Here is a 72,089-nt window from a genome sequence, read left to right on the forward strand (position 1 = left end):
AAACACCTACAAGTGTTGCTTCAAATGGTTCTGAGTATGAAGCAGTCATTTGGGGTATCTTTTTCCAGCCACTGTTTCTCGATGAACCTATTTGTAATTGTTCCGGAAGTGTCCGAACTAGGGTTAGGGTTAGGTTTAGAACAACACCTAGGCATTTTGGGACGCCTCGGTTGTGATTTAGGTTGCATTTGGAATGCGGGAAGAGTGTTGCTTCGTTGTTTGCTCGAGATCGAAAATTGGCCCAATTTTGCTTTTTTTGATAAGCCGCGCGCCTGTCGAAAATGGTCAAAAATCCAAAGTTTGAAAACACACTTCCTGCATGCTCAAATTTCTTGTTGTTGGCATTGAAAACCAAATCAAATACTCATTTCAGCCAGACTTTAGTGGTCATTGTGATTTTAACCTGTAAATGGCCCATAACCTGCTCTTTTGAAATACCATTCAGCCGAAGGTTGCACAAGAAAGAAATGCAGGAAAATGCCGAGCACATTCCCATCAGATACAGGACATTTAAAACACCTACAAGTGTTGCTTCAAATGGTTCTGAGTATGAAGCAGTCATTTGGGGTATCTTTTTCCAGCCACTGTTTCTCGATGAACCTATTTGTAATTGTTCCGAAAGTGTCCGAACTAGGGTTAGGGTTAGGTTTAGAACAACACCTAGGCATTTTGGGACGCCTCGGTTGTGATTTAGGTTGCATTTGGAATGCGGGAAGAGTGTTGCTTCGTTGTTTGCTCGAGATCGAAAATTGGCCCAATTTTGCTTTTTTTGATAAGCCGCGCGCCTGTCGAAAATGGTCAAAAATCCAAAGTTTGAAAACACACTTCCTGCATGCTCAAATTTCTTGTTGTTGGCATTGAAAACCAAATCAAATACTCATTTCAGCCAGACTTTAGTGGTCATTGTGATTTTAACCTGTAAATGGCCCATAACCTGCTCTTTTGAAATGCCATTTCAGCCGAAGGTTGCACAAGAAAGAAATGCAGGAAAATGCCGAGCACATTCCCATCAGATACAGGACATTTAAAACACCTACAAGTGTTGCTTCAAATGGTTCTGAGTATGAAGCAGTCATTTGGGGTATCTTTTTCCAGCCACTGTTTCTCGATGAACCTATTTGTAATTGTTCCGGAAGTGTCCGAACTAGGGTTAGGGTTAGGTTTAGAACAACACCTAGGCATTTTGGGACGCCTCGGTTGTGATTTAGGTTGCATTTGGAATGCGGGAAGAGTGTTGCTTCGTTGTTTGCTCGAGATCGAAAATTGGCCCAATTTTGCTTTTTTTGATAAGCCGCGCGCCTGTCGAAAATGGTCAAAAATCCAAAGTTTGAAAACACACTTCCTGCATGCTCAAATTTCTTGTTGTTGGCATTGAAAACCAAATCAAATACTCATTTCAGCCAGACTTTAGTGGTCATTGTGATTTTAACCTGTAAATGGCCCATAACCTGCTCTTTTGAAATGCCATTTCAGCCGAAGGTTGCACAAGAAAGAAATGCAGGAAAATGCCGAGCACATTCCCATCAGATACAGGACATTTAAAACACCTACAAGTGTTGCTTCAAATGGTTCTGAGTATGAAGCAGTCATTTGGGGTATCTTTTTCCAGCCACTGTTTCTCGATGAACCTATTTGTAATTGTTCCGGCAGTGTCCGAACTAGGGTTAGGGTTAGGTTTAGAACAACACCTAGGCATTTTGGGACGCCTCGGTTGTGATTTAGGTTGCATTTGGAATGCGGGAAGAGTGTTGCTTCGTTGTTTGCTCGAGATCGAAAATTGGCCCAATTTTGCTTTTTTTGATAAGCCGCGCGCCTGTCGAAAATGGTCAAAAATCCAAAGTTTGAAAACACACTTCCTGCATGCTCAGATTTCTTGTTGTTGGCATTGAAAACCAAATCAAATACTCATTTCAGCCAGACTTTAGTGGTCATTGTGATTTTAACCTGTAAATGGCCCATAACCTGCTCTTTTGAAATGCCATTTCAGCCGAAGGTTGCACAAGAAAGAAATGCAGGAAAATGCCGAGCACATTCCCATCAGATACAGGACATTTAAAACACCTACAAGTGTTGCTTCAAATGGTTCTGAGTATGAAGCAGTCATTTGGGGTATCTTTTTCCAGCCACTGTTTCTCGATGAACCTATTTGTAATTGTTCTGGAAGTGTCCGAACTAGGGTTAGGGTTAGGTTTAGAACAACACCTAGGCATTTTGGGACGCCTCGGTTGTGATTTAGGTTGCATTTGGAATGCGGGAAGAGTGTTGCTTCGTTGTTTGCTCGAGATCGAAAATTGGCCCAATTTTGCTTTTTTTGATAAGCCGCGCGCCTGTCGAAAATAGTCAAAAATCCAAAGTTTGAAAACACACTTCCTGCATGCTCAAATTTCTTGTTGTTGGCATTGAAAACCAAATCAAATACTCATTTCAGCCAGACTTTAGTGGTCATTGTGATTTTAACCTGTAAATGGCCCATAACCTGCTCTTTTGAAATGCCATTTCAGCCGAAGGTTGCACAAGAAAGAAATGCAGGAAAATGCCGAGCACATTCCCATCAGATACAGGACATTTAAAACACCTACAAGTGTTGCTTCAAATGGTTCTGAGTATGAAGCAGTCATTTGGGGTATCTTTTTCCAGCCACTGTTTCTCGATGAACCTATTTGTAATTGTTCCGGAAGTGTCCGAACTAGGGTTAGGGTTAGGTTTAGAACAACACCTAGGCATTTTGGGACGCCTCGGTTGTGATTTAGGTTGCATTTGGAATGCGGGAAGAGTGTTGCTTCGTTGTTTGCTCGAGATCGAAAATTGGCCCAATTTTGCTTTTTTTGATAAGCCGCGCGCCTGTCGAAAATGGTCAAAAATCCAAAGTTTGAAAACACACTTCCTGCATGCTCAAATTTCTTGTTGTTGGCATTGAAAACCAAATCAAATACTCATTTCAGCCAGACTTTAGTGGTCATTGTGATTTTAACCTGTAAATGGCCCATAACCTGCTCTTTTGAAATGCCATTTCAGCCGAAGGTTGCACAAGAAAGAAATGCAGGAAAATGCCGAGCACATTCCCATCAGATACAGGACATTTAAAACACCTACAAGTGTTGCTTCAAATGGTTCTGAGTATGAAGCAGTCATTTGGGGTATCTTTTTCCAGCCACTGTTTCTCGATGAACCTATTTGTAATTGTTCCGGCAGTGTCCGAACTAGGGTTAGGGTTAGGTTTAGAACAACACCTAGGCATTTTGGGACGCCTCGGTTGTGATTTAGGTTGCATTTGGAATGCGGGAAGAGTGTTGCTTCGTTGTTTGCTCGAGATCGAAAATTGGCCCAATTTTGCTTTTTTTGATAAGCCCTGTCGAAAATGGTCAAAAATCCAAAGTTTGAAAACACACTTCCTGCATGCTCAAATTTCTTGTTGTTGGCATTGAAAACCAAATCAAATACTCATTTCAGACAGACTTTAGTGGTCATTGTGATTTTAACCTGTAAATGGCCCATAACCTGCTCTTTTGAAATACCATTCAGCCGAAGGTTGCACAAGAAAGAAATGCAGGAAAATGCCGAGCACATTCCCAACACATACAGGACATTTAAAACACCTACAAGTGTTGCTTCAAATGGTTCTGAGTATGAAGCAGTCATTTGGGGTATCTTTTTCCAGCCACTGTTTCTCGATGAACCTATTTGTAATTGTTCCGGAAGTGTCCGAACTAGGGTTAGGGTTAGGTTTAGAACAACACCTAGGCATTTTGGGACGAATAGGTTGTGATTTAGGTTGCATTTGGAATGCGGGAAGAGTGTTGCTTCGTTGTTTGCTCGAGATCGAAAATTGGCCCAATTTTGCTTTTTTTGATAAGCCGCGCGCCTGTCGAAAATAGTCAAAAATCCAAAGTTTGAAAACACACTTCCTGCATGCTCAAATTTCTTGTTGTTGGCATTGAAAACCAAATCAAATACTCATTTCAGCCAGACTTTAGTGGTCATTGTGATTTTAACCTGTAAATGGCCCATAACCTGCTCTTTTGAAATGCCATTTCAGCCGAAGGTTGCACAAGAAAGAAATGCAGGAAAATGCCGAGCACATTCCCATCAGATACAGGACATTTAAAACACCTACAAGTGTTGCTTCAAATGGTTCTGAGTATGAAGCAGTCATTTGGGGTATCTTTTTCCAGCCACTGTTTCTCGATGAACCTATTTGTAATTGTTCCGGCAGTGTCCGAACTAGGGTTAGGGTTAGGTTTAGAACAACACCTAGGCATTTTGGGACGCCTCGGTTGTGATTTAGGTTGCATTTGGAATGCGGGAAGAGTGTTGCTTCGTTGTTTGCTCGAGATCGAAAATTGGCCCAATTTTGCTTTTTTTGATAAGCCGCGCGCCTGTCGAAAATGGTCAAAAATCCAAAGTTTGAAAACACACTTCCTGCATGCTCAAATTTCTTGTTGTTGGCATTGAAAACCAAATCAAATACTCATTTCAGCCAGACTTTAGTGGTCATTGTGATTTTAACCTGTAAATGGCCCATAACCTGCTCTTTTGAAATGCCATTTCAGCCGAAGGTTGCACAAGAAAGAAATGCAGGAAAATGCCGAGCACATTCCCATCAGACACAGGACATTTAAAACACCTACAAGTGTTGCTTCAAATGGTTCTGAGTATGAAGCAGTCATTTGGGGTATCTTTTTCCAGCCACTGTTTCTCGATGAACCTATTTGTAATTGTTCCGGAAGTGTCCGAACTAGGGTTAGGGTTAGGTTTAGAACAACACCTAGGCATTTTGGGACGCCTCGGTTGTGATTTAGGTTGCATTTGGAATGCGGGAAGAGTGTTGCTTCGTTGTTTGCTCGAGATCGAAAATTGGCCCAATTTTGCTTTTTTTGATAAGCCGCGCGCCTGTCGAAAATAGTCAAAAATCCAAAGTTTGAAAACACACTTCCTGCATGCTCAAATTTCTTGTTGTTGGCATTGAAAACCAAATCAAATACTCATTTCAGCCAGACTTTAGTGGTCATTGTGATTTTAACCTGTAAATGGCCCATAACCTGCTCTTTTGAAATGCCATTTCAGCCGAAGGTTGCACAAGAAAGAAATGCAGGAAAATGCCGAGCACATTCCCATCAGATACAGGACATTTAAAACACCTACAAGTGTTGCTTCAAATGGTTCTGAGTATGAAGCAGTCATTTGGGGTATCTTTTTCCAGCCACTGTTTCTCGATGAACCTATTTGTAATTGTTCCGGAAGTGTCCGAACTAGGGTTAGGGTTAGGTTTAGAACAACACCTAGGCATTTTGGGACGCCTCGGTTGTGATTTAGGTTGCATTTGGAATGCGGGAAGAGTGTTGCTTCGTTGTTTGCTCGAGATCGAAAATTGGCCCAATTTTGCTTTTTTTGATAAGCCGCGCGCCTGTCGAAAATGGTCAAAAATCCAAAGTTTGAAAACACACTTCCTGCATGCTCAAATTTCTTGTTGTTGGCATTGAAAACCAAATCAAATACTCATTTCAGCCAGACTTTAGTGGTCATTGTGATTTTAACCTGTAAATGGCCCATAACCTGCTCTTTTGAAATGCCATTTCAGCCGAAGGTTGCACAAGAAAGAAATGCAGGAAAATGCCGAGCACATTCCCATCAGATACAGGACATTTAAAACACCTACAAGTGTTGCTTCAAATGGTTCTGAGTATGAAGCAGTCATTTGGGGTATCTTTTTCCAGCCACTGTTTCTCGATGAACCTATTTGTAATTGTTCCGGAAGTGTCCGAACTAGGGTTAGGGTTAGGTTTAGAACAACACCTAGGCATTTTGGGACGCCTCGGTTGTGATTTAGGTTGCATTTGGAATGCGGGAAGAGTGTTGCTTCGTTGTTTGCTCGAGATCGAAAATTGGCCCAATTTTGCTTTTTTTGATAAGCCGCGCGCCTGTCGAAAATGGTCAAAAATCCAAAGTTTGAAAACACACTTCCTGCATGCTCAAATTTCTTGTTGTTGGCATTGAAAACCAAATCAAATACTCATTTCAGACAGACTTTAGTGGTCATTGTGATTTTAACCTGTAAATGGCCCATAACCTGCTCTTTTGAAATACCATTCAGCCGAAGGTTGCACAAGAAAGAAATGCAGGAAAATGCCGAGCACATTCCCAACACATACAGGACATTTAAAACACCTACAAGTGTTGCTTCAAATGGTTCTGAGTATGAAGCAGTCATTTGGGGTATCTTTTTCCAGCCACTGTTTCTCGATGAACCTATTTGTAATTGTTCCGGAAGTGTCCGAACTAGGGTTAGGGTTAGGTTTAGAACAACACCTAGGCATTTTGGGACGAATAGGTTGTGATTTAGGTTGCATTTGGAATGCGGGAAGAGTGTTGCTTCGTTGTTTGCTCGAGATCGAAAATTGGCCCAATTTTGCTTTTTTTGATAAGCCGCGCGCCTGTCGAAAATAGTCAAAAATCCAAAGTTTGAAAACACACTTCCTGCATGCTCAAATTTCTTGTTGTTGGCATTGAAAACCAAATCAAATACTCATTTCAGCCAGACTTTAGTGGTCATTGTGATTTTAACCTGTAAATGGCCCATAACCTGCTCTTTTGAAATGCCATTTCAGCCGAAGGTTGCACAAGAAAGAAATGCAGGAAAATGCCGAGCACATTCCCATCAGATACAGGACATTTAAAACACCTACAAGTGTTGCTTCAAATGGTTCTGAGTATGAAGCAGTCATTTGGGGTATCTTTTTCCAGCCACTGTTTCTCGATGAACCTATTTGTAATTGTTCCGGAAGTGTCCGAACTAGGGTTAGGGTTAGGTTTAGAACAACACCTAGGCATTTTGGGACGCCTCGGTTGTGATTTAGGTTGCATTTGGAATGCGGGAAGAGTGTTGCTTCGTTGTTTGCTCGAGATCGAAAATTGGCCCAATTTTGCTTTTTTTGATAAGCCGCGCGCCTGTCGAAAATGGTCAAAAATCCAAAGATTGAAAACACACTTCCTGCATGCTCAAATTTCTTGTTGTTGGCATTGAAAACCAAATCGAATACTAATTTCAGCCAGACTTTAGTGGTCATTTTGATTTTAACCTGTATATGGCCCATAACCTGCTCTTTTGAAATACCATTCAGCCGAAGGTTGCACAAGAAAGAAATGCAGGAAAATGCCGAGCACATTCCCATCAGATACAGGACATTTAAAACACCTACAAGTGTTGCTTCAAATGGTTCTGAGTATGAAGCAGTCATTTGGGGTATCTTTTTCCAGCCACTGTTTCTCGATGAACCTATTTGTAATTGTTCCGGAAGTGTCCGAACTAGGGTTAGGGTTAGGTTTAGAACAACACCTAGGCATTTTGGGACGCCTCGGTTGTGACTTAGGTTGCATTTGGAATGCGGGAAGAGTGTTGCTTCGTTGTTTGCTCGAGATCGAAAATTGGCCCAATTTTGCTTTTTTTGATAAGCCGCGCGCCTGTCGAAAATGGTCAAAAATCCAAAGTTTGAAAACACACTTCCTGCATGCTCAAATTTCTTGTTGTTGGCATTGAAAACCAAATCAAATACTCATTTCAGCCAGACTTTAGTGGTCATTGTGATTTTAACCTGTAAATGGCCCATAACCTGCTCTTTTGAAATGCCATTTCAGCCGAAGGTTGCACAAGAAAGAAATGCAGGAAAATGCCGAGCACATTCCCATCAGATACAGGACATTTAAAACACCTACAAGTGTTGCTTCAAATGGTTCTGAGTATGAAGCAGTCATTTGGGGTATCTTTTTCCAGCCACTGTTTCTCGATGAACCTATTTGTAATTGTTCCGGAAGTGTCCGAACTAGGGTTAGGGTTAGGTTTAGAACAACACCTAGGCATTTTGGGACGCCTCGGTTGTGATTTAGGTTGCATTTGGAATGCGGGAAGAGGGTTGCTTCGTTGTTTGCTCGAGATCGAAAATTGGCCCAATTTTGCTTTTTTTGATAAGCCGCGCGCCTGTCGAAAATGGTCAAAAATCCAAAGTTTGAAAACACACTTCCTGCATGCTCAAATTTCTTGTTGTTGGCATTGAAAACCAAATCAAATACTCATTTCAGCCAGACTTTAGTGGTCATTGTGATTTTAACCTGTAAATGGCCCATAACCTGCTCTTTTGAAATGCCATTTCAGGCGAAGGTTGCACAAGAAAGAAATGCAGGAAAATGCCGAGCACATTCCCATCAGATACAGGACATTTAAAACACCTACAAGTGTTGCTTCAAATGGTTCTGAGTATGAAGCAGTCATTTGGGGTATCTTTTTCCAGCCACTGTTTCTCGATGAACCTATTTGTAATTGTTCCGGAAGTGTCCGAACTAGGGTTAGGGTTAGGTTTAGAACAACACCTAGGCATTTTGGGACGCCTCGGTTGTGATTTAGGTTGCATTTGGAATGCGGGAAGAGGGTTGCTTCGTTGTTTGCTCGAGATCGAAAATTGGCCCAATTTTGCTTTTTTTGATAAGCCGCGCGCCTGTCGAAAATGGTCAAAAATCCAAAGTTTGAAAACACACTTCCTGCATGCTCAAATTTCTTGTTGTTGGCATTGAAAACCAAATCAAATACTCATTTCAGCCAGACTTTAGTGGTCATTGTGATTTTAACCTGTAAATGGCCCATAACCTGCTCTTTTGAAAAGCCATTTCAGCCGAAGGTTGCACAAGAAAGAAATGCAGGAAAATGCCGAGCACATTCCCATCAGATACAGGACATTTAAAACACCTACAAGTGTTGCTTCAAATGGTTCTGAGTATGAAGCAGTCATTTGGGGTATCTTTTTCCAGCCACTGTTTCTCTATGAACCTATTTGTAATTGTTCCGGAAGTGTCCGAACTAGGGTTAGGGTTAGGTTTAGAACAACACCTAGGCATTTTGGGACGCCTCGGTTGTGATTTAGGTTGCATTTGGAATGCGGGAAGAGTGTTGCTTCGTTGTTTGCTCGAGATCGAAAATTGGCCCAATTTTGCTTTTTTTGATAAGCCGCGCGCCTGTCGAAAATGGTCAAAAATCCAAAGTTTGAAAACACACTTCCTGCATGCTCAAATTTCTTGTTGTTGGCATTGAAAACCAAATCAAATACTCATTTCAGCCAGACTTTAGTGGTCATTGTGATTTTAACCTGTAAATGGCCCATAACCTGCTCTTTTGAAATGCCATTTCAGCCGAAGGTTGCACAAGAAAGAAATGCAGGAAAATGCCGAGCACATTCCCATCAGATACAGGACATTTAAAACACCTACAAGTGTTGCTTCAAATGGTTCTGAGTATGAAGCAGTCATTTGGGGTATCTTTTTCCAGCCACTGTTTCTCGATGAACCTATTTGTAATTGTTCCGGAAGTGTCCGAACTAGGGTTAGGGTTAGGTTTAGAACAACACCTAGGCATTTTGGGACGCCTCGGTTGTGATTTAGGTTGCATTTGGAATGCGGGAAGAGTGTTGCTTCGTTGTTTGCTCGAGATCGAAAATTGGCCCAATTTTGCTTTTTTTGATAAGCCGCGCGCCTGTCGAAAATGGTCAAAAATCCAAAGTTTGAAAACACACTTCCTGCATGCTCAAATTTCTTGTTGTTGGCATTGAAAACCAAATCGAATACTCATTTCAGCCAGACTTTAGTGGTCATTGTGATTTTAACCTGTATATGGCCCATAACCTGCTCTTTTGAAATACCATTCAGCCGAAGGTTGCACAAGAAAGAAATGCAGGAAAATGCCGAGCACATTCCCATCAGATACAGGACATTTAAAACACCTACAAGTGTTGCTTCAAATAGTTCTGAGTATGAAGCAGTCATTTGGGGTATCTTTTTCCAGCCACTGTTTCTCGATGAACCTATTTGTAATTGTTCCGGAAGTGTCCGAACTAGGGTTAGGGTTAGGTTTAGAACAACACCTAGGCATTTTGGGACGCCTCGGTTGTGATTTAGGTTGCATTTGGAATGCGGGAAGAGTGTTGCTTCGTTGTTTGCTCGAGATCGAAAATTGGCCCAATTTTGCTTTTTTTGATAAGCCGCGCGCCTGTCGAAAATGGTCAAAAATCCAAAGTTTGAAAACACACTTCCTGCATGCTCAAATTTCTTGTTGTTGGCATTGAAAACCAAATCAAATACTCATTTCAGCCAGACTTTAGTGGTCATTGTGATTTTAACCTGTAAATGGCCCATAACCTGCTCTTTTGAAATGCCATTTCAGCCGAAGGTTGCACAAGAAAGAAATGCAGGAAAATGCCGAGCACATTCCCATCAGATACAGGACATTTAAAACACCTACAAGTGTTGCTTCAAATGGTTCTGAGTATGAAGCAGTCATTTGGGGTATCTTTTTCCAGCCACTGTTTCTCGATGAACCTATTTGTAATTGTTCCGGAAGTGTCCGAACTAGGGTTAGGGTTAGGTTTAGAACAACACCTAGGCATTTTGGGACGCCTCGGTTGTGATTTAGGTTGCATTTGGAATGCGGGAAGAGTGTTGCTTCGTTGTTTGCTCGAGATCGAAAATTGGCCCAATTTTGCTTTTTTTGATAAGCCGCGCGCCTGTCGAAAATGGTCAAAAATCCAAAGTTTGAAAACACACTTCCTGCATGCTCAAATTTCTTGTTGTTGGCATTGAAAACCAAATCAAATACTCATTTCAGACAGACTTTAGTGGTCATTGTGATTTTAACCTGTAAATGGCCCATAACCTGCTCTTTTGAAATACCATTCAGCCGAAGGTTGCACAAGAAAGAAATGCAGGAAAATGCCGAGCACATTCCCAACACATACAGGACATTTAAAACACCTACAAGTGTTGCTTCAAATGGTTCTGAGTATGAAGCAGTCATTTGGGGTATCTTTTTCCAGCCACTGTTTCTCGATGAACCTATTTGTAATTGTTCCGGAAGTGTCCGAACTAGGGTTAGGGTTAGGTTTAGAACAACACCTAGGCATTTTGGGACGAATAGGTTGTGATTTAGGTTGCATTTGGAATGCGGGAAGAGTGTTGCTTCGTTGTTTGCTCGAGATCGAAAATTGGCCCAATTTTGCTTTTTTTGATAAGCCGCGCGCCTGTCGAAAATAGTCAAAAATCCAAAGTTTGAAAACACACTTCCTGCATGCTCAAATTTCTTGTTGTTGGCATTGAAAACCAAATCAAATACTCATTTCAGCCAGACTTTAGTGGTCATTGTGATTTTAACCTGTAAATGGCCCATAACCTGCTCTTTTGAAATGCCATTTCAGCCGAAGGTTGCACAAGAAAGAAATGCAGGAAAATGCCGAGCACATTCCCATCAGATACAGGACATTTAAAACACCTACAAGTGTTGCTTCAAATGGTTCTGAGTATGAAGCAGTCATTTGGGGTATCTTTTTCCAGCCACTGTTTCTCGATGAACCTATTTGTAATTGTTCCGGAAGTGTCCGAACTAGGGTTAGGGTTAGGTTTAGAACAACACCTAGGCATTTTGGGACGCCTCGGTTGTGATTTAGGTTGCATTTGGAATGCGGGAAGAGTGTTGCTTCGTTGTTTGCTCGAGATCGAAAATTGGCCCAATTTTGCTTTTTTTGATAAGCCGCGCGCCTGTCGAAAATGGTCAAAAATCCAAAGATTGAAAACACACTTCCTGCATGCTCAAATTTCTTGTTGTTGGCATTGAAAACCAAATCGAATACTAATTTCAGCCAGACTTTAGTGGTCATTTTGATTTTAACCTGTATATGGCCCATAACCTGCTCTTTTGAAATACCATTCAGCCGAAGGTTGCACAAGAAAGAAATGCAGGAAAATGCCGAGCACATTCCCATCAGATACAGGACATTTAAAACACCTACAAGTGTTGCTTCAAATGGTTCTGAGTATGAAGCAGTCATTTGGGGTATCTTTTTCCAGCCACTGTTTCTCGATGAACCTATTTGTAATTGTTCCGGAAGTGTCCGAACTAGGGTTAGGGTTAGGTTTAGAACAACACCTAGGCATTTTGGGACGAATAGGTTGTGATTTAGGTTGCATTTGGAATGCGGGAAGAGTGTTGCTTCGTTGTTTGCTCGAGATCGAAAATTGGCCCAATTTTGCTTTTTTTGATAAGCCGCGCGCCTGTCGAAAATAGTCAAAAATCCAAAGTTTGAAAACACACTTCCTGCATGCTCAAATTTCTTGTTGTTGGCATTGAGAACCAAATCAAATACTCATTTCAGCCAGACTTTAGTGGTCTTTGTGATTTTAACCTGTAAATGGCCCATAACCTGCTCTTTTGAAATGCCATTTCAGCCGAAGGTTGCACAAGAAAGAAATGCAGGAAAATGCCGAGCACATTCCCATCAGATACAGGACATTTAAAACACCTACAAGTGTTGCTTCAAATGGTTCTGAGTATGAAGCAGTCATTTGGGGTATCTTTTTCCAGCCACTGTTTCTCGATGAACCTATTTGTAATTGTTCCGGAAGTGTCCGAACTAGGGTTAGGGTTAGGTTTAGAACAACACCTAGGCATTTTGGGACGCCTCGGTTGTGACTTAGGTTGCATTTGGAATGCGGGAAGAGTGTTGCTTCGTTGTTTGCTCGAGATCGAAAATTGGCCCAATTTTGCTTTTTTTGATAAGCCGCGCGCCTGTCGAAAATGGTCAAAAATCCAAAGTTTGAAAACACACTTCCTGCATGCTCAAATTTCTTGTTGTTGGCATTGAAAACCAAATCAAATACTCATTTCAGCCAGACTTTAGTGGTCATTGTGATTTTAACCTGTAAATGGCCCATAACCTGCTCTTTTGAAATGCCATTTCAGCCGAAGGTTGCACAAGAAAGAAATGCAGGAAAATGCCGAGCACATTCCCATCAGATACAGGACATTTAAAACACCTACAAGTGTTGCTTCAAATGGTTCTGAGTATGAAGCAGTCATTTGGGGTATCTTTTTCCAGCCACTGTTTCTCGATGAACCTATTTGTAATTGTTCCGGAAGTGTCCGAACTAGGGTTAGGGTTAGGTTTAGAACAACACCTAGGCATTTTGGGACGCCTCGGTTGTGATTTAGGTTGCATTTGGAATGCGGGAAGAGGGTTGCTTCGTTGTTTGCTCGAGATCGAAAATTGGCCCAATTTTGCTTTTTTTGATAAGCCGCGCGCCTGTCGAAAATGGTCAAAAATCCAAAGTTTGAAAACACACTTCCTGCATGCTCAAATTTCTTGTTGTTGGCATTGAAAACCAAATCAAATACTCATTTCAGCCAGACTTTAGTGGTCATTGTGATTTTAACCTGTAAATGGCCCATAACCTGCTCTTTTGAAATGCCATTTCAGGCGAAGGTTGCACAAGAAAGAAATGCAGGAAAATGCCGAGCACATTCCCATCAGATACAGGACATTTAAAACACCTACAAGTGTTGCTTCAAATGGTTCTGAGTATGAAGCAGTCATTTGGGGTATCTTTTTCCAGCCACTGTTTCTCGATGAACCTATTTGTAATTGTTCCGGAAGTGTCCGAACTAGGGTTAGGGTTAGGTTTAGAACAACACCTAGGCATTTTGGGACGCCTCGGTTGTGATTTAGGTTGCATTTGGAATGCGGGAAGAGGGTTGCTTCGTTGTTTGCTCGAGATCGAAAATTGGCCCAATTTTGCTTTTTTTGATAAGCCGCGCGCCTGTCGAAAATGGTCAAAAATCCAAAGTTTGAAAACACACTTCCTGCATGCTCAAATTTCTTGTTGTTGGCATTGAAAACCAAATCAAATACTCATTTCAGCCAGACTTTAGTGGTCATTGTGATTTTAACCTGTAAATGGCCCATAACCTGCTCTTTTGAAATGCCATTTCAGCCAAAGGTTGCACAAGAAAGAAATGCAGGAAAATGCCGAGCACATTCCCATCAGATACAGGACATTTAAAACACCTACAAGTGTTGCTTCAAATGGTTCTGAGTATGAAGCAGTCATTTGGGGTATCTTTTTCCAGCCACTGTTTCTCTATGAACCTATTTGTAATTGTTCCGGAAGTGTCCGAACTAGGGTTAGGGTTAGGTTTAGAACAACACCTAGGCATTTTGGGACGCCTCGGTTGTGATTTAGGTTGCATTTGGAATGCGGGAAGAGTGTTGCTTCGTTGTTTGCTCGAGATCGAAAATTGGCCCAATTTTGCTTTTTTTGATAAGCCGCGCGCCTGTCGAAAATGGTCAAAAATCCAAAGTTTGAAAACACACTTCCTGCATGCTCAAATTTCTTGTTGTTGGCATTGAAAACCAAATCAAATACTCATTTCAGCCAGACTTTAGTGGTCATTGTGATTTTAACCTGTAAATGGCCCATAACCTGCTCTTTTGAAATGCCATTTCAGCCGAAGGTTGCACAAGAAAGAAATGCAGGAAAATGCCGAGCACATTCCCATCAGATACAGGACATTTAAAACACCTACAAGTGTTGCTTCAAATGGTTCTGAGTATGAAGCAGTCATTTGGGGTATCTTTTTCCAGCCACTGTTTCTCGATGAACCTATTTGTAATTGTTCCGGCAGTGTCCGAACTAGGGTTAGGGTTAGGTTTAGAACAACACCTAGGCATTTTGGGACGCCTCGGTTGTGATTTAGGTTGCATTTGGAATGCGGGAAGAGTGTTGCTTCGTTGTTTGCTCGAGATCGAAAATTGGCCCAATTTTGCTTTTTTTGATAAGCCGCGCGCCTGTCGAAAATGGTCAAAAATCCAAAGTTTGAAAACACACTTCCTGCATGCTCAAATTTCTTGTTGTTGGCATTGAAAACCAAATCGAATGCTCATTTCAGCCAGACTTTAGTGGTCATTGTGATTTTAACCTGTATATGGCCCATAACCTGCTCTTTTGAAATACCATTCAGCCGAAGGTTGCACAAGAAAGAAATGCAGGAAAATGCCGAGCACATTCCCATCAGATACAGGACATTTAAAACACCTACAAGTGTTGCTTCAAATAGTTCTGAGTATGAAGCAGTCATTTGGGGTATCTTTTTCCAGCCACTGTTTCTCGATGAACCTATTTGTAATTGTTCCGGAAGTGTCCGAACTAGGGTTAGGGTTAGGTTTAGAACAACACCTAGGCATTTTGGGACGCCTCGGTTGTGATTTAGGTTGCATTTGGAATGCGGGAAGAGTGTTGCTTCGTTGTTTGCTCGAGATCGAAAATTGGCCCAATTTTGCTTTTTTTGATAAGCCGCGCGCCTGTCGAAAATGGTCAAAAATCCAAAGTTTGAAAACACACTTCCTGCATGCTCAAATTTCTTGTTGTTGGCATTGAAAACCAAATCAAATACTCATTTCAGCCAGACTTTATTGGTCATTGTGATTTTAACCTGTAAATGGCCCATAACCTGCTCTTTTGAAATACCATTCAGCCGAAGGTTGCACAAGAAAGAAATGCAGGAAAATGCAGGGCACATTCCCATCAGATACAGGACATTTAAAACACCTACAAGTGTTGCTTCAAATGGTTCTGAGTATGAAGCAGTCATTTGGGGTATCTTTTTCCAGCCACTGTTTCTCGATGAACCTATTTGTAATTGTTCCGGAAGTGTCCGAACTAGGGTTAGGGTTAGGTTTAGAACAACACCTAGGCATTTTGGGACGCCTCGGTTGTGATTTAGGTTGCATTTGGAATGCGGGAAGAGTGTTGCTTCGTTGTTTGCTCGAGATCGAAAATTGGCCCAATTTTGCTTTTTTTGATAAGCCGCGCGCCTGTCGAAAATAGTCAAAAATCCAAAGTTTGAAAACACACTTCCTGCATGCTCAAATTTCTTGTTGTTGGCATTGAAAACCAAATCAAATACTCATTTCAGCCAGACTTTAGTGGTCATTGTGATTTTAACCTGTAAATGGCCCATAACCTGCTCTTTTGAAATGCCATTTCAGCCGAAGGTTGCACAAGAAAGAAATGCAGGAAAATGCCGAGCACATTCCCATCAGATACAGGACATTTAAAACACCTACAAGTGTTGCTTCAAATGGTTCTGAGTATGAAGCAGTCATTTGGGGTATCTTTTTCCAGCCACTGTTTCTCGATGAACCTATTTGTAATTGTTCCGGCAGTGTCCGAACTAGGGTTAGGGTTAGGTTTAGAACAACACCTAGGCATTTTGGGACGCCTCGGTTGTGATTTAGGTTGCATTTGGAATGCGGGAAGAGTGTTGCTTCGTTGTTTGCTCGAGATCGAAAATTGGCCCAATTTTGCTTTTTTTGATAAGCCGCGCGCCTGTCGAAAATGGTCAAAAATCCAAAGTTTGAAAACACACTTCCTGCATGCTCAAATTTCTTGTTGTTGGCATTGAAAACCAAATCAAATACTCATTTCAGCCAGACTTTAGTGGTCATTGTGATTTTAACCTGTAAATGGCCCATAACCTGCTCTTTTGAAATGCCATTTCAGCCGAAGGTTGCACAAGAAAGAAATGCAGGAAAATGCCGAGCACATTCCCATCAGATACAGGACATTTAAAACACCTACAAGTGTTGCTTCAAATGGTTCTGAGTATGAAGCAGTCATTTGGGGTATCTTTTTCCAGCCACTGTTTCTCTATGAACCTATTTGTAATTGTTCCGGAAGTGTCCGAACTAGGGTTAGGGTTAGGTTTAGAACAACACCTAGGCATTTTGGGACGCCTCGGTTGTGATTTAGGTTGCATTTGGAATGCGGGAAGAGTGTTGCTTCGTTGTTTGCTCGAGATCGAAAATTGGCCCAATTTTGCTTTTTTTGATAAGCCGCGCGCCTGTCGAAAATGGTCAAAAATCCAAAGTTTGAAAACACACTTCCTGCATGCTCAAATTTCTTGTTGTTGGCATTGAAAACCAAATCAAATACTCATTTCAGCCAGACTTTAGTGGTCATTGTGATTTTAACCTGTAAATGGCCCATAACCTGCTCTTTTGAAATGCCATTTCAGCCGAAGGTTGCACAAGAAAGAAATGCAGGAAAATGCCGAGCACATTCCCATCAGATACAGGACATTTAAAACACCTACAAGTGTTGCTTCAAATGGTTCTGAGTATGAAGCAGTCATTTGGGGTATCTTTTTCCAGCCACTGTTTCTCGATGAACCTATTTGTAATTGTTCCGGAAGTGTCCGAACTAGGGTTAGGGTTAGGTTTAGAACAACACCTAGGCATTTTGGGACGCCTCGGTTGTGATTTAGGTTGCATTTGGAATGCGGGAAGAGTGTTGCTTCGTTGTTTGCTCGAGATCGAAAATTGGCCCAATTTTGCTTTTTTTGATAAGCCGCGCGCCTGTCGAAAATGGTCAAAAATCCAAAGTTTGAAAACACACTTCCTGCATGCTCAAATTTCTTGTTGTTGGCATTGAAAACCAAATCGAATACTCATTTCAGCCAGACTTTAGTGGTCATTGTGATTTTAACCTGTATATGGCCCATAACCTGCTCTTTTGAAATACCATTCAGCCGAAGGTTGCACAAGAAAGAAATGCAGGAAAATGCCGAGCACATTCCCATCAGATACAGGACATTTAAAACACCTACAAGTGTTGCTTCAAATAGTTCTGAGTATGAAGCAGTCATTTGGGGTATCTTTTTCCAGCCACTGTTTCTCGATGAACCTATTTGTAATTGTTCCGGAAGTGTCCGAACTAGGGTTAGGGTTAGGTTTAGAACAACACCTAGGCATTTTGGGACGCCTCGGTTGTGATTTAGGTTGCATTTGGAATGCGGGAAGAGTGTTGCTTCGTTGTTTGCTCGAGATCGAAAATTGGCCCAATTTTGCTTTTTTTGATAAGCCGCGCGCCTGTCGAAAATGGTCAAAAATCCAAAGTTTGAAAACACACTTCCTGCATGCTCAAATTTCTTGTTGTTGGCATTGAAAACCAAATCAAATACTCATTTCAGCCAGACTTTAGTGGTCATTGTGATTTTAACCTGTAAATGGCCCATAACCTGCTCTTTTGAAATGCCATTTCAGCCGAAGGTTGCACAAGAAAGAAATGCAGGAAAATGCCGAGCACATTCCCATCAGATACAGGACATTTAAAACACCTACAAGTGTTGCTTCAAATGGTTCTGAGTATGAAGCAGTCATTTGGGGTATCTTTTTCCAGCCACTGTTTCTCGATGAACCTATTTGTAATTGTTCCGGAAGTGTCCGAACTAGGGTTAGGGTTAGGTTTAGAACAACACCTAGGCATTTTGGGACGCCTCGGTTGTGATTTAGGTTGCATTTGGAATGCGGGAAGAGTGTTGCTTCGTTGTTTGCTCGAGATCGAAAATTGGCCCAATTTTGCTTTTTTTGATAAGCCGCGCGCCTGTCGAAAATGGTCAAAAATCCAAAGTTTGAAAACACACTTCCTGCATGCTCAAATTTCTTGTTGTTGGCATTGAAAACCAAATCAAATACTCATTTCAGCCAGACTTTAGTGGTCATTGTGATTTTAACCTGTAAATGGCCCATAACCTGCTCTTTTGAAATGCCATTTCAGCCGAAGGTTGCACAAGAAAGAAATGCAGGAAAATGCCGAGCACATTCCCATCAGATACAGGACATTTAAAACACCTACAAGTGTTGCTTCAAATGGTTCTGAGTATGAAGCAGTCATTTGGGGTATCTTTTTCCAGCCACTGTTTCTCGATGAACCTATTTGTAATTGTTCCGGAAGTGTCCGAACTAGGGTTAGGGTTAGGTTTAGAACAACACCTAGGCATTTTGGGACGCCTCGGTTGTGATTTAGGTTGCATTTGGAATGCGGGAAGAGTGTTGCTTCGTTGTTTGCTCGAGATCGAAAATTGGCCCAATTTTGCTTTTTTTGATAAGCCGCGCGCCTGTCGAAAATGGTCAAAAATCCAAAGTTTGAAAACACACTTCCTGCATGCTCAAATTTCTTGTTGTTGGCATTGAAAACCAAATCAAATACTCATTTCAGACAGACTTTAGTGGTCATTGTGATTTTAACCTGTAAATGGCCCATAACCTGCTCTTTTGAAATACCATTCAGCCGAAGGTTGCACAAGAAAGAAATGCAGGAAAATGCCGAGCACATTCCCAACACATACAGGACATTTAAAACACCTACAAGTGTTGCTTCAAATGGTTCTGAGTATGAAGCAGTCATTTGGGGTATCTTTTTCCAGCCACTGTTTCTCGATGAACCTATTTGTAATTGTTCCGGAAGTGTCCGAACTAGGGTTAGGGTTAGGTTTAGAACAACACCTAGGCATTTTGGGATGAATAGGTTGTGATTTAGGTTGCATTTGGAATGCGGGAAGAGTGTTGCTTCGTTGTTTGCTCGAGATCGAAAATTGGCCCAATTTTGCTTTTTTTGATAAGCCGCGCGCCTGTCGAAAATAGTCAAAAATCCAAAGTTTGAAAACACACTTCCTGCATGCTCAAATTTCTTGTTGTTGGCATTGAAAACCAAATCAAATACTCATTTCAGCCAGACTTTAGTGGTCATTGTGATTTTAACCTGTAAATGGCCCATAACCTGCTCTTTTGAAATGCCATTTCAGCCGAAGGTTGCACAAGAAAGAAATGCAGGAAAATGCCGAGCACATTCCCATCAGATACAGGACATTTAAAACACCTACAAGTGTTGCTTCAAATGGTTCTGAGTATGAAGCAGTCATTTGGGGTATCTTTTTCCAGCCACTGTTTCTCGATGAACCTATTTGTAATTGTTCCGGAAGTGTCCGAACTAGGGTTAGGGTTAGGTTTAGAACAACACCTAGGCATTTTGGGACGCCTCGGTTGTGATTTAGGTTGCATTTGGAATGCGGGAAGAGTGTTGCTTCGTTGTTTGCTCGAGATCGAAAATTGGCCCAATTTTGCTTTTTTTGATAAGCCGCGCGCCTGTCGAAAATGGTCAAAAATCCAAAGATTGAAAACACACTTCCTGCATGCTCAAATTTCTTGTTGTTGGCATTGAAAACCAAATCGAATACTAATTTCAGCCAGACTTTAGTGGTCATTTTGATTTTAACCTGTATATGGCCCATAACCTGCTCTTTTGAAATACCATTCAGCCGAAGGTTGCACAAGAAAGAAATGCAGGAAAATGCCGAGCACATTCCCATCAGATACAGGACATTTAAAACACCTACAAGTGTTGCTTCAAATGGTTCTGAGTATGAAGCAGTCATTTGGGGTATCTTTTTCCAGCCACTGTTTCTCGATGAACCTATTTGTAATTGTTCCGGAAGTGTCCGAACTAGGGTTAGGGTTAGGTTTAGAACAACACCTAGGCATTTTGGGACGAATAGGTTGTGATTTAGGTTGCATTTGGAATGCGGGAAGAGTGTTGCTTCGTTGTTTGCTCGAGATCGAAAATTGGCCCAATTTTGCTTTTTTTGATAAGCCGCGCGCCTGTCGAAAATGGTCAAAAATCCAAAGATTGAAAACACACTTCCTGCATGCTCAAATTTCTTGTTGTTGGCATTGAAAACCAAATCGAATACTAATTTCAGCCAGACTTTAGTGGTCATTTTGATTTTAACCTGTATATGGCCCATAACCTGCTCTTTTGAAATACCATTCAGCCGAAGGTTGCACAAGAAAGAAATGCAGGAAAATGCCGAGCACATTCCCATCAGATACAGGACATTTAAAACACCTACAAGTGTTGCTTCAAATAGTTCTGAGTATGAAGCAGTCATTTGGGGTATCTTTTTCCAGCCACTGTTTCTCGATGAACCTATTTGTAATTGTTCCGGAAGTGTCCGAACTAGGGTTAGGGTTAGGTTTAGAACAACACCTAGGCATTTTGGGACGCCTCGGTTGTGATTTAGGTTGCATTTGGAATGCGGGAAGAGTGTTGCTTCGTTGTTTGCTCGAGATCGAAAATTGGCCCAATTTTGCTTTTTTTGATAAGCCGCGCGCCTGTCGAAAATGGTCAAAAATCCAAAGTTTGAAAACACACTTCCTGCATGCTCAAATTTCTTGTTGTTGGCATTGAAAACCAAATCAAATACTCATTTCAGCCAGACTTTAGTGGTCATTGTGATTTTAACCTGTAAATGGCCCATAACCTGCTCTTTTGAAATGCCATTTCAGCCGAAGGTTGCACAAGAAAGAAATGCAGGAAAATGCCGAGCACATTCCCATCAGATACAGGACATTTAAAACACCTACAAGTGTTGCTTCAAATGGTTCTGAGTATGAAGCAGTCATTTGGGGTATCTTTTTCCAGCCACTGTTTCTCGATGAACCTATTTGTAATTGTTCCGGAAGTGTCCGAACTAGGGTTAGGGTTAGGTTTAGAACAACACCTAGGCATTTTGGGACGCCTCGGTTGTGATTTAGGTTGCATTTGGAATGCGGGAAGAGTGTTGCTTCGTTGTTTGCTCGAGATCGAAAATTGGCCCAATTTTGCTTTTTTTGATAAGCCGCGCGCCTGTCGAAAATGGTCAAAAATCCAAAGTTTGAAAACACACTTCCTGCATGCTCAAATTTCTTGTTGTTGGCATTGAAAACCAAATCAAATACTCATTTCAGCCAGACTTTAGTGGTCATTGTGATTTTAACCTGTAAATGGCCCATAACCTGCTCTTTTGAAATGCCATTTCAGCCGAAGGTTGCACAAGAAAGAAATGCAGGAAAATGCCGAGCACATTCCCATCAGATACAGGACATTTAAAACACCTACAAGTGTTGCTTCAAATGGTTCTGAGTATGAAGCAGTCATTTGGGGTATCTTTTTCCAGCCACTGTTTCTCGATGAACCTATTTGTAATTGTTCCGGAAGTGTCCGAACTAGGGTTAGGGTTAGGTTTAGAACAACACCTAGGCATTTTGGGACGCCTCGGTTGTGATTTAGGTTGCATTTGGAATGCGGGAAGAGTGTTGCTTCGTTGTTTGCTCGAGATCGAAAATTGGCCCAATTTTGCTTTTTTTGATAAGCCGCGCGCCTGTCGAAAATGGTCAAAAATCCAAAGTTTGAAAACACACTTCCTGCATGCTCAAATTTCTTGTTGTTGGCATTGAAAACCAAATCAAATACTCATTTCAGACAGACTTTAGTGGTCATTGTGATTTTAACCTGTAAATGGCCCATAACCTGCTCTTTTGAAATACCATTCAGCCGAAGGTTGCACAAGAAAGAAATGCAGGAAAATGCCGAGCACATTCCCAACACATACAGGACATTTAAAACACCTACAAGTGTTGCTTCAAATGGTTCTGAGTATGAAGCAGTCATTTGGGGTATCTTTTTCCAGCCACTGTTTCTCGATGAACCTATTTGTAATTGTTCCGGAAGTGTCCGAACTAGGGTTAGGGTTAGGTTTAGAACAACACCTAGGCATTTTGGGACGAATAGGTTGTGATTTAGGTTGCATTTGGAATGCGGGAAGAGTGTTGCTTCGTTGTTTGCTCGAGATCGAAAATTGGCCCAATTTTGCTTTTTTTGATAAGCCGCGCGCCTGTCGAAAATAGTCAAAAATCCAAAGTTTGAAAACACACTTCCTGCATGCTCAAATTTCTTGTTGTTGGCATTGAAAACCAAATCAAATACTCATTTCAGCCAGACTTTAGTGGTCATTGTGATTTTAACCTGTAAATGGCCCATAACCTGCTCTTTTGAAATGCCATTTCAGCCGAAGGTTGCACAAGAAAGAAATGCAGGAAAATGCCGAGCACATTCCCATCAGATACAGGACATTTAAAACACCTACAAGTGTTGCTTCAAATGGTTCTGAGTATGAAGCAGTCATTTGGGGTATCTTTTTCCAGCCACTGTTTCTCGATGAACCTATTTGTAATTGTTCCGGAAGTGTCCGAACTAGGGTTAGGGTTAGGTTTAGAACAACACCTAGGCATTTTGGGACGCCTCGGTTGTGATTTAGGTTGCATTTGGAATGCGGGAAGAGTGTTGCTTCGTTGTTTGCTCGAGATCGAAAATTGGCCCAATTTTGCTTTTTTTGATAAGCCGCGCGCCTGTCGAAAATGGTCAAAAATCCAAAGATTGAAAACACACTTCCTGCATGCTCAAATTTCTTGTTGTTGGCATTGAAAACCAAATCGAATACTAATTTCAGCCAGACTTTAGTGGTCATTTTGATTTTAACCTGTATATGGCCCATAACCTGCTCTTTTGAAATACCATTCAGCCGAAGGTTGCACAAGAAAGAAATGCAGGAAAATGCCGAGCACATTCCCATCAGATACAGGACATTTAAAACACCTACAAGTGTTGCTTCAAATGGTTCTGAGTATGAAGCAGTCATTTGGGGTATCTTTTTCCAGCCACTGTTTCTCGATGAACCTATTTGTAATTGTTCCGGAAGTGTCCGAACTAGGGTTAGGGTTAGGTTTAGAACAACACCTAGGCATTTTGGGACGAATAGGTTGTGATTTAGGTTGCATTTGGAATGCGGGAAGAGTGTTGCTTCGTTGTTTGCTCGAGATCGAAAATTGGCCCAATTTTGCTTTTTTTGATAAGCCGCGCGCCTGTCGAAAATGGTCAAAAATCCAAAGATTGAAAACACACTTCCTGCATGCTCAAATTTCTTGTTGTTGGCATTGAAAACCAAATCGAATACTAATTTCAGCCAGACTTTAGTGGTCATTTTGATTTTAACCTGTATATGGCCCATAACCTGCTCTTTTGAAATACCATTCAGCCGAAGGTTGCACAAGAAAGAAATGCAGGAAAATGCCGAGCACATTCCCATCAGATACAGGACATTTAAAACACCTACAAGTGTTGCTTCAAATAGTTCTGAGTATGAAGCAGTCATTTGGGGTATCTTTTTCCAGCCACTGTTTCTCGATGAACCTATTTGTAATTGTTCCGGAAGTGTCCGAACTAGGGTTAGGGTTAGGTTTAGAACAACACCTAGGCATTTTGGGACGCCTCGGTTGTGATTTAGGTTGCATTTGGAATGCGGGAAGAGTGTTGCTTCGTTGTTTGCTCGAGATCGAAAATTGGCCCAATTTTGCTTTTTTTGATAAGCCGCGCGCCTGTCGAAAATGGTCAAAAATCCAAAGTTTGAAAACACACTTCCTGCATGCTCAAATTTCTTGTTGTTGGCATTGAAAACCAAATCAAATACTCATTTCAGCCAGACTTTAGTGGTCATTGTGATTTTAACCTGTAAATGGCCCATAACCTGCTCTTTTGAAATGCCATTTCAGCCGAAGGTTGCACAAGAAAGAAATGCAGGAAAATGCCGAGCACATTCCCATCAGATACAGGACATTTAAAACACCTACAAGTGTTGCTTCAAATGGTTCTGAGTATGAAGCAGTCATTTGGGGTATCTTTTTCCAGCCACTGTTTCTCGATGAACCTATTTGTAATTGTTCCGGAAGTGTCCGAACTAGGGTTAGGGTTAGGTTTAGAACAACACCTAGGCATTTTGGGACGCCTCGGTTGTGATTTAGGTTGCATTTGGAATGCGGGAAGAGTGTTGCTTCGTTGTTTGCTCGAGATCGAAAATTGGCCCAATTTTGCTTTTTTTGATAAGCCGCGCGCCTGTCGAAAATGGTCAAAAATCCAAAGTTTGAAAACACACTTCCTGCATGCTCAAATTTCTTGTTGTTGGCATTGAAAACCAAATCGAATACTCATTTCAGCCAGACTTTAGTGGTCATTGTGATTTTAACCTGTAAATGGCCCATAACCTGCTCTTTTGAAATGCCATTTCAGCCGAAGGTTGCACAAGAAAGAAATGCAGGAAAATGCCGAGCACATTCCCATCAGATACAGGACATTTAAAACACCTACAAGTGTTGCTTCAAATGGTTCTGAGTATGAAGCAGTCATTTGGGGTATCTTTTTCCAGCCACTGTTTCTCGATGAACCTATTTGTAATTGTTCCGGAAGTGTCCGAACTAGGGTTAGGGTTAGGTTTAGAACAACACCTAGGCATTTTGGGACGCCTCGGTTGTGATTTAGGTTGCATTTGGAATGCGGGAAGAGTGTTGCTTCGTTGTTTGCTCGAGATCGAAAATTGGCCCAATTTTGCTTTTTTTGATAAGCCGCGCGCCTGTCGAAAATGGTCAAAAATCCAAAGATTGAAAACACACTTCCTGCATGCTCAAATTTCTTGTTGTTGGCATTGAAAACCAAATCGAATACTAATTTCAGCCAGACTTTAGTGGTCATTTTGATTTTAACCTGTATATGGCCCATAACCTGCTCTTTTGAAATACCATTCAGCCGAAGGTTGCACAAGAAAGAAATGCAGGAAAATGCCGAGCACATTCCCATCAGATACAGGACATTTAAAACACCTACAAGTGTTGCTTCAAATAGTTCTGAGTATGAAGCAGTCATTTGGGGTATCTTTTTCCAGCCACTGTTTCTCGATGAACCTATTTGTAATTGTTCCGGAAGTGTCCGAACTAGGGTTAGGGTTAGGTTTAGAACAACACCTAGGCATTTTGGGACGCCTCGGTTGTGATTTAGGTTGCATTTGGAATGCGGGAAGAGTGTTGCTTCGTTGTTTGCTCGAGATCGAAAATTGGCCCAATTTTGCTTTTTTTGATAAGCCGCGCGCCTGTCGAAAATGGTCAAAAATCCAAAGTTTGAAAACACACTTCCTGCATGCTCAAATTTCTTGTTGTTGGCATTGAAAACCAAATCAAATACTCATTTCAGCCAGACTTTAGTGGTCATTGTGATTTTAACCTGTAAATGGCCCATAACCTGCTCTTTTGAAATGCCATTTCAGCCGAAGGTTGCACAAGAAAGAAATGCAGGAAAATGCCGAGCACATTCCCATCAGATACAGGACATTTAAAACACCTACAAGTGTTGCTTCAAATGGTTCTGAGTATGAAGCAGTCATTTGGGGTATCTTTTTCCAGCCACTGTTTCTCGATGAACCTATTTGTAATTGTTCCGGAAGTGTCCGAACTAGGGTTAGGGTTAGGTTTAGAACAACACCTAGGCATTTTGGGACGCCTCGGTTGTGATTTAGGTTGCATTTGGAATGCGGGAAGAGTGTTGCTTCGTTGTTTGCTCGAGATCGAAAATTGGCCCAATTTTGCTTTTTTTGATAAGCCGCGCGCCTGTCGAAAATGGTCAAAAATCCAAAGTTTGAAAACACACTTCCTGCATGCTCAAATTTCTTGTTGTTGGCATTGAAAACCAAATCAAATACTCATTTCAGCCAGACTTTAGTGGTCATTGTGATTTTAACCTGTAAATGGCCCATAACCTGCTCTTTTGAAATGCCATTTCAGCCGAAGGTTGCACAAGAAAGAAATGCAGGAAAATGCCGAGCACATTCCCATCAGATACAGGACATTTAAAACACCTACAAGTGTTGCTTCAAATGGTTCTGAGTATGAAGCAGTCATTTGGGGTATCTTTTTCCAGCCACTGTTTCTCGATGAACCTATTTGTAATTGTTCCGGAAGTGTCCGAACTAGGGTTAGGGTTAGGTTTAGAACAACACCTAGGCATTTTGGGACGCCTCGGTTGTGATTTAGGTTGCATTTGGAATGCGGGAAGAGGGTTGCTTCGTTGTTTGCTCGAGATCGAAAATTGGCCCAATTTTGCTTTTTTTGATAAGCCGCGCGCCTGTCGAAAATGGTCAAAAATCCAAAGTTTGAAAACACACTTCCTGCATGCTCAAATTTCTTGTTGTTGGCATTGAAAACCAAATCGAATACTCATTTCAGCCAGACTTTAGTGGTCATTGTGATTTTAACCTGTAAATGGCCCATAACCTGCTCTTTTGAAATGCCATTTCAGCCGAAGGTTGCACAAGAAAGAAATGCAGGAAAATGCCGAGCACATTCCCATCAGATACAGGACATTTAAAACACCTACAAGTGTTGCTTCAAATGGTTCTGAGTATGAAGCAGTCATTTGGGGTATCTTTTTCCAGCCACTGTTTCTCGATGAACCTATTTGTAATTGTTCCGGAAGTGTCCGAACTAGGGTTAGGGTTAGGTTTAGAACAACACCTAGGCATTTTGGGACGCCTCGGTTGTGATTTAGGTTGCATTTGGAATGCGGGAAGAGTGTTGCTTCGTTGTTTGCTCGAGATCGAAAATTGGCCCAATTTTGCTTTTTTTGATAAGCCGCGCGCCTGTCGAAAATGGTCAAAAATCCAAAGTTTGAAAACACACTTCCTGCATGCTCAAATTTCTTGTTGTTGGCATTGAAAACCCAATCAAATACTCATTTCAGCCAGACTTTATTGGTCATTGTGATTTTAACCTGTAAATGGCCCATAACCTGCTCTTTTGAAATACCATTCAGCCAAAGGTTGCACAAGAAAGAAATGCAGGAAAATGCCGAGCACATTCCCATCAGATACAGGACATTTAAAACACCTACAAGTGTTGCTTCAAATGGTTCAGAGTATGAAGCAGTCATTTGGGGTATCTTTTTCCAGCCACTGTTTCTCGATGAACCTATTTGTAATTGTTCCGGAAGTGTCCGAACTAGGGTTAGGGTTAGGTTTAGAACAACACCTAGGCATTTTGGGACGCCTCGGTTGTGATTTAGGTTGCATTTGGAATGCGGGAAGAGTGTTGCTTCGTTGTTTGCTCGAGATCGAAAATTGGCCCAATTTTGCTTTTTTTGATAAGCCGCGCGCCTGTCGAAAATGGTCAAAAATCCAAAGTTTGAAAACACACTTCCTGCATGCTCAAATTTCTTGTTGTTGGCATTGAAAACCAAATCAAATACTCATTTCAGCCAGACTTTAGTGGTCATTGTGATTTTAACCTGTAAATGGCCCATAACCTGCTCTTTTGAAATGCCATTTCAGCCGAAGGTTGCACAAGAAAGAAATGCAGGAAAATGCCGAGCACATTCCCATCAGATACAGGACATTTAAAACACCTACAAGTGTTGCTTCAAATGGTTCTGAGTATGAAGCAGTCATTTGGGGTATCTTTTTCCAGCCACTGTTTCTCGATGAACCTATTTGTAATTGTTCCGGAAGTGTCCGAACTAGGGTTAGGGTTAGGTTTAGAACAACACCTAGGCATTTTGGGACGCCTCGGTTGTGATTTAGGTTGCATTTGGAATGCGGGAAGAGTGTTGCTTCGTTGTTTGCTCGAGATCGAAAATTGGCCCAATTTTGCTTTTTTTGATAAGCCGCGCGCCTGTCGAAAATGGTCAAAAATCCAAAGTTTGAAAACACACTTCCTGCATGCTCAAATTTCTTGTTGTTGGCATTGAAAACCAAATCAAATACTCATTTCAGCCAGACTTTAGTGGTCATTGTGATTTTAACCTGTAAATGGCCCATAACCTGCTCTTTTGAAATGCCATTTCAGCCGAAGGTTGCACAAGAAAGAAATGCAGGAAAATGCCGAGCACATTCCCATCAGATACAGGACATTTAAAACACCTACAAGTGTTGCTTCAAATGGTTCTGAGTATGAAGCAGTCATTTGGGGTATCTTTTTCCAGCCACTGTTTCTCGATGAACCTATTTGTAATTGTTCCGGAAGTGTCCGAACTAGGGTTAGGGTTAGGTTTAGAACAACACCTAGGCATTTTGGGACGCCTCGGTTGTGATTTAGGTTGCATTTGGAATGCGGGAAGAGTGTTGCTTCGTTGTTTGCTCGAGATCGAAAATTGGCCCAATTTTGCTTTTTTTGATAAGCCGCGCGCCTGTCGAAAATGGTCAAAAATCCAAAGTTTGAAAACACACTTCCTGCATGCTCAAATTTCTTGTTGTTGGCATTGAAAACCAAATCGAATACTAATTTCAGCCAGACTTTAGTGGTCATTTTGATTTTAACCTGTATATGGCCCATAACCTGCTCTTTTGAAATACCATTCAGCCGAAGGTTGCACAAGAAAGAAATGCAGGAAAATGCCGAGCACATTCCCATCAGATACAGGACATTTAAAACACCTACAAGTGTTGCTTCAAATGGTTCTGAGTATGAAGCAGTCATTTGGGGTATCTTTTTCCAGCCACTGTTTCTCGATGAACCTATTTGTAATTGTTCCGGAAGTGTCCGAACTAGGGTTAGGGTTAGGTTTAGAACAACACCTAGGCATTTTGGGACGCCTCGGTTGTGATTTAGGTTGCATTTGGAATGCGGGAAGAGTGTTGCTTCGTTGTTTGCTCGAGATCGAAAATTGGCCCAATTTTGCTTTTTTTGATAAGCCGCGCGCCTGTCGAAAATGGTCAAAAATCCAAAGTTTGAAAACACACTTCCTGCATGCTCAAATTTCTTGTTGTTGGCATTGAAAACCAAATCGAATACTAATTTCAGCCAGACTTTAGTGGTCATTTTGATTTTAACCTGTATATGGCCCATAACCTGCTCTTTTGAAATACCATTCAGCCGAAGGTTGCACAAGAAAGAAATGCAGGAAAATGCCGAGCACATTCCCATCAGATACAGGACATTTAAAACACCTACAAGTGTTGCTTCAAATGGTTCTGAGTATGAAGCAGTCATTTGGGGTATCTTTTTCCAGCCACTGTTTCTCGATGAACCTATTTGTAATTGTTCCGGAAGTGTCCGAACTAGGGTTAGGGTTAGGTTTAGAACAACACCTAGGCATTTTGGGACGCCTCGGTTGTGATTTAGGTTGCATTTGGAATGCGGGAAGAGTGTTGCTTCGTTGTTTGCTCGAGATCGAAAATTGGCCCAATTTTGCTTTTTTTGATAAGCCGCGCGCCTGTCGAAAATGGTCAAAAATCCAAAGTTTGAAAACACACTTCCTGCATGCTCAAATTTCTTGTTGTTGGCATTGAAAACCAAATCGAATACTAATTTCAGCCAGACTTTAGTGGTCATTTTGATTTTAACCTGTATATGGCCCATAACCTGCTCTTTTGAAATACCATTCAGCCGAAGGTTGCACAAGAAAGAAATGCAGGAAAATGCCGAGCACATTCCCATCAGATACAGGACATTTAAAACACCTACAAGTGTTGCTTCAAATGGTTCTGAGTATGAAGCAGTCATTTGGGGTATCTTTTTCCAGCCACTGTTTCTCGATGAACCTATTTGTAATTGTTCCGGAAGTGTCCGAACTAGGGTTAGGGTTAGGTTTAGAACAACACCTAGGCATTTTGGGACGCCTCGGTTGTGATTTAGGTTGCATTTGGAATGCGGGAAGAGTGTTGCTTCGTTGTTTGCTCGAGATCGAAAATTGGCCCAATTTTGCTTTTTTTGATAAGCCGCGCGCCTGTCGAAAATGGTCAAAAATCCAAAGTTTGAAAACACACTTCCTGCATGCTCAAATTTCTTGTTGTTGGCATTGAAAACCAAATCAAATACTCATTTCAGCCAGACTTTATTGGTCATTGTGATTTTAACCTGTAAATGGCCCATAACCTGCTCTTTGGAAATACCATTCAGCCGAAGGTTGCACAAGAAAGAAATGCAGGAAAATGCAGGGCACATTCCCATCAGATACAGGACATTTAAAACACCTACAAGTGTTGCTTCAAATGGTTCTGAGTATGAAGCAGTCATTTGGGGTATCTTTTTCCAGCCACTGTTTCTCGATGAACCTATTTGTAATTGTTCCGGAAGTGTCCGAACTAGGGTTAGGGTTAGGTTTAGAACAACACCTAGGCATTTTGGGACGCCTCGGTTGTGATTTAGGTTGCATTTGGAATGCGGGAAGAGTGTTGCTTCGTTGTTTGCTCGAGATCGAAAATTGGCCCAATTTTGCTTTTTTTGATAAGCCGCGCGCCTGTCGAAAATGGTCAAAAATCCAAAGTTTGAAAACACACTTCCTGCATGCTCAAATTTCTTGTTGTTGGCATTGAAAACCAAATCGAATACTAATTTCAGCCAGACTTTAGTGGTCATTTTGATTTTAACCTGTATATGGCCCATAACCTGCTCTTTTGAAATACCATTCAGCCGAAGGTTGCACAAGAAAGAAATGCAGGAAAATGCCGAGTACATTCCCATCAGATACAGGACATTTAAAAAACCTGCAAGTGTTGCTTCAAATGGTTCTGAGTATGAAGCAGTCATTTGGGGTATCTTTTTCCAGCCACTGTTTCTCGATGAACCTATTTGTAATTGTTCCGGAAGTGTCCGAACTAGGGTTAGGGTTAGGTTTAGAACAACACCTAGGCATTTTGGGACGCCTCGGTTGTGATTTAGGTTGCATTTGGAATGCGGGAAGAGTGTTGCTTCGTTGTTTGCTCGAGATCGAAAATTGGCCCAATTTTGCTTTTTTTGATAAGCCGCGCGCCTGTCGAAAATGGTCAAAAATCCAAAGTTTGAAAACACACTTCCTGCATGCTCAAATTTCTTGTTGTTGGCATTGAAAACCAAATCAAATACTCATTTCAGCCAGACTTTAGTGGTCATTATGATTTTAACCTGTAAATGGCCATAACCTGCTCTTTTGAAATGCCATTTCAGCCGAAGGTTGCACAAGAAAGAAATGCAGGAAAATGCCGAGCACATTCCCATCAGATACAGGACATTTAAAACACCTACAAGTGTTGCTTCAAATGGTTCTGAGTATGAAGCAGTCATTTGGGGTATCTTTTTCCAGCCACTGTTTCTCGATGAACCTATTTGTAATTGTTCCGGAAGTGTCCGAACTAGGGTTAGGGTTAGGTTTAGAACAACACCTAGGCATTTTGGGACGCCTCGGTTGTGATTTAGGTTGCATTTGGAATGCGGGAAGAGTGTTGCTTCGTTGTTTGCTCGAGATCGAAAATTGGCCCAATTTTGCTTTTTTTGATAAGCCGCGCGCCTGTCGAAAATGGTCAAAAATCCAAAGTTTGAAAACACACTTCCTGCATGCTCAAATTTCTTGTTGTTGGCATTGAAAACCAAATCAAATACTCATTTCAGCCAGACTTTATTGGTCATTGTGATTTTAACCTGTAAATGGCCCATAACCTGCTCTTTTGAAATTCCATTCAGCCGAAGGTTGCACAAGAAAGAAATGCAGGAAAATGCAGGGCACATTCCCATCAGATACAGGACATTTAAAACACCTACAAGTGTTGCTTCAAATGGTTCTGAGTATGAAGCAGTCATTTGGGGTATCTTTTTCCAGCCACTGTTTCTCGATGAACCTATTTGTAATTGTTCCGGAAGTGTCCGAACTAGGGTTAGGGTTAGGTTTAGAACAACACCTAGGCATTTTGGGACGCCTCGGTTGTGATTTAGGTTGCATTTGGAATGCGGGAAGAGTGTTGCTTCGTTGTTTGCTCGAGATCGAAAATTGGCCCAATTTTGCTTTTTTTGATAAGCCGCGCGCCTGTCGAAAATGGTCAAAAATCCAAAGTTTGAAAACACACTTCCTGCAAGCTCAAATTTCTTGTTGTTGGCATTGAAAACCAAATCGAATACTCATTTCAGGCAGACTTTAGTGGTCATTGTGATTTTAACCTGTATATGGCCCATAACCTGCTCTTTTGAAATACCATTCAGCCGAAGGTTGCACAAGAAAGAAATGCAGGAAAATGCCGAGCACATTCCCATCAGATACAGGACATTTAAAACACCTACAAGTGTTGCTTCAAATAGTTCTGAGTATGAAGCAGTCATTTGGGGTATCTTTTTCCAGCCACTGTTTCTCGATGAACCTATTTGTAATTGTTCCGGAAGTGTCTGAACTAGGGTTAGGTTTAGGTTTAGAACAACACCTAGGCATTTTGGGACGCCTCGGTTGTGATTTAGTTTGCATTTGGAATGCGGGAAGAGTGTTGCTTCGTTGTTTCCTCGAGATCGAAAATTGGCCCAATTTTGCTTTTTTTGATAAGCCGCGCGCCTGTCGAAAATGGTCAAAAATCCAAAGTTTGAAAACACACTTCCTGCATGCTCAAATTTCTTGTTGTTGGCATTGAAAACCCAATCAAATACTCATTTCAGCCAGACTTTAGTGGTCATTGTGATTTTAACCTGTATATGGCCCATAACCTGCTCTTTTGAAATACCATTCAGCCAAAGGTTGCACAAGAAAGAAATGCAGGAAAATGCCGAGCACATTCCCATCAGATACAGGACATTTAAAACACCTACAAGTGTTGCTTCAAATGGTTCTGAGTATGAAGCAGTCATTTGGGGTATCTTTTTCCAGCCACTGTTTCTCGATGAACCTATTTGTAATTGTTCCGGAAGTGTCCGAACTAGGGTTAGGGTTAGGTTTAGAACAACACCTAGGCATTTTGGGACGCCTCGGTTGTGATTTAGGTTGCATTTGGAATGCGGGAAGAGTGTTGCTTCGTTGTTTGCTCGAGATCGAAAATTGGCCCAATTTTGCTTTTTTTGATAAGCCGCGCGCCTGTCGAAAATGGTCAAAAATCCAAAGTTTGAAAACACACTTCCTGCATGCTCAAATTTCTTGTTGTTGGCATTGAAAACCAAATCAAATACTCATTTCAGCCAGACTTTAGTGGTCATTGTGATTTTAACCTGTAAATGGCCCATAACCTGCTCTTTTGAAATGCCATTTCAGCCGAAGGTTGCACAAGAAAGAAATGCAGGAAAATGCCGAGCACATTCCCATCAGATACAGGACATTTAAAACACCTACAAGTGTTGCTTCAAATGGTTCTGAGTATGAAGCAGTCATTTGGGGTATCTTTTTCCAGCCACTGTTTCTCGATGAACCTATTTGTAATTGTTCCGGAAGTGTCCGAACTAGGGTTAGGGTTAGGTTTAGAACAACACCTAGGCATTTTGGGACGCCTCGGTTGTGATTTAGGTTGCATTTGGAATGCGGGAAGAGGGTTGCTTCGTTGTTTGCTCGAGATCGAAAATTGGCCCAATTTTGCTTTTTTTGATAAGCCGCGCGCCTGTCGAAAATGGTCAAAAATCCAAAGTTTGAAAACACACTTCCTGCATGCTCAAATTTCTTGTTGTTGGCATTGAAAACCAAATCAAATACTCATTTCAGCCAGACTTTAGTGGTCATTGTGATTTTAACCTGTAAATGGCCCATAACCTGCTCTTTTGAAATACCATTCAGCCGAAGGTTGCACAAGAAAGAAATGCAGGAAAATGCCGAGCACATTCCCATCAGATACAGGACATTTAAAACACCTACAAGTGTTGCTTCAAATGGTTCTGAGTATGAAGCAGTCATTTGGGGTATCTTTTTCCAGCCACTGTTTCTCGATGAACCTATTTGTAATTGTTCCGGAAGTGTCCGAACTAGGGTTAGGGTTAGGTTTAGAACAACACCTAGGCATTTTGGGACGCCTCGGTTGTGATTTAGGTTGCATTTGGAATGCGGGAAGAGTGTTGCTTCGTTGTTTGCTCGAGATCGAAAATTGGCCCAATTTTGCTTTTTTTGATAAGCCGCGCGCCTGTCGAAAATGGTCAAAAATCCAAAGTTTGAAAACACACTTCCTGCATGCTCAAATTTCTTGTTGTTGGCATTGAAAACCCAATCAAATACTCATTTCAGCCAGACTTTATTGGTCATTGTGATTTTAACCTGTAAATGGCCCATAACCTGCTCTTTTTAAATACCATTCAGCCAAAGGTTGCACAAGAAAGAAATGCAGGAAAATGCCGAGCACATTCCCATCAGATACAGGACATTTAAAACACCTACAAGTGTTGCTTCAAATGGTTCAGAGTATGAAGCAGTCATTTGGGGTATCTTTTTCCAGCCACTGTTTCTCGATGAACCTATTTGTAATTGTTCCGGAAGTGTCCGAACTAGGGTTAGGGTTAGGTTTAGAACAACACCTAGGCATTTTGGGACGCCTCGGTTGTGATTTAGGTTGCATTTGGAATGCGGGAAGAGTGTTGCTTCGTTGTTTGCTCGAGATCGAAAATTGGCCCAATTTTGCTTTTTTTGATAAGCCGCGCGCCTGTCGAAAATGGTCAAAAATCCAAAGTTTGAAAACACACTTCCTGCATGCTCAAATTTCTTGTTGTTGGCATTGAAAACCAAATCAAATACTCATTTCAGCCAGACTTTAGTGGTCATTGTGATTTTAACCTGTAAATGGCCCATAACCTGCTCTTTTGAAATGCCATTTCAGCCGAAGGTTGCACAAGAAAGAAATGCAGGAAAATGCCGAGCACATTCCCATCAGATACAGGACATTTAAAACACCTACAAGTGTTGCTTCAAATGGTTCTGAGTATGAAGCAGTCATTTGGGGTATCTTTTTCCAGCCACTGTTTCTCGATGAACCTATTTGTAATTGTTCCGGAAGTGTCCGAACTAGGGTTAGGGTTAGGTTTAGAACAACACCTAGGCATTTTGGGACGCCTCGGTTGTGATTTAGGTTGCATTTGGAATGCGGGAAGAGTGTTGCTTCGTTGTTTGCTCGAGATCGAAAATTGGCCCAATTTTGCTTTTTTTGATAAGCCGCGCGCCTGTCGAAAATGGTCAAAAATCCAAAGTTTGAAAACACACTTCCTGCATGCTCAAATTTCTTGTTGTTGGCATTGAAAACCAAATCAAATACTCATTTCAGCCAGACTTTAGTGGTCATTGTGATTTTAACCTGTAAATGGCCCATAACCTGCTCTTTTGAAATGCCATTTCAGCCGAAGGTTGCACAAGAAAGAAATGCAGGAAAATGCCGAGCACATTCCCATCAGATACAGGACATTTAAAACACCTACAAGTGTTGCTTCAAATGGTTCTGAGTATGAAGCAGTCATTTGGGGTATCTTTTTCCAGCCACTGTTTCTCGATGAACCTATTTGTAATTGTTCCGGAAGTGTCCGAACTAGGGTTAGGGTTAGGTTTAGAACAACACCTAGGCATTTTGGGACGCCTCGGTTGTGATTTAGGTTGCATTTGGAATGCGGGAAGAGTGTTGCTTCGTTGTTTGCTCGAGATCGAAAATTGGCCCAATTTTGCTTTTTTTGATAAGCCGCGCGCCTGTCGAAAATGGTCAAAAATCCAAAGTTTGAAAACACACTTCCTGCATGCTCAAATTTCTTGTTGTTGGCATTGAAAACCAAATCGAATACTAATTTCAGCCAGACTTTAGTGGTCATTTTGATTTTAACCTGTATATGGCCCATAACCTGCTCTTTTGAAATACCATTCAGCCGAAGGTTGCACAAGAAAGAAATGCAGGAAAATGCCGAGCACATTCCCATCAGATACAGGACATTTAAAACACCTACAAGTGTTGCTTCAAATGGTTCTGAGTATGAAGCAGTCATTTGGGGTATCTTTTTCCAGCCACTGTTTCTCGATGAACCTATTTGTAATTGTTCCGGAAGTGTCCGAACTAGGGTTAGGGTTAGGTTTAGAACAACACCTAGGCATTTTGGGACGCCTCGGTTGTGATTTAGGTTGCATTTGGAATGCGGGAAGAGGGTTGCTTCGTTGTTTGCTCGAGATCGAAAATTGGCCCAATTTTGCTTTTTTTGATAAGCCGCGCGCCTGTCGAAAATGGTCAAAAATCCAAAGTTTGAAAACACACTTCCTGCATGCTCAAATTTCTTGTTGTTGGCATTGAAAACCAAATCAAATACTCATTTCAGCCAGACTTTAGTGGTCATTGTGATTTTAACCTGTAAATGGCCCATAACCTGCTCTTTTGAAATACCATTCAGCCGAAGGTTGCACAAGAAAGAAATGCAGGAAAATGCCGAGCACATTCCCATCAGATACAGGACATTTAAAACACCTACAAGTGTTGCTTCAAATGGTTCTGAGTATGAAGCAGTCATTTGGGGTATCTTTTTCCAGCCACTGTTTCTCGATGAACCTATTTGTAATTGTTCCGGAAGTGTCCGAACTAGGGTTAGGGTTAGGTTTAGAACAACACCTAGGCATTTTGGGACGCCTCGGTTGTGATTTAGGTTGCATTTGGAATGCGGGAAGAGTGTTGCTTCGTTGTTTGCTCGAGATCGAAAATTGGCCCAATTTTGCTTTTTTTGATAAGCCGCGCGCCTGTCGAAAATGGTCAAAAATCCAAAGTTTGAAAACACACTTCCTGCATGCTCAAATTTCTTGTTGTTGGCATTGAAAACCCAATCAAATACTCATTTCAGCCAGACTTTATTGGTCATTGTGATTTTAACCTGTAAATGGCCCATAACCTGCTCTTTTTAAATACCATTCAGCCAAAGGTTGCACAAGAAAGAAATGCAGGAAAATGCCGAGCACATTCCCATCAGATACAGGACATTTAAAACACCTACAAGTGTTGCTTCAAATGGTTCAGAGTATGAAGCAGTCATTTGGGGTATCTTTTTCCAGCCACTGTTTCTCGATGAACCTATTTGTAATTGTTCCGGAAGTGTCCGAACTAGGGTTAGGGTTAGGTTTAGAACAACACCTAGGCATTTTGGGACGCCTCGGTTGTGATTTAGGTTGCATTTGGAATGCGGGAAGAGTGTTGCTTCGTTGTTTGCTCGAGATCGAAAATTGGCCCAATTTTGCTTTTTTTGATAAGCCGCGCGCCTGTCGAAAATGGTCAAAAATCCAAAGTTTGAAAACACACTTCCTGCATGCTCAAATTTCTTGTTGTTGGCATTGAAAACCAAATCAAATACTCATTTCAGCCAGACTTTAGTGGTCATTGTGATTTTAACCTGTAAATGGCCCATAACCTGCTCTTTTGAAATGCCATTTCAGCCGAAGGTTGCACAAGAAAGAAATGCAGGAAAATGCCGAGCACATTCCCATCAGATACAGGACATTTAAAACACCTACAAGTGTTGCTTCAAATGGTTCTGAGTATGAAGCAGTCATTTGGGGTATCTTTTTCCAGCCACTGTTTCTCGATGAACCTATTTGTAATTGTTCCGGAAGTGTCCGAACTAGGGTTAGGGTTAGGTTTAGAACAACACCTAGGCATTTTGGGACGCCTCGGTTGTGATTTAGGTTGCATTTGGAATGCGGGAAGAGTGTTGCTTCGTTGTTTGCTCGAGATCGAAAATTGGCCCAATTTTGCTTTTTTTGATAAGCCGCGCGCCTGTCGAAAATGGTCAAAAATCCAAAGTTTGAAAACACACTTCCTGCATGCTCAAATTTCTTGTTGTTGGCATTGAAAACCAAATCAAATACTCATTTCAGCCAGACTTTAGTGGTCATTGTGATTTTAACCTGTAAATGGCCCATAACCTGCTCTTTTGAAATGCCATTTCAGCCGAAGGTTGCACAAGAAAGAAATGCAGGAAAATGCCGAGCACATTCCCATCAGATACAGGACATTTAAAACACCTACAAGTGTTGCTTCAAATGGTTCTGAGTATGAAGCAGTCATTTGGGGTATCTTTTTCCAGCCACTGTTTCTCGATGAACCTATTTGTAATTGTTCCGGAAGTGTCCGAACTAGGGTTAGGGTTAGGTTTAGAACAACACCTAGGCATTTTGGGACGCCTCGGTTGTGATTTAGGTTGCATTTGGAATGCGGGAAGAGTGTTGCTTCGTTGTTTGCTCGAGATCGAAAATTGGCCCAATTTTGCTTTTTTTGATAAGCCGCGCGCCTGTCGAAAATGGTCAAAAATCCAAAGTTTGAAAACACACTTCCTGCATGCTCAAATTTCTTGTTGTTGGCATTGAAAACCAAATCGAATACTAATTTCAGCCAGACTTTAGTGGTCATTTTGATTTTAACCTGTATATGGCCCATAACCTGCTCTTTTGAAATACCATTCAGCCGAAGGTTGCACAAGAAAGAAATGCAGGAAAATGCCGAGCACATTCCCATCAGATACAGGACATTTAAAACACCTACAAGTGTTGCTTCAAATGGTTCTGAGTATGAAGCAGTCATTTGGGGTATCTTTTTCCAGCCACTGTTTCTCGATGAACCTATTTGTAATTGTTCCGGAAGTGTCCGAACTAGGGTTAGGGTTAGGTTTAGAACAACACCTAGGCATTTTGGGACGCCTCGGTTGTGATTTAGGTTGCATTTGGAATGCGGGAAGAGTGTTGCTTCGTTGTTTGCTCGAGATCGAAAATTGGCCCAATTTTGCTTTTTTTGATAAGCCGCGCGCCTGTCGAAAATGGTCAAAAATCCAAAGTTTGAAAACACACTTCCTGCATGCTCAAATTTCTTGTTGTTGGCATTGAAAACCAAATCAAATACTCATTTCAGCCAGACTTTATTGGTCATTGTGATTTTAACCTGTAAATGGCCCATAACCTGCTCTTTTGAAATACCATTCAGCCGAAGGTTGCACAAGAAAGAAATGCAGGAAAATGCAGGGCACATTCCCATCAGATACAGGACATTTAAAACACCTACAAGTGTTGCTTCAAATGGTTCTGAGTATGAAGCAGTCATTTGGGGTATCTTTTTCCAGCCACTGTTTCTCGATGAACCTATTTGTAATTGTTCCGGAAGTGTCCGAACTAGGGTTAGGGTTAGGTTTAGAACAATACCTAGGCATTTTGGGACGCCTCGGTTGTGATTTAGGTTGCATTTGGAATGCGGGAAGAGTGTTGCTTCGTTGTTTGCTCGAGATCGAAAATTGGCCCAATTTTGCTTTTTTTGATAAGCCGCGCGCCTGTCGAAAATGGTCAAAAATCCAAAGTTTGAAAACACACTTCCTGCATGCTCAAATTTCTTGTTGTTGGCATTGAAAACCAAATCAAATACTCATTTCAGCCAGACTTTAGTGGTCATTGTGATTTTAACCTGTAAATGGCCCATAACCTGCTCTTTTGAAATGCCATTTCAGCCGAAGGTTGCACAAGAAAGAAATGCAGGAAAATGCCGAGCACATTCCCATCAGATACAGGACATTTAAAACACCTACAAGTGTTGCTTCAAATGGTTCTGAGTATGAAGCAGTCATTTGGGGTATCTTTTTCCAGCCACTGTTTCTCGATGAACCTATTTGTAATTGTTCCGGAAGTGTCCGAACTAGGGTTAGGGTTAGGTTTAGAACAACACCTAGGCATTTTGGGACGCCTCGGTTGTGATTTAGGTTGCATTTGGAATGCGGGAAGAGTGTTGCTTCGTTGTTTGCTCGAGATCGAAAATTGGCCCAATTTTGCTTTTTTTGATAAGCCGCGCGCCTGTCGAAAATGGTCAAAAATCCAAAGTTTGAAAACACACTTCCTGCATGCTCAAATTTCTTGTTGTTGGCATTGAAAACCAAATCAAATACTCATTTCAGCCAGACTTTAGTGGTCATTGTGATTTTAACCTGTAAATGGCCCATAACCTGCTCTTTTGAAATGCCATTTCAGCCGAAGGTTGCACAAGAAAGAAATGCAGGAAAATGCCGAGCACATTCCCATCAGATACAGGACATTTAAAACACCTACAAGTGTTGCTTCAAATGGTTCTGAGTATGAAGCAGTCATTTGGGGTATCTTTTTCCAGCCACTGTTTCTCGATGAACCTATTTGTAATTGTTCCGGAAGTGTCCGAACTAGGGTTAGGGTTAGGTTTAGAACAACACCTAGGCATTTTGGGACGCCTCGGTTGTGATTTAGGTTGCATTTGGAATGCGGGAAGAGTGTTGCTTCGTTGTTTGCTCGAGATCGAAAATTGGCCCAATTTTGCTTTTTTTGATAAGCCGCGCGCCTGTCGAAAATGGTCAAAAATCCAAAGTTTGAAAACACACTTCCTGCATGCTCAAATTTCTTGTTGTTGGCATTGAAAACCAAATCAAATACTCATTTCAGACAGACTTTAGTGGTCATTGTGATTTTAACCTGTAAATGGCCCATAACCTGCTCTTTTGAAATACCATTCAGCCGAAGGTTGCACAAGAAAGAAATGCAGGAAAATGCCGAGCACATTCCCAACACATACAGGACATTTAAAACACCTACAAGTGTTGCTTCAAATGGTTCTGAGTATGAAGCAGTCATTTGGGGTATCTTTTTCCAGCCACTGTTTCTCGATGAACCTATTTGTAATTGTTCCGGAAGTGTCCGAACTAGGGTTAGGGTTAGGTTTAGAACAACACCTAGGCATTTTGGGACGAATAGGTTGTGATTTAGGTTGCATTTGGAATGCGGGAAGAGTGTTGCTTCGTTGTTTGCTCGAGATCGAAAATTGGCCCAATTTTGCTTTTTTTGATAAGCCGCGCGCCTGTCGAAAATAGTCAAAAATCCAAAGTTTGAAAACACACTTCCTGCATGCTCAAATTTCTTGTTGTTGGCATTGAAAACCAAATCAAATACTCATTTCAGCCAGACTTTAGTGGTCATTGTGATTTTAACCTGTAAATGGCCCATAACCTGCTCTTTTGAAATGCCATTTCAGCCGAAGGTTGCACAAGAAAGAAATGCAGGAAAATGCCGAGCACATTCCCATCAGATACAGGACATTTAAAACACCTACAAGTGTTGCTTCAAATGGTTCTGAGTATGAAGCAGTCATTTGGGGTATCTTTTTCCAGCCACTGTTTCTCGATGAACCTATTTGTAATTGTTCCGGAAGTGTCCGAACTAGGGTTAGGGTTAGGTTTAGAACAACACCTAGGCATTTTGGGACGCCTCGGTTGTGATTTAGGTTGCATTTGGAATGCGGGAAGAGTGTTGCTTCGTTGTTTGCTCGAGATCGAAAATTGGCCCAATTTTGCTTTTTTTGATAAGCCGCGCGCCTGTCGAAAATGGTCAAAAATCCAAAGATTGAAAACACACTTCCTGCATGCTCAAATTTCTTGTTGTTGGCATTGAAAACCAAATCGAATACTAATTTCAGCCAGACTTTAGTGGTCATTTTGATTTTAACCTGTATATGGCCCATAACCTGCTCTTTTGAAATACCATTCAGCCGAAGGTTGCACAAGAAAGAAATGCAGGAAAATGCCGAGCACATTCCCATCAGATACAGGACATTTAAAACACCTACAAGTGTTGCTTCAAATGGTTCTGAGTATGAAGCAGTCATTTGGGGTATCTTTTTCCAGCCACTGTTTCTCGATGAACCTATTTGTAATTGTTCCGGAAGTGTCCGAACTAGGGTTAGGGTTAGGTTTAGAACAACACCTAGGCATTTTGGGACGAATAGGTTGTGATTTAGGTTGCATTTGGAATGCGGGAAGAGTGTTGCTTCGTTGTTTGCTCGAGATCGAAAATTGGCCCAATTTTGCTTTTTTTGATAAGCCGCGCGCCTGTCGAAAATGGTCAAAAATCCAAAGATTGAAAACACACTTCCTGCATGCTCAAATTTCTTGTTGTTGGCATTGAAAACCAAATCGAATACTAATTTCAGCCAGACTTTAGTGGTCATTTTGATTTTAACCTGTATATGGCCCATAACCTGCTCTTTTGAAATACCATTCAGCCGAAGGTTGCACAAGAAAGAAATGCAGGAAAATGCCGAGCACATTCCCATCAGATACAGGACATTTAAAACACCTACAAGTGTTGCTTCAAATAGTTCTGAGTATGAAGCAGTCATTTGGGGTATCTTTTTCCAGCCACTGTTTCTCGATGAACCTATTTGTAATTGTTCCGGAAGTGTCCGAACTAGGGTTAGGGTTAGGTTTAGAACAACACCTAGGCATTTTGGGACGCCTCGGTTGTGATTTAGGTTGCATTTGGAATGCGGGAAGAGTGTTGCTTCGTTGTTTGCTCGAGATCGAAAATTGGCCCAATTTTGCTTTTTTTGATAAGCCGCGCGCCTGTCGAAAATGGTCAAAAATCCAAAGTTTGAAAACACACTTCCTGCATGCTCAAATTTCTTGTTGTTGGCATTGAAAACCAAATCAAATACTCATTTCAGCCAGACTTTAGTGGTCATTGTGATTTTAACCTGTAAATGGCCCATAACCTGCTCTTTTGAAATGCCATTTCAGCCGAAGGTTGCACAAGAAAGAAATGCAGGAAAATGCCGAGCACATTCCCATCAGATACAGGACATTTAAAACACCTACAAGTGTTGCTTCAAATGGTTCTGAGTATGAAGCAGTCATTTGGGGTATCTTTTTCCAGCCACTGTTTCTCGATGAACCTATTTGTAATTGTTCCGGAAGTGTCCGAACTAGGGTTAGGGTTAGGTTTAGAACAACACCTAGGCATTTTGGGACGCCTCGGTTGTGATTTAGGTTGCATTTGGAATGCGGGAAGAGTGTTGCTTCGTTGTTTGCTCGAGATCGAAAATTGGCCCAATTTTGCTTTTTTTGATAAGCCGCGCGCCTGTCGAAAATGGTCAAAAATCCAAAGTTTGAAAACACACTTCCTGCATGCTCAAATTTCTTGTTGTTGGCATTGAAAACCAAATCGAATACTCATTTCAGCCAGACTTTAGTGGTCATTGTGATTTTAACCTGTAAATGGCCCATAACCTGCTCTTTTGAAATGCCATTTCAGCCGAAGGTTGCACAAGAAAGAAATGCAGGAAAATGCCGAGCACATTCCCATCAGATACAGGACATTTAAAACACCTACAAGTGTTGCTTCAAATGGTTCTGAGTATGAAGCAGTCATTTGGGGTATCTTTTTCCAGCCACTGTTTCTCGATGAACCTATTTGTAATTGTTCCGGAAGTGTCCGAACTAGGGTTAGGGTTAGGTTTAGAACAACACCTAGGCATTTTGGGACGCCTCGGTTGTGATTTAGGTTGCATTTGGAATGCGGGAAGAGTGTTGCTTCGTTGTTTGCTCGAGATCGAAAATTGGCCCAATTTTGCTTTTTTTGATAAGCCGCGCGCCTGTCGAAAATGGTCAAAAATCCAAAGATTGAAAACACACTTCCTGCATGCTCAAATTTCTTGTTGTTGGCATTGAAAACCAAATCGAATACTAATTTCAGCCAGACTTTAGTGGTCATTTTGATTTTAACCTGTATATGGCCCATAACCTGCTCTTTTGAAATACCATTCAGCCGAAGGTTGCACAAGAAAGAAATGCAGGAAAATGCCGAGCACATTCCCATCAGATACAGGACATTTAAAACACCTACAAGTGTTGCTTCAAATAGTTCTGAGTATGAAGCAGTCATTTGGGGTATCTTTTTCCAGCCACTGTTTCTCGATGAACCTATTTGTAATTGTTCCGGAAGTGTCCGAACTAGGGTTAGGGTTAGGTTTAGAACAACACCTAGGCATTTTGGGACGCCTCGGTTGTGATTTAGGTTGCATTTGGAATGCGGGAAGAGTGTTGCTTCGTTGTTTGCTCGAGATCGAAAATTGGCCCAATTTTGCTTTTTTTGATAAGCCGCGCGCCTGTCGAAAATGGTCAAAAATCCAAAGTTTGAAAACACACTTCCTGCATGCTCAAATTTCTTGTTGTTGGCATTGAAAACCAAATCAAATACTCATTTCAGCCAGACTTTAGTGGTCATTGTGATTTTAACCTGTAAATGGCCCATAACCTGCTCTTTTGAAATGCCATTTCAGCCGAAGGTTGCACAAGAAAGAAATGCAGGAAAATGCCGAGCACATTCCCATCAGATACAGGACATTTAAAACACCTACAAGTGTTGCTTCAAATGGTTCTGAGTATGAAGCAGTCATTTGGGGTATCTTTTTCCAGCCACTGTTTCTCGATGAACCTATTTGTAATTGTTCCGGAAGTGTCCGAACTAGGGTTAGGGTTAGGTTTAGAACAACACCTAGGCATTTTGGGACGCCTCGGTTGTGATTTAGGTTGCATTTGGAATGCGGGAAGAGGGTTGCTTCGTTGTTTGCTCGAGATCGAAAATTGGCCCAATTTTGCTTTTTTTGATAAGCCGCGCGCCTGTCGAAAATGGTCAAAAATCCAAAGTTTGAAAACACACTTCCTGCATGCTCAAATTTCTTGTTGTTGGCATTGAAAACCAAATCGAATACTCATTTCAGCCAGACTTTAGTGGTCATTGTGATTTTAACCTGTAAATGGCCCATAACCTGCTCTTTTGAAATGCCATTTCAGCCGAAGGTTGCACAAGAAAGAAATGCAGGAAAATGCCGAGCACATTCCCATCAGATACAGGACATTTAAAACACCTACAAGTGTTGCTTCAAATGGTTCTGAGTATGAAGCAGTCATTTGGGGTATCTTTTTCCAGCCACTGTTTCTCGATGAACCTATTTGTAATTGTTCCGGAAGTGTCCGAACTAGGGTTAGGGTTAGGTTTAGAACAACACCTAGGCATTTTGGGACGCCTCGGTTGTGATTTAGGTTGCATTTGGAATGCGGGAAGAGTGTTGCTTCGTTGTTTGCTCGAGATCGAAAATTGGCCCAATTTTGCTTTTTTTGATAAGCCGCGCGCCTGTCGAAAATGGTCAAAAATCCAAAGTTTGAAAACACACTTCCTGCATGCTCAAATTTCTTGTTGTTGGCATTGAAAACCCAATCAAATACTCATTTCAGCCAGACTTTATTGGTCATTGTGATTTTAACCTGTAAATGGCCCATAACCTGCTCTTTTGAAATACCATTCAGCCAAAGGTTGCACAAGAAAGAAATGCAGGAAAATGCCGAGCACATTCCCATCAGATACAGGACATTTAAAACACCTACAAGTGTTGCTTCAAATGGTTCAGAGTATGAAGCAGTCATTTGGGGTATCTTTTTCCAGCCACTGTTTCTCGATGAACCTATTTGTAATTGTTCCGGAAGTGTCCGAACTAGGGTTAGGGTTAGGTTTAGAACAACACCTAGGCATTTTGGGACGCCTCGGTTGTGATTTAGGTTGCATTTGGAATGCGGGAAGAGTGTTGCTTCGTTGTTTGCTCGAGATCGAAAATTGGCCCAATTTTGCTTTTTTTGATAAGCCGCGCGCCTGTCGAAAATGGTCAAAAATCCAAAGTTTGAAAACACACTTCCTGCATGCTCAAATTTCTTGTTGTTGGCATTGAAAACCAAATCAAATACTCATTTCAGCCAGACTTTAGTGGTCATTGTGATTTTAACCTGTAAATGGCCCATAACCTGCTCTTTTGAAATGCCATTTCAGCCGAAGGTTGCACAAGAAAGAAATGCAGGAAAATGCCGAGCACATTCCCATCAGATACAGGACATTTAAAACACCTACAAGTGTTGCTTCAAATGGTTCTGAGTATGAAGCAGTCATTTGGGGTATCTTTTTCCAGCCACTGTTTCTCGATGAACCTATTTGTAATTGTTCCGGAAGTGTCCGAACTAGGGTTAGGGTTAGGTTTAGAACAACACCTAGGCATTTTGGGACGCCTCGGTTGTGATTTAGGTTGCATTTGGAATGCGGGAAGAGTGTTGCTTCGTTGTTTGCTCGAGATCGAAAATTGGCCCAATTTTGCTTTTTTTGATAAGCCGCGCGCCTGTCGAAAATGGTCAAAAATCCAAAGTTTGAAAACACACTTCCTGCATGCTCAAATTTCTTGTTGTTGGCATTGAAAACCAAATCAAATACTCATTTCAGCCAGACTTTAGTGGTCATTGTGATTTTAACCTGTAAATGGCCCATAACCTGCTCTTTTGAAATGCCATTTCAGCCGAAGGTTGCACAAGAAAGAAATGCAGGAAAATGCCGAGCACATTCCCATCAGATACAGGACATTTAAAACACCTACAAGTGTTGCTTCAAATGGTTCTGAGTATGAAGCAGTCATTTGGGGTATCTTTTTCCAGCCACTGTTTCTCGATGAACCTATTTGTAATTGTTCCGGAAGTGTCCGAACTAGGGTTAGGGTTAGGTTTAGAACAACACCTAGGCATTTTGGGACGCCTCGGTTGTGATTTAGGTTGCATTTGGAATGCGGGAAGAGTGTTGCTTCGTTGTTTGCTCGAGATCGAAAATTGGCCCAATTTTGCTTTTTTTGATAAGCCGCGCGCCTGTCGAAAATGGTCAAAAATCCAAAGTTTGAAAACACACTTCCTGCATGCTCAAATTTCTTGTTGTTGGCATTGAAAACCAAATCGAATACTAATTTCAGCCAGACTTTAGTGGTCATTTTGATTTTAACCTGTATATGGCCCATAACCTGCTCTTTTGAAATACCATTCAGCCGAAGGTTGCACAAGAAAGAAATGCAGGAAAATGCCGAGCACATTCCCATCAGATACAGGACATTTAAAACACCTACAAGTGTTGCTTCAAATGGTTCTGAGTATGAAGCAGTCATTTGGGGTATCTTTTTCCAGCCACTGTTTCTCGATGAACCTATTTGTAATTGTTCCGGAAGTGTCCGAACTAGGGTTAGGGTTAGGTTTAGAACAACACCTAGGCATTTTGGGACGCCTCGGTTGTGATTTAGGTTGCATTTGGAATGCGGGAAGAGTGTTGCTTCGTTGTTTGCTCGAGATCGAAAATTGGCCCAATTTTGCTTTTTTTGATAAGCCGCGCGCCTGTCGAAAATGGTCAAAAATCCAAAGTTTGAAAACACACTTCCTGCATGCTCAAATTTCTTGTTGTTGGCATTGAAAACCAAATCGAATACTAATTTCAGCCAGACTTTAGTGGTCATTTTGATTTTAACCTGTATATGGCCCATAACCTGCTCTTTTGAAATACCATTCAGCCGAAGGTTGCACAAGAAAGAAATGCAGGAAAATGCCGAGCACATTCCCATCAGATACAGGACATTTAAAACACCTACAAGTGTTGCTTCAAATGGTTCTGAGTATGAAGCAGTCATTTGGGGTATCTTTTTCCAGCCACTGTTTCTCGATGAACCTATTTGTAATTGTTCCGGAAGTGTCCGAACTAGGGTTAGGGTTAGGTTTAGAACAACACCTAGGCATTTTGGGACGCCTCGGTTGTGATTTAGGTTGCATTTGGAATGCGGGAAGAGTGTTGCTTCGTTGTTTGCTCGAGATCGAAAATTGGCCCAATTTTGCTTTTTTTGATAAGCCGCGCGCCTGTCGAAAATGGTCAAAAATCCAAAGTTTGAAAACACACTTCCTGCATGCTCAAATTTCTTGTTGTTGGCATTGAAAACCAAATCGAATACTAATTTCAGCCAGACTTTAGTGGTCATTTTGATTTTAACCTGTATATGGCCCATAACCTGCTCTTTTGAAATACCATTCAGCCGAAGGTTGCACAAGAAAGAAATGCAGGAAAATGCCGAGCACATTCCCATCAGATACAGGACATTTAAAACACCTACAAGTGTTGCTTCAAATGGTTCTGAGTATGAAGCAGTCATTTGGGGTATCTTTTTCCAGCCACTGTTTCTCGATGAACCTATTTGTAATTGTTCCGGAAGTGTCCGAACTAGGGTTAGGGTTAGGTTTAGAACAACACCTAGGCATTTTGGGACGCCTCGGTTGTGATTTAGGTTGCATTTGGAATGCGGGAAGAGTGTTGCTTCGTTGTTTGCTCGAGATCGAAAATTGGCCCAATTTTGCTTTTTTTGATAAGCCGCGCGCCTGTCGAAAATGGTCAAAAATCCAAAGTTTGAAAACACACTTCCTGCATGCTCAAATTTCTTGTTGTTGGCATTGAAAACCAAATCAAATACTCATTTCAGCCAGACTTTATTGGTCATTGTGATTTTAACCTGTAAATGGCCCATAACCTGCTCTTTGGAAATACCATTCAGCCGAAGGTTGCACAAGAAAGAAATGCAGGAAAATGCAGGGCACATTCCCATCAGATACAGGACATTTAAAACACCTACAAGTGTTGCTTCAAATGGTTCTGAGTATGAAGCAGTCATTTGGGGTATCTTTTTCCAGCCACTGTTTCTCGATGAACCTATTTGTAATTGTTCCGGAAGTGTCCGAACTAGGGTTAGGGTTAGGTTTAGAACAACACCTAGGCATTTTGGGACGCCTCGGTTGTGATTTAGGTTGCATTTGGAATGCGGGAAGAGTGTTGCTTCGTTGTTTGCTCGAGATCGAAAATTGGCCCAATTTTGCTTTTTTTGATAAGCCGCGCGCCTGTCGAAAATGGTCAAAAATCCAAAGTTTGAAAACACACTTCCTGCATGCTCAAATTTCTTGTTGTTGGCATTGAAAACCAAATCGAATACTAATTTCAGCCAGACTTTAGTGGTCATTTTGATTTTAACCTGTATATGGCCCATAACCTGCTCTTTTGAAATACCATTCAGCCGAAGGTTGCACAAGAAAGAAATGCAGGAAAATGCCGAGTACATTCCCATCAGATACAGGACATTTAAAAAACCTGCAAGTGTTGCTTCAAATGGTTCTGAGTATGAAGCAGTCATTTGGGGTATCTTTTTCCAGCCACTGTTTCTCGATGAACCTATTTGTAATTGTTCCGGAAGTGTCCGAACTAGGGTTAGGGTTAGGTTTAGAACAACACCTAGGCATTTTGGGACGCCTCGGTTGTGATTTAGGTTGCATTTGGAATGCGGGAAGAGTGTTGCTTCGTTGTTTGCTCGAGATCGAAAATTGGCCCAATTTTGCTTTTTTTGATAAGCCGCGCGCCTGTCGAAAATGGTCAAAAATCCAAAGTTTGAAAACACACTTCCTGCATGCTCAAATTTCTTGTTGTTGGCATTGAAAACCAAATCAAATACTCATTTCAGCCAGACTTTAGTGGTCATTATGATTTTAACCTGTAAATGGCCATAACCTGCTCTTTTGAAATGCCATTTCAGCCGAAGGTTGCACAAGAAAGAAATGCAGGAAAATGCCGAGCACATTCCCATCAGATACAGGACATTTAAAACACCTACAAGTGTTGCTTCAAATGGTTCTGAGTATGAAGCAGTCATTTGGGGTATCTTTTTCCAGCCACTGTTTCTCGATGAACCTATTTGTAATTGTTCCGGAAGTGTCCGAACTAGGGTTAGGGTTAGGTTTAGAACAACACCTAGGCATTTTGGGACGCCTCGGTTGTGATTTAGGTTGCATTTGGAATGCGGGAAGAGTGTTGCTTCGTTGTTTGCTCGAGATCGAAAATTGGCCCAATTTTGCTTTTTTTGATAAGCCGCGCGCCTGTCGAAAATGGTCAAAAATCCAAAGTTTGAAAACACACTTCCTGCATGCTCAAATTTCTTGTTGTTGGCATTGAAAACCAAATCAAATACTCATTTCAGCCAGACTTTATTGGTCATTGTGATTTTAACCTGTAAATGGCCCATAACCTGCTCTTTTGAAATTCCATTCAGCCGAAGGTTGCACAAGAAAGAAATGCAGGAAAATGCAGGGCACATTCCCATCAGATACAGGACATTTAAAACACCTACAAGTGTTGCTTCAAATGGTTCTGAGTATGAAGCAGTCATTTGGGGTATCTTTTTCCAGCCACTGTTTCTCGATGAACCTATTTGTAATTGTTCCGGAAGTGTCCGAACTAGGGTTAGGGTTAGGTTTAGAACAACACCTAGGCATTTTGGGACGCCTCGGTTGTGATTTAGGTTGCATTTGGAATGCGGGAAGAGTGTTGCTTCGTTGTTTGCTCGAGATCGAAAATTGGCCCAATTTTGCTTTTTTTGATAAGCCGCGCGCCTGTCGAAAATGGTCAAAAATCCAAAGTTTGAAAACACACTTCCTGCAAGCTCAAATTTCTTGTTGTTGGCATTGAAAACCAAATCGAATACTCATTTCAGGCAGACTTTAGTGGTCATTGTGATTTTAACCTGTATATGGCCCATAACCTGCTCTTTTGAAATACCATTCAGCCGAAGGTTGCACAAGAAAGAAATGCAGGAAAATGCCGAGCACATTCCCATCAGATACAGGACATTTAAAACACCTACAAGTGTTGCTTCAAATAGTTCTGAGTATGAAGCAGTCATTTGGGGTATCTTTTTCCAGCCACTGTTTCTCGATGAACCTATTTGTAATTGTTCCGGAAGTGTCTGAACTAGGGTTAGGTTTAGGTTTAGAACAACACCTAGGCATTTTGGGACGCCTCGGTTGTGATTTAGTTTGCATTTGGAATGCGGGAAGAGTGTTGCTTCGTTGTTTCCTCGAGATCGAAAATTGGCCCAATTTTGCTTTTTTTGATAAGCCGCGCGCCTGTCGAAAATGGTCAAAAATCCAAAGTTTGAAAACACACTTCCTGCATGCTCAAATTTCTTGTTGTTGGCATTGAAAACCCAATCAAATACTCATTTCAGCCAGACTTTAGTGGTCATTGTGATTTTAACCTGTATATGGCCCATAACCTGCTCTTTTGAAATACCATTCAGCCAAAGGTTGCACAAGAAAGAAATGCAGGAAAATGCCGAGCACATTCCCATCAGATACAGGACATTTAAAACACCTACAAGTGTTGCTTCAAATGGTTCTGAGTATGAAGCAGTCATTTGGGGTATCTTTTTCCAGCCACTGTTTCTCGATGAACCTATTTGTAATTGTTCCGGAAGTGTCCGAACTAGGGTTAGGGTTAGGTTTAGAACAACACCTAGGCATTTTGGGACGCCTCGGTTGTGATTTAGGTTGCATTTGGAATGCGGGAAGAGTGTTGCTTCGTTGTTTGCTCGAGATCGAAAATTGGCCCAATTTTGCTTTTTTTGATAAGCCGCGCGCCTGTCGAAAATGGTCAAAAATCCAAAGTTTGAAAACACACTTCCTGCATGCTCAAATTTCTTGTTGTTGGCATTGAAAACCAAATCAAATACTCATTTCAGCCAGACTTTAGTGGTCATTGTGATTTTAACCTGTAAATGGCCCATAACCTGCTCTTTTGAAATGCCATTTCAGCCGAAGGTTGCACAAGAAAGAAATGCAGGAAAATGCCGAGCACATTCCCATCAGATACAGGACATTTAAAACACCTACAAGTGTTGCTTCAAATGGTTCTGAGTATGAAGCAGTCATTTGGGGTATCTTTTTCCAGCCACTGTTTCTCGATGAACCTATTTGTAATTGTTCCGGAAGTGTCCGAACTAGGGTTAGGGTTAGGTTTAGAACAACACCTAGGCATTTTGGGACGCCTCGGTTGTGATTTAGGTTGCATTTGGAATGCGGGAAGAGGGTTGCTTCGTTGTTTGCTCGAGATCGAAAATTGGCCCAATTTTGCTTTTTTTGATAAGCCGCGCGCCTGTCGAAAATGGTCAAAAATCCAAAGTTTGAAAACACACTTCCTGCATGCTCAAATTTCTTGTTGTTGGCATTGAAAACCAAATCAAATACTCATTTCAGCCAGACTTTAGTGGTCATTGTGATTTTAACCTGTAAATGGCCCATAACCTGCTCTTTTGAAATACCATTCAGCCGAAGGTTGCACAAGAAAGAAATGCAGGAAAATGCCGAGCACATTCCCATCAGATACAGGACATTTAAAACACCTACAAGTGTTGCTTCAAATGGTTCTGAGTATGAAGCAGTCATTTGGGGTATCTTTTTCCAGCCACTGTTTCTCGATGAACCTATTTGTAATTGTTCCGGAAGTGTCCGAACTAGGGTTAGGGTTAGGTTTAGAACAACACCTAGGCATTTTGGGACGCCTCGGTTGTGATTTAGGTTGCATTTGGAATGCGGGAAGAGTGTTGCTTCGTTGTTTGCTCGAGATCGAAAATTGGCCCAATTTTGCTTTTTTTGATAAGCCGCGCGCCTGTCGAAAATGGTCAAAAATCCAAAGTTTGAAAACACACTTCCTGCATGCTCAAATTTCTTGTTGTTGGCATTGAAAACCAAATCAAATACTCATTTCAGCCAGACTTTAGTGGTCATTGTGATTTTAACCTGTAAATGGCCCATAACCTGCTCTTTTGAAATGCCATTTCAGCCGAAGGTTGCACAAGAAAGAAATGCAGGAAAATGCCGAGCACATTCCCATCAGATACAGGACATTTAAAACACCTACAAGTGTTGCTTCAAATGGTTCTGAGTATGAAGCAGTCATTTGGGGTATCTTTTTCCAGCCACTGTTTCTCGATGAACCTATTTGTAATTGTTCCGGAAGTGTCCGAACTAGGGTTAGGGTTAGGTTTAGAACAACACCTAGGCATTTTGGGACGCCTCGGTTGTGATTTAGGTTGCATTTGGAATGCGGGAAGAGTGTTGCTTCGTTGTTTGCTCGAGATCGAAAATTGGCCCAATTTTGCTTTTTTTGATAAGCCGCGCGCCTGTCGAAAATGGTCAAAAATCCAAAGTTTGAAAACACACTTCCTGCATGCTCAAATTTCTTGTTGTTGGCATTGAAAACCAAATCAAATACTCATTTCAGCCAGACTTTAGTGGTCATTGTGATTTTAACCTGTAAATGGCCCATAACCTGCTCTTTTGAAATGCCATTTCAGCCGAAGGTTGCACAAGAAAGAAATGCAGGAAAATGCCGAGCACATTCCCATCAGATACAGGACATTTAAAACACCTACAAGTGTTGCTTCAAATGGTTCTGAGTATGAAGCAGTCATTTGGGGTATCTTTTTCCAGCCACTGTTTCTCGATGAACCTATTTGTAATTGTTCCGGAAGTGTCCGAACTAGGGTTAGGGTTAGGTTTAGAACAACACCTAGGCATTTTGGGACGCCTCGGTTGTGATTTAGGTTGCATTTGGAATGCGGGAAGAGTGTTGCTTCGTTGTTTGCTCGAGATCGAAAATTGGCCCAATTTTGCTTTTTTTGATAAGCCGCGCGCCTGTCGAAAATGGTCAAAAATCCAAAGTTTGAAAACACACTTCCTGCATGCTCAAATTTCTTGTTGTTGGCATTGAAAACCAAATCGAATACTAATTTCAGCCAGACTTTAGTGGTCATTTTGATTTTAACCTGTATATGGCCCATAACCTGCTCTTTTGAAATACCATTCAGCCGAAGGTTGCACAAGAAAGAAATGCAGGAAAATGCCGAGCACATTCCCATCAGATACAGGACATTTAAAACACCTACAAGTGTTGCTTCAAATGGTTCTGAGTATGAAGCAGTCATTTGGGGTATCTTTTTCCAGCCACTGTTTCTCGATGAACCTATTTGTAATTGTTCCGGAAGTGTCCGAACTAGGGTTAGGGTTAGGTTTAGAACAACACCTAGGCATTTTGGGACGCCTCGGTTGTGATTTAGGTTGCATTTGGAATGCGGGAAGAGTGTTGCTTCGTTGTTTGCTCGAGATCGAAAATTGGCCCAATTTTGCTTTTTTTGATAAGCCGCGCGCCTGTCGAAAATGGTCAAAAATCCAAAGTTTGAAAACACACTTCCTGCATGCTCAAATTTCTTGTTGTTGGCATTGAAAACCAAATCAAATACTCATTTCAGCCAGACTTTATTGGTCATTGTGATTTTAACCTGTAAATGGCCCATAACCTGCTCTTTTGAAATACCATTCAGCCGAAGGTTGCACAAGAAAGAAATGCAGGAAAATGCAGGGCACATTCCCATCAGATACAGGACATTTAAAACACCTACAAGTGTTGCTTCAAATGGTTCTGAGTATGAAGCAGTCATTTGGGGTATCTTTTTCCAGCCACTGTTTCTCGATGAACCTATTTGTAATTGTTCCGGAAGTGTCCGAACTAGGGTTAGGGTTAGGTTTAGAACAATACCTAGGCATTTTGGGACGCCTCGGTTGTGATTTAGGTTGCATTTGGAATGCGGGAAGAGTGTTGCTTCGTTGTTTGCTCGAGATCGAAAATTGGCCCAATTTTGCTTTTTTTGATAAGCCGCGCGCCTGTCGAAAATGGTCAAAAATCCAAAGTTTGAAAACACACTTCCTGCAAGCTCAAATTTCTTGTTGTTGGCATTGAAAACCAAATCGAATACTCATTTCAGGCAGACTTTAGTGGTCATTGTGATTTTAACCTGTATATGGCCCATAACCTGCTCTTTTGAAATACCATTCAGCCGAAGGTTGCACAAGAAAGAAATGCAGGAAAATGCCGAGCACATTCCCATCAGATACAGGACATTTAAAACACCTACAAGTGTTGCTTCAAATAGTTCTGAGTATGAAGCAGTCATTTGGGGTATCTTTTTCCAGCCACTGTTTCTCGATGAACCTATTTGTAATTGTTCCGGAAGTGTCTGAACTAGGGTTAGGGTTAGGTTTAGAACAACACCTAGGCATTTTGGGACGCCTCGGTTGTGATTTAGTTTGCATTTGGAATGCGGGAAGAGTGTTGCTTCGTTGTTTCCTCGAGATCGAAAATTGGCCCAATTTTGCTTTTTTTGATAAGCCGCGCGCCTGTCGAAAATGGTCAAAAATCCAAAGTTTGAAAACACACTTCCTGCATGCTCAAATTTCTTGTTGTTGGCATTGAAAACCCAATCAAATACTCATTTCAGCCAGACTTTAGTGGTCATTGTGATTTTAACCTGTATATGGCCCATAACCTGCTCTTTTGAAATACCATTCAGCCAAAGGTTGCACAAGAAAGAAATGCAGGAAAATGCCGAGCACATTCCCATCAGATACAGGACATTTAAAACACCTACAAGTGTTGCTTCAAATGGTTCTGAGTATGAAGCAGTCATTTGGGGTATCTTTTTCCAGCCACTGTTTCTCGATGAACCTATTTGTAATTGTTCCGGAAGTGTCCGAACTAGGGTTAGGGTTAGGTTTAGAACAACACCTAGGCATTTTGGGACGCCTCGGTTGTGATTTAGGTTGCATTTGGAATGCGGGAAGAGTGTTGCTTCGTTGTTTGCTCGAGATCGAAAATTGGCCCAATTTTGCTTTTTTTGATAAGCCGCGCGCCTGTCGAAAATGGTCAAAAATCCAAAGTTTGAAAACACACTTCCTGCATGCTCAAATTTCTTGTTGTTGGCATTGAAAACCAAATCAAATACTCATTTCAGCCAGACTTTAGTGGTCATTGTGATTTTAACCTGTAAATGGCCCATAACCTGCTCTTTTGAAATGCCATTTCAGCCGAAGGTTGCACAAGAAAGAAATGCAGGAAAATGCCGAGCACATTCCCATCAGATACAGGACATTTAAAACACCTACAAGTGTTGCTTCAAATGGTTCTGAGTATGAAGCAGTCATTTGGGGTATCTTTTTCCAGCCACTGTTTCTCGATGAACCTATTTGTAATTGTTCCGGAAGTGTCCGAACTAGGGTTAGGGTTAGGTTTAGAACAACACCTAGGCATTTTGGGACGCCTCGGTTGTGATTTAGGTTGCATTTGGAATGCGGGAAGAGTGTTGCTTCGTTGTTTGCTCGAGATCGAAAATTGGCCCAATTTTGCTTTTTTTGATAAGCCGCGCGCCTGTCGAAAATGGTCAAAAATCCAAAGTTTGAAAACACACTTCCTGCATGCTCAAATTTCTTGTTGTTGGCATTGAAAACCAAATCAAATACTCATTTCAGCCAGACTTTAGTGGTCATTATGATTTTAACCTGTAAATGGCCATAACCTGCTCTTTTGAAATGCCATTTCAGCCGAAGGTTGCACAAGAAAGAAATGCAGGAAAATGCCGAGCACATTCCCATCAGATACAGGACATTTAAAACACCTACAAGTGTTGCTTCAAATGGTTCTGAGTATGAAGCAGTCATTTGGGGTATCTTTTTCCAGCCACTGTTTCTCGATGAACCTATTTGTAATTGTTCCGGAAGTGTCCGAACTAGGGTTAGGGTTAGGTTTAGAACAACACCTAGGCATTTTGGGACGCCTCGGTTGTGATTTAGGTTGCATTTGGAATGCGGGAAGAGTGTTGCTTCGTTGTTTGCTCGAGATCGAAAATTGGCCCAATTTTGCTTTTTTTGATAAGCCGCGCGCCTGTCGAAAATGGTCAAAAATCCAAAGTTTGAAAACACACTTCCTGCATGCTCAAATTTCTTGTTGTTGGCATTGAAAACCAAATCGAATACTAATTTCAGCCAGACTTTAGTGGTCATTTTGATTTTAACCTGTATATGGCCCATAACCTGCTCTTTTGAAATACCATTCAGCCGAAGGTTGCACAAGAAAGAAATGCAGGAAAATGCCGAGCACATTCCCATCAGATACAGGACATTTAAAACACCTACAAGTGTTGCTTCAAATGGTTCTGAGTATGAAGCAGTCATTTGGGGTATCTTTTTCCAGCCACTGTTTCTCGATGAACCTATTTGTAATTGTTCCGGAAGTGTCCGAACTAGGGTTAGGGTTAGGTTTAGAACAACACCTAGGCATTTTGGGACGCCTCGGTTGTGATTTAGGTTGCATTTGGAATGCGGGAAGAGTGTTGCTTCGTTGTTTGCTCGAGATCGAAAATTGGCCCAATTTTGCTTTTTTTGATAAGCCGCGCGCCTGTCGAAAATGGTCAAAAATCCAAAGTTTGAAAACACGCTTCCTGCATGCTCAAATTTCTTGTTGTTGGCATTGAAAACCAAATCAAATACTCATTTCAGCCAGACTTTAGTGGTCATTGTGATTTTAACCTGTAAATGGCCCATAACCTGCTCTTTTGAAATACCATTCAGCCGAAGGTTGCACAAGAAAGAAATGCAGGAAAATGCCGAGCACATTCCCATCAGATACAGGACATTTAAAACACCTACAAGTGTTGCTTCAAATGGTTCTGAGTATGAAGCAGTCATTTGGGGTATCTTTTTCCAGCCACTGTTTCTCGATGAACCTATTTGTAATTGTTCCGGAAGTGTCCGAACTAGGGTTAGGGTTAGGTTTAGAACAACACCTAGGCATTTTGGGACGCCTCGGTTGTGATTTAGGTTGCATTTGGAATGCGGGAAGAGTGTTGCTTCGTTGTTTGCTCGAGATCGAAAATTGGCCCAATTTTGCTTTTTTTGATAAGCCGCGCGCCTGTCGAAAATGGTCAAAAATCCAAAGTTTGAAAACACACTTCCTGCATGCTCAAATTTCTTGTTGTTGGCATTGAAAACCAAATCGAATACTCATTTCAGCCAGACTTTAGTGGTCATTTTGATTTTAACCTGTATATGGCCCATAACCTGCTCTTTTGAAATACCATTCAGCCGAAGGTTGCACAAGAAAGAAATGCAGGAAAATGCCGAGCACATTCCCATCAGATACAGGACATTTAAAAAACCTGCAAGTGTTGCTTCAAATGGTTCTGAGTATGAAGCAGTCATTTGGGGTATCTTTTTCCAGCCACTGTTTCTCGATGAACCTATTTGTAATTGTTCCGGAAGTGTCCGAACTAGGGTTAGGGTTAGGTTTAGAACAACACCTAGGCATTTTGGGACGCCTCGGTTGTGATTTAGGTTGCATTTGGAATGCGGGAAGAGTGTTGCTTCGTTGTTTGCTCGAGATCGAAAATTGGCCCAATTTTGCTTTTTTTGATAAGCCGCGCGCCTGTCGAAAATGGTCAAAAATCCAAAGTTTGAAAACACACTTCCTGCATGCTCAAATTTCTTGTTGTTGGCATTGAAAACCAAATCAAATACTCATTTCAGCCAGACTTTAGTGGTCATTATGATTTTAACCTGTAAATGGCCATAACCTGCTCTTTTGAAATGCCATTTCAGCCGAAGGTTGCACAAGAAAGAAATGCAGGAAAATGCCGAGCACATTCCCATCAGATACAGGACATTTAAAACACCTACAAGTGTTGCTTCAAATGGATCTGAGTATGAAGCAGTCATTTGGGGTATCTTTTTCCAGCCACTGTTTCTCGATGAACCTATTTGTAATTGTTCCGGAAGTGTCCGAACTAGGGTTAGGGTTAGGTTTAGAACAACACCTAGGCATTTTGGGACGCCTCGGTTGTGATTTAGGTTGCATTTGGAATGCGGGAAGAGTGTTGCTTCGTTGTTTGCTCGAGATCGAAAATTGGCCCAATTTTGCTTTTTTTGATAAGCCGCGCGCCTGTCGAAAATGGTCAAAAATCCAAAGTTTGAAAACACACTTCCTGCATGCTCAAATTTCTTGTTGTTGGCATTGAAAACCAAATCAAATACTCATTTCAGCCAGACTTTATTGGTCATTGTGATTTTAACCTGTAAATGGCCCATAACCTGCTCTTTTGAAATACCATTCAGCCGAAGGTTGCACAAGAAAGAAATGCAGGAAAATGCAGGGCACATTCCCATCAGATACAGGACATTTAAAACACCTACAAGTGTTGCTTCAAATGGTTCTGAGTATGAAGCAGTCATTTGGGGTATCTTTTTCCAGCCACTGTTTCTCGATGAACCTATTTGTAATTGTTCCGGAAGTGTCCGAACTAGGGTTAGGGTTAGGTTTAGAACAACACCTAGGCATTTTGGGACGCCTCGGTTGTGATTTAGGTTGCATTTGGAATGCGGGAAGAGTGTTGCTTCGTTGTTTGCTCGAGATCGAAAATTGGCCCAATTTTGCTTTTTTTGATAAGCCGCGCGCCTGTCGAAAATGGTCAAAAATCCAAAGTTTGAAAACACACTTCCTGCAAGCTCAAATTTCTTGTTGTTGGCATTGAAAACCAAATCGAATACTCATTTCAGGCAGACTTTAGTGGTCATTGTGATTTTAACCTGTATATGGCCCATAACCTGCTCTTTTGAAATACCATTCAGCCGAAGGTTGCACAAGAAAGAAATGCAGGAAAATGCCGAGCACATTCCCATCAGATACAGGACATTTAAAACACCTACAAGTGTTGCTTCAAATAGTTCTGAGTATGAAGCAGTCATTTGGGGTATCTTTTTCCAGCCACTGTTTCTCGATGAACCTATTTGTAATTGTTCCGGAAGTGTCTGAACTAGGGTTAGGGTTAGGTTTAGAACAACACCTAGGCATTTTGGGACGCCTCGGTTGTGATTTAGTTTGCATTTGGAATGCGGGAAGAGTGTTGCTTCGTTGTTTCCTCGAGATCGAAAATTGGCCCAATTTTGCTTTTTTTGATAAGCCGCGCGCCTGTCGAAAATGGTCAAAAATCCAAAGTTTGAAAACACACTTCCTGCATGCTCAAATTTCTTGTTGTTGGCATTGAAAACCCAATCAAATACTCATTTCAGCCAGACTTTAGTGGTCATTGTGATTTTAACCTGTATATGGCCCATAACCTGCTCTTTTGAAATACCATTCAGCCAAAGGTTGCACAAGAAAGAAATGCAGGAAAATGCCGAGCACATTCCCATCAGATACAGGACATTTAAAACACCTACAAGTGTTGCTTCAAATGGTTCTGAGTATGAAGCAGTCATTTGGGGTATCTTTTTCCAGCCACTGTTTCTCGATGAACCTATTTGTAATTGTTCCGGAAGTGTCCGAACTAGGGTTAGGGTTAGGTTTAGAACAACACCTAGGCATTTTGGGACGCCTCGGTTGTGATTTAGGTTGCATTTGGAATGCGGGAAGAGTGTTGCTTCGTTGTTTGCTCGAGATCGAAAATTGGCCCAATTTAGCTTTTTTTGATAAGCCGCGCGCCTGTCGAAAATGGTCAAAAATCCAAAGTTTGAAAACACACTTCCTGCATGCTCAAATTTCTTGTTGTTGGCATTGAAAACCAAATCAAATACTCATTTCAGCCAGACTTTAGTGGTCATTGTGATTTTAACCTGTAAATGGCCCATAACCTGCTCTTTTGAAATGCCATTTCAGCCGAAGGTTGCACAAGAAAGAAATGCAGGAAAATGCCGAGCACATTCCCATCAGATACAGGACATTTAAAACACCTACAAGTGTTGCTTCAAATGGTTCTGAGTATGAAGCAGTCATTTGGGGTATCTTTTTCCAGCCACTGTTTCTCGATGAACCTATTTGTAATTGTTCCGGAAGTGTCCGAACTAGGGTTAGGGTTAGGTTTAGAACAACACCTAGGCATTTTGGGACGCCTCGGTTGTGATTTAGGTTGCATTTGGAATGCGGGAAGAGTGTTGCTTCGTTGTTTGCTCGAGATCGAAAATTGGCCCAATTTTGCTTTTTTTGATAAGCCGCGCGCCTGTCGAAAATGGTCAAAAATCCAAAGTTTGAAAACACACTTCCTGCATGCTCAAATTTCTTGTTGTTGGCATTGAAAACCAAATCAAATACTCATTTCAGCCAGACTTTAGTGGTCATTGTGATTTTAACCTGTAAATGGCCCATAACCTGCTCTTTTGAAATGCCATTTCAGCCGAAGGTTGCACAAGAAAGAAATGCAGGAAAATGCCGAGCACATTCCCATCAGATACAGGACATTTAAAACACCTACAAGTGTTGCTTCAAATGGTTCTGAGTATGAAGCAGTCATTTGGGGTATCTTTTTCCAGCCACTGTTTCTCGATGAACCTATTTGTAATTGTTCCGGAAGTGTCCGAACTAGGGTTAGGGGTAGGTTTAGAACAACACCTAGGCATTTTGGGACGCCTCGGTTGTGATTTAGGTTGCATTTGGAATGCGGGAAGAGTGTTGCTTCGTTGTTTGCTCGAGATCGAAAATTGGCCCAATTTTGCTTTTTTTGATAAGCCGCGCGCCTGTCGAAAATGGTCAAAAATCCAGAGTTTGAAAACACACTTCCTGCAAGCTCAAATTTCTTGTTGTTGGCATTGAAAACCAAATCGAATACTCATTTCAGGCAGACTTTAGTGGTCATTGTGATTTTAACCTGTATATGGCCCATAACCTGCTCTTTTGAAATACCATTCAGCCGAAGGTTGCACAAGAAAGAAATGCAGGAAAATGCCGAGCACATTCCCATCAGATACAGGACATTTAAAACACCTACAAGTGTTGCTTCAAATAGTTCTGAGTATGAAGCAGTCATTTGGGGTATCTTTTTCCAGCCACTGTTTCTCGATGAACCTATTTGTAATTGTTCCGGAAGTGTCCGAACTAGGGTTAGGATTAGGTTTAGAACAACACCTAGGCATTTTGGGACGCCTCGGTTGTGATTTAGGTTGCATTTGGAATGCGGGAAGAGTGTTGCTTCGTTGTTTGCTCGAGATCGAAAATTGGCCCAATTTTGCTTTTTTTGATAAGCCGCGCGCCTGTCGAAAATGGTCAAAAATCCAAAGTTTGAAAACACACTTCCTGCATCCTCAAATTTCTTGTTGTTGGCATTGAAAACCAAATCAAATACTCATTTCAGCCAGACTTTAGTGGTCATTGTGATTTTAACCTGTAAATGGCCCATAACCTGCTCTTTTGAAATGCCATTTCAGCCGAAGGTTGCACAAGAAAGAAATGCAGGAAAATGCCGAGCACATTCCCATCAGATACAGGACATTTAAAACACCTACAAGTGTTGCTTCAAATGGTTCTGAGTATGAAGCAGTCATTTGGGGTATCTTTTTCCAGCCACTGTTTCTCGATGAACCTATTTGTAATTGTTCCGGAAGTGTCCGAACTAGGGTTAGGATTAGGTTTAGAACAACACCTAGGCATTTTGGGACGCCTCGGTTGTGATTTAGGTTGCATTTGGAATGCGGGAAGAGTGTTGCTTCGTTGTTTGCTCGAGATCGAAAATTGGCCCAATTTTGCTTTTTTTGATAAGCCGCGCGCCTGTCGAAAATGGTCAAAAATCCAAAGTTTGAAAACACACTTCCTGCATGCTCAAATTTCTTGTTGTTGGCATTGAAAACCAAATCAAATACTCATTTCAGCCAGACTTTAGTGGTCATTGTGATTTTAACCTGTAAATGGCCCATAACCTGCTCTTTTGAAATACCATTCAGCCGAAGGTTGCACAAGAAAGAAATGCAGGAAAATGCCGAGCACATTCCCATCAGATACAGGACATTTAAAACACCTACAAGTGTTGCTTCAAATGGTTCTGAGTATGAAGCAGTCATTTGGGGTATCTTTTTCCAGCCACTGTTTCTCGATGAACCTATTTGTAATTGTTCCGGAAGTGTCCGAACTAGGGTTAGGGTTAGGTTTAGAACAACAAATAGGCATTTTGGGACGCCTGGGTTGTGATTTAGGTTGCATTTGGAATGCGGGAAGAGTGTTGCTTCGTTGTTTGCTCGAGATGGAAAATTGGCCCAATTTTGCATTTTTTGATAAGCCGCGCGCCTGTCGAAAATGGTCAAAAATCCAAAGTTTGAAAACACACTTCCTGCATGCTCAAATTTCTTGTTGTTGGCATTGAAAACCAAATCAAATACTCATTTCAGCCAGACTTTAGTGGTCATTGTGATTTTAACCTGTAAATGGCCCATAACCTGCTCTTTTGAAATACCATTCAGCCGAAGGTTGCACAAGAAAGAAATGCAGGAAAATGCCGAGCACATTCCCATCAGATACAGGACATTTAAAACACCTACAAGTGTTGCTTCAAATGGTTCTGAGTATGAAGCAGTCATTTGGGGTATCTTTTTCCAGCCACTGTTTCTCGATGAACCTATTTGTAATTGTTCCGGAAGTGTCCGAACTACGGTTAGGGTTAGGTTTAGAACAACACCTAGGCATTTTGGGACGCCTCGGTTGTGATTTAGGTTGCATTTGGAATGCGGGAAGAGTGTTGCTTCGTTGTTTGCTCGAGATCGAAAATTGGCCCAATTTTGCTTTTTTTGATAAGCCGGGCGCCTGTCGAAAATGGTCAAAAATCCAAAGTTTGAAAACACACTTCCTGCATGCTCAAATTTCTTGTTGTTGGCATTGAAAACCAAATCGAATACTAATTTCAGCCAGACTTTAGTGGTCATTTTGATTTTAACCTGTATATGGCCCATAACCTGCTCTTTTGAAATACCATTCAGCCGAAGGTTGCACAAGAAAGAAATGCAGGAAAATGCCGAGCACATTCCCAGCAGATACAGGACATTTAAAACACCTACAAGTGTTGCTTCAAATGGTTCTGAGTATGAAGCAGTCATTTGGGGTATCTTTTTCCAGCCACTGTTTCTCGATGAACCTATTTGTAATTGTTCCGGAAGTGTCCGAACTAGGGTTAGGGTTAGGTTTAGAACAACACCTAGGCATTTTGGGACGCCTCGGTTGTGATTTAGGTTGCATTTGGAATGCGGGAAGAGTGTTGCTTCGTTGTTTGCTCGAGATCGAAAATTGGCCCAATTTTGCTTTTTTTGATAAGCCGCGCGCCTGTCGAAAATGGTCAAAAATCCAAAGTTTGAAAACACACTTCCTGCATGCTCAAATTTCTTGTTGTTGGCATTGAAAACCAAATCAAATACTCATTTCAGCCAGACTTTAGTGGTCATTATGATTTTAACCTGTAAATGGCCATAACCTGCTCTTTTGAAATGCCATTTCAGCCGAAGGTTGCACAAGAAAGAAATGCAGGAAAATGCCGAGCACATTCCCATCAGATACAGGACATTTAAAACACCTACAAGTGTTGCTTCAAATGGTTCTGAGTATGAAGCAGTCATTTGGGTATCTTTTTCCAGCCACTGTTTCTCGATGAACCTATTTGTAATTGTTCCGGAAGTGTCCGAACTAGGGTTAGGGTTAGGTTTAGAACAACACCTAGGCATTTTGGGACGCCTCGGTTGTGATTTAGGTTGCATTTGGAATGCGGGAAGAGTGTTGCTTCGTTGTTTGCTCGAGATCGAAAATTGGCCCAATTTTGCTTTTTTTGATAAGCCGCGCGCCTGTCGAAAATGGTCAAAAATCCAAAGTTTGAAAACACACTTCCTGCATGCTCAAATTTCTTGTTGTTGGCATTGAAAACCAAATCAAATACTCATTTCAGCCAGACTTTAGTGGTCATTGTGATTTTAACCTGTAAATGGCCCATAACCTGCTCTTTTGAAATACCATTCAGCCGAAGGTTGCAAAAGAAAGAAATGCAGGAAAATGCCGAGCACATTCCCATCAGATACAGGACATTTAAAACACCTACAAGTGTTGCTTCAAATGGTTCTGAGTATGAAGCAGTCATTTGGGGTATCTTTTTCCAGCCACTGTTTCTCGATGAACCTATTTGTAATTGTTCCGGAAGTGTCCGAACTACGGTTAGGGTTAGGTTTAGAACAACACCTAGGCATTTTGGGACGCCTCGGTTGTGATTTAGGTTGCATTTGGAATGCGGGAAGAGTGTTGCTTCGTTGTTTGCTCGAGATCGAAAATTGGCCCAATTTTGCTTTTTTTGATAAGCCGGGCGCCTGTCGAAAATGGTCAAAAATCCAAAGTTTGAAAACACACTTCCTGCATGCTCAAATTTCTTGTTGTTGGCATTGAAAACCAAATCGAATACTAATTTCAGCCAGACTTTAGTGGTCATTTTGATTTTAACCTGTATATGGCCCATAACCTGCTCTTTTGAAATACCATTCAGCCGAAGGTTGCACAAGAAAGAAATGCAGGAAAATGCCGAGCACATTCCCATCAGATACAGGACATTTAAAACACCTACAAGTGTTGCTTCAAATGGTTCTGAGTATGAAGCAGTCATTTGGGGTATCTTTTTCCAGCCACTGTTTCTCGATGAACCTATTTGTAATTGTTCCGGAAGTGTCCGAACTAGGGTTAGGGTTAGGTTTAGAACAACACCTAGGCATTTTGGGATGCCTCGGTTGTGATTTAGGTTGCATTTGGAATGCGGGAAGAGTGTTGCTTCGTTGTTTGCTCGAGATCGAAAATTGGCCCAATTTTGCTTTTTTTGATAAGCCGCGCGCCTGTCGAAAATGGTCAAAAATCCAAAGTTTGAAAACACACTTCCTGCATGCTCAAATTTCTTGTTGTTGGCATTGAAAACCAAATCAAATACTCATTTCAGCCAGACTTTAGTGGTCATTATGATTTTAACCTGTAAATGGCCATAACCTGCTCTTTTGAAATGCCATTTCAGCCGAAGGTTGCACAAGAAAGAAATGCAGGAAAATGCCGAGCACATTCCCATCAGATACAGGACATTTAAAACACCTACAAGTGTTGCTTCAAATGGTTCTGAGTATGAAGCAGTCATTTGGGGTATCTTTTTCCAGCCACTGTTTCTCGATGAACCTATTTGTAATTGTTCCGGAAGTGTCCGAACTAGGGTTAGGGTTAGGTTTAGAACAACACCTAGGCATTTTGGGACGCCTCGGTTGTGATTTAGGTTGCATTTGGAATGCGGGAAGAGTGTTGCTTCGTTGTTTGCTCGAGATCGAAAATTGGCCCAATTTTGCTTTTTTTGATAAGCCGCGCGCCTGTCGAAAATGGTCAAAAATCCAAAGTTTGAAAACACACTTCCTGCATGCTCAAATTTCTTGTTGTTGGCATTGAAAACCAAATCGAATACTAATTTCAGCCAGACTTTAGTGGTCATTTTGATTTTAACCTGTATATGGCCCATAACCTGCTCTTTTGAAATACCATTCAGCCGAAGGTTGCACAAGAAAGAAATGCAGGAAAATGCCGAGCACATTCCCATCAGATACAGGACATTTAAAACACCTACAAGTGTTGCTTCAAATGGTTCTGAGTATGAAGCAGTCATTTGGGGTATCTTTTTCCAGCCACTGTTTCTCGATGAACCTATTTGTAATTGTTCCGGAAGTGTCCGAACTAGGGTTAGGGTTAGGTTTAGAACAACACCTAGGCATTTTGGGACGCCTCGGTTGTGATTTAGGTTGCATTTGGAATGCGGGAAGAGTGTTGCTTCGTTGTTTGCTCGAGATCGAAAATTGGCCCAATTTTGCTTTTTTTGATAAGCCGCGCGCCTGTCGAAAATGGTCAAAAATCCAAAGTTTGAAAACACACTTCCTGCATCCTCAAATTTCTTGTTGTTGGCATTGAAAACCAAATCAAATACTCATTTCAGCCAGACTTTAGTGGTCATTGTGATTTTAACCTGTAAATGGCCCATAACCTGCTCTTTTGAAATGCCTTTTCAGCCGAAGGTTGCACAAGAAAGAAATGCAGGAAAATGCCGAGCACATTCCCATCAGATACAGGACATTTAAAACACCTACAAGTGTTGCTTCAAATGGTTCTGAGTATGAAGCAGTCATTTGGGGTATCTTTTTCCAGCCACTGTTTCTCGATGAACCTATTTGTAATTGTTCCGGAAGTGTCCGAACTAGGGTTAGGATTAGGTTTAGAACAACACCTAGGCATTTTGGGACGCCTCGGTTGTGATTTAGGTTGCATTTGGAATGCGGGAAGAGTGTTGCTTCGTTGTTTGCTCGAGATCGAAAATTGGCCCAATTTTGCTTTTTTTGATAAGCCGCGCGCCTGTCGAAAATGGTCAAAAATCCAAAGTTTGAAAACACACTTCCTGCATGCTCAAATTTCTTGTTGTTGGCATTGAAAACCAAATCAAATACTCATTTCAGCCAGACTTTAGTGGTCATTATGATTTTAACCTGTAAATGGCCATAACCTGCTCTTTTGAAATGCCATTTCAGCCGAAGGTTGCACAAGAAAGAAATGCAGGAAAATGCCGAGCACATTCCCATCAGATACAGGACATTTAAAACACCTACAAGTGTTGCTTCAAATGGTTCTGAGTATGAAGCAGTCATTTGGAGTATCTTTTTCCAGCCACTGTTTCTCGATGAACCTATTTGTAATTGTTCCGGAAGTGTCCGAACTAGGGTTAGGGTTAGGTTTAGAACAACACCTAGGCATTTTGGGACGCCTCGGTTGTGATTTAGGTTGCATTTGGAATGTGGGAAGAGTGTTGCTTCGTTGTTTGCTCGAGATCGAAAATTGGCCCAATTTTGCTTTTTTTGATAAGCCGCGCGCCTGTCGAAAATGGTCAAAAATCCAAAGTTTGAAAATACACTTCCTGCATGCTCAAATTTCTTGTTGTTGGCATTGAAAACCAAATCAAATACTCATTTCAGCCAGACTTTAGTGGTCATTATGATTTTAACCTGTAAATGGCCATAACCTGCTCTTTTGAAATGCCATTTCAGCCGAAGGTTGCACAAGAAAGAAATGCAGGAAAATGCCGAGCACATTCCCATCAGATACATGACATTTAAAACACCTACAAGTGTTGCTTCAAATGGTTCTGAGTATGAAGCAGTCATTTGGGGTATCTTTTTCCAGCCACTGTTTCTCGATGAACCTATTTGTAATTGTTCCGGAAGTGTCCGAACTAGGGTTAGGGTTAGGTTTAGAACAACACCTAGGCATTTTGGGACGCCTCGGTTGTGATTTAGGTTGCATTTGGAATGCGGGAAGAGTGTTGCTTCGTTGTTTGCTCGAGATCGAAAATTGGCCCAATTTTGCTTTTTTTGATAAGCCGGGCGCCTGTCGAATATGGTCAAAAATCCAAAGTTTGAAAACACACTTCCTGCATGCTCAAATTTCTTGTTGTTGGCATTGAAAACCAAATCAAATACTAATTTCAGCCAGACTTTAGTGGTCATTTTGATTTTAACCTGTATATGGCCCATAACCTGCTCTTTTGAAATACCATTCAGCCGAAGGTTGCACAAGAAAGAAATGCAGGAAAATGCCGAGCACATTCCCATCAGATACAGGACATTTAAAACACCTACAAGTGTTGCTTCAAATGGTTCTGAGTATGAAGCAGTCATTTGGGGTATCTTTTTCCAGCCACTGTTTCTCGATGAACCTATTTGTAATTGTTCCGGAAGTGTCCGAACTAGGGTTAGGGTTAGGTTTAGAACAACACCTAGGCATTTTGGGACGCCTCGGTTGTGATTTAGGTTGCATTTGGAATGCGGGAAGAGTGTTGCTTCGTTGTTTGCTCGAGATCGAAAATTGGCCCAATTTTGCTTTTTTTGATAAGCCGCGCGCCTGTCGAAAATGGTCAAAAATCCAAAGTTTGAAAACACACTTCCTGCATCCTCAAATTTCTTGTTGTTGGCATTGAAAACCAAATCAAATACTCATTTCAGCCAGACTTTAGTGGTCATTGTGATTTTAACCTGTAAATGGCCCATAACCTGCTCTTTTGAAATGCCTTTTCAGCCGAAGGTTGCACAAGAAAGAAATGCAGGAAAATGCCGAGCACATTCCCATCAGATACAGGACATTTAAAACACCTACAAGTGTTGCTTCAAATGGTTCTGAGTATGAAGCAGTCATTTGGGGTATCTTTTTCCAGCCACTGTTTCTCGATGAACCTATTTGTAATTGTTCCGGAAGTGTCCGAACTAGGGTTAGGATTAGGTTTAGAACAACACCTAGGCATTTTGGGACGCCTCGGTTGTGATTTAGGTTGCATTTGGAATGCGGGAAGAGTGTTGCTTCGTTGTTTGCTCGAGATCGAAAATTGGCCCAATTTTGCTTTTTTTGATAAGCCGCGCGCCTGTCGAAAATGGTCAAAAATCCAAAGTTTGAAAACACACTTCCTGCATGCTCAAATTTCTTGTTGTTGGCATTGAAAACCAAATCAAATACTCATTTCAGCCAGACTTTAGTGGTCATTATGATTTTAACCTGTAAATGGCCATAACCTGCTCTTTTGAAATGCCATTTCAGCCGAAGGTTGCACAAGAAAGAAATGCAGGAAAATGCCGAGCACATTCCCATCAGATACAGGACATTTAAAACACCTACAAGTGTTGCTTCAAATGGTTCTGAGTATGAAGCAGTCATTTGGAGTATCTTTTTCCAGCCACTGTTTCTCGATGAACCTATTTGTAATTGTTCCGGAAGTGTCCGAACTAGGGTTAGGGTTAGGTTTAGAACAACACCTAGGCATTTTGGGACGCCTCGGTTGTGATTTAGGTTGCATTTGGAATGTGGGAAGAGTGTTGCTTCGTTGTTTGCTCGAGATCGAAAATTGGCCCAATTTTGCTTTTTTTGATAAGCCGCGCGCCTGTCGAAAATGGTCAAAAATCCAAAGTTTGAAAATACACTTCCTGCATGCTCAAATTTCTTGTTGTTGGCATTGAAAACCAAATCAAATACTCATTTCAGCCAGACTTTAGTGGTCATTATGATTTTAACCTGTAAATGGCCATAACCTGCTCTTTTGAAATGCCATTTCAGCCGAAGGTTGCACAAGAAAGAAATGCAGGAAAATGCCGAGCACATTCCCATCAGATACATGACATTTAAAACACCTACAAGTGTTGCTTCAAATGGTTCTGAGTATGAAGCAGTCATTTGGGGTATCTTTTTCCAGCCACTGTTTCTCGATGAACCTATTTGTAATTGTTCCGGAAGTGTCCGAACTAGGGTTAGGGTTAGGTTTAGAACAACACCTAGGCATTTTGGGACGCCTCGGTTGTGATTTAGGTTGCATTTGGAATGCGGGAAGAGTGTTGCTTCGTTGTTTGCTCGAGATCGAAAATTGGCCCAATTTTGCTTTTTTTGATAAGCCGCGCGCCTGTCGAAAATGGTCAAAAATCCAAAGTTTGAAAACACACTTCCTGCATGCTCAAATTTCTTGTTGTTGGCATTGAAAACCAAATCAAATACTCATTTCAGCCAGACTTTAGTGGTCATTGTGATTTTAACCTGTAAATGGCCCATAACCTGCTCTTTTGAAATGCCATTTCAGCCGAAGGTTGCACAAGAAACAAATGCAGGAAAATGCCGAGCACATTCCCATCAGATACAGGACATTTAAAACACCTACAAGTGTTGCTTCAAATGGTTCTGAGTATGAAGCAGTCATTTGGGGTATCTTTTTCCAGCCACTGTTTCTCGATGAACCTATTTGTAATTGTTCCGGAAGTGTCCGAACTAGGGTTAGGGTTAGGTTTAGAACAACACCTAGGCATTTTGGGACGCCTCGGTTGTGATTTAGGTTGCATTTGGAATGCGGGAAGAGTGTTGCTTCGTTGTTTGCTCGAGATCGAAAATTGGCCCAATTTTGCTTTTTTTGATAAGCCGCGCGCCTGTCGAAAATGGTCAAAAATCCAAAGTTTGAAAACACACTTCCTGCATGCTCAAATTTCTTGTTGTTGGCATTGAAAACCAAATCAAATACTCATTTCAGCCAGACTTTAGTGGTCATTGTGATTTTAACCTGTAAATGGCCCATAACCTGCTCTTTTGAAATGCCATTCAGCCGAAGGTTGCACAAGAAAGAAATGCAGGAAAATGCCGAGCACATTCCCATCAGATACAGGACATTTAAAACACCTACAAGTGTTGCTTCAAATGGTTCTGAGTATGAAGCAGTCATTTGGGGTATCTTTTTCCAGCCACTGTTTCTCGATGAACCTATTTGTAATTGTTCCGGAAGTGTCCGAACTAGGGTTAGGGTTAGGTTTAGAACAACACCTAGGCATTTTGGGACGCCTCGGTTGTGATTTAGGTTGCATTTGGAATGCGGGAAGAGTGTTGCTTCGTTGTTTGCTCGAGATCGAAAATTGGCCCAATTTTGCTTTTTTTGATAAGCCGCGCGCCTGTCGAAAATGGTCAAAAATCCAAAGTTTGAAAACACACTTCCTGCATGCTCAAATTTCTTGTTGTTGGCATTGAAAACCAAATCAAATACTCATTTCAGCCAGACTTTAGTGGTCATTGTGATTTTAACCTGTAAATGGCCCATAACCTGCTCTTTTGAAATGCCATTTCAGCCGAAGGTTGCACAAGAAACAAATGCAGGAAAATGCCGAGCACATTCCCATCAGATACAGGACATTTAAAACACCTACAAGTGTTGCTTCAAATGGTTCTGAGTATGAAGCAGTCATTTGGGGTATCTTTTTCCAGCCACTGTTTCTCGATGAACCTATTTGTAATTGTTCCGGAAGTGTCCGAACTAGGGTTAGGGTTAGGTTTAGAACAACACCTAGGCATTTTGGGACGCCTCGGTTGTGATTTAGGTTGCATTTGGAATGCGGGAAGAGTGTTGCTTCGTTGTTTGCTCGAGATCGAAAATTGGCCCAATTTTGCTTTTTTTGATAAGCCGCGCGCCTGTCGAAAATGGTCAAAAATCCAAAGTTTGAAAACACACTTCCTGCATGCTCAAATTTCTTGTTGTTGGCATTGAAAACCAAATCAAATACTCATTTCAGCCAGACTTTAGTGGTCATTGTGATTTTAACCTGTAAATGGCCCATAACCTGCTCTTTTGAAATGCCATTCAGCCGAAGGTTGCACAAGAAAGAAATGCAGGAAAATGCCGAGCACATTCCCATCAGATACAGGACATTTAAAACACCTACAAGTGTTGCTTCAAATGGTTCTGAGTATGAAGCAGTCATTTGGGGTATCTTTTTCCAGCCACTGTTTCTCGATGAACCTATTTGTAATTGTTCCGGAAGTGTCCGAACTAGGGTTAGGGTTAGGTTTAGAACAACACCTAGGCATTTTGGGACGCCTCGGTTGTGATTTAGGTTGCATTTGGAATGCGGGAAGAGTGTTGCTTCGTTGTTTGCTCGAGATCGAAAATTGGCCCAATTTTGCTTTTTTTGATAAGCCGCGCGCCTGTCGAAAATGGTCAAAAATCCAAAGTTTGAAAACACACTTCCTGCATGCTCAAATTTCTTGTTGTTGGCATTGAAAACCAAATCAAATACTCATTTCAGCCAGACTTTAGTGGTCATTGTGATTTTAACCTGTAAATGGCCCATAACCTGCTCTTTTGAAATGCCATTTCAGCCGAAGGTTGCACAAGAAACAAATGCAGGAAAATGCCGAGCACATTCCCATCAGATACAGGACATTTAAAACACCTACAAGTGTTGCTTCAAATGGTTCTGAGTATGAAGCAGTCATTTGGGGTATCTTTTTCCAGCCACTGTTTCTCGATGAACCTATTTGTAATTGTTCCGGAAGTGTCCGAACTAGGGTTAGGGTTAGGTTTAGAACAACACCTAGGCATTTTGGGACGCCTCGGTTGTGATTTAGGTTGCATTTGGAATGCGGGAAGAGTGTTGCTT

The sequence above is a fragment of the Lepisosteus oculatus genome, chromosome 16 (genome assembly GCF_040954835.1).
Source record: "Lepisosteus oculatus isolate fLepOcu1 chromosome 16, fLepOcu1.hap2, whole genome shotgun sequence".
In the NCBI taxonomy this organism is placed as follows: domain Eukaryota; kingdom Metazoa; phylum Chordata; class Actinopteri; order Semionotiformes; family Lepisosteidae; genus Lepisosteus; species Lepisosteus oculatus.